Here is a 72,089-nt window from a genome sequence, read left to right as displayed (position 1 = left end):
TGGCAAGATTGAGCACAGCAACAAGACACAAGGTAGTTATACTGCATCAGCAAGGTCTCTCCCAGGCAGAAATGTCAAGGCAGACAGGGGTTTCCAGATGTGCTGTCCAAGCGCAAAGAAACGGGCAACGTTGAGGACCGTAGACGCAGTTATCGGCCAAGGAAACTTAGTGCAGCAGATGAAAGACACACCATGCTTACTGCCCTTCACAATTGGAAGATGTCCAGCCGTGCCATCAACTCAGAAATGGCAGAAACCAGCGGGACTCAGGTACACCCATCTACTGCGTGGAAAAGTCTGGTCAGAAGTGGTCTTCATGGAAGAATTGCGGCCAAAAAGCCATACCCCCAATGTGGAAACAAGGCCAAGCAACTCAACTATGCACGAAAACACAGGAACTGGGGTGCAGAGAAATGACAGCAGGTTCTCTGGACTGATGAGCCAAAACTTTAAATATTTAGCTGCAGCAGAAAGCAGTTTGTTTGCCGAAGGCAATACCATCACGGCAATACCATCAGCGAGGCATCTAATTGGTCCCAAATTTATTCTGCAGCAGGACAACGACCCCAAATTGTCAATTAAGAACTATCTTCAGCATGAAGACGAATAAGGAGTCCTGGAAGTGATGTATGGCCCCCACAGAGCCCTGATCTCAACATCATCGAGTCTGTCTGGGATTACATGAAGAGACAGAAGCATTTGAGGTTACCTAAATCCACAGAAGAACTGTGGCTAGTTTTCCAAGATTTTTGGAACAACCTAACTTGCTGATTTGATTTAGATTTTTCTTCTGTTCATTCACTTCTTCTGTTCATGCATTTCTAGTTTTGGAAGCATTATTATTTTACAGAATTTTTCACACCTGCCTAAAACCTTTGCACAGTACTGTATGTGTGACTATTAGACAGAAAAAAGGCTATAATGTATAAACTATTCAATTAAATAACTTGTGAAAGGCTAGTATTAGTTATTAGGCTGCATATTATTTTCTGATATGCAAAGGGTCCTGTCGGGAAATATGTTTGCTGTTTTCCGATGTGAACTGTCTTGATCATGTCTTGATAGCTAGCCTAATACCTTAAATATTGAGCGCCATTTAGCTGTCTCGTGTGAAAATGCCCTTGAAGGACAAAAATGGGTCACTAAACCTTGCAGGTAGGATAGCAAGGTAGATATAACTTTAGCCTAATGTACTTTTTCAGGAGCCATGCTATAATCAAGTAAACCCTAAGCTGTATTGGGGTTAACCTAGTCCATCTATGTAAAAATGTCTCTCAACCTATATTTCCACCCCCTAGATTCCAGTTTTGTTCAACACAGTAACGTTAATGTGAGACCAAATAGGTCTGTTTATTTAGGTCTGGATGAGGAGTTATGTCCATAATAAGAAGTACTTGCAATAAATAGAAATATACTGTTAATTTTTTTAATAATAATGAGTTGAAGGAAAGATAAAAAAAGAAAGTTGAAAGATAAAACAAAAGCTAAGAAATTAACTGATTTTCATACATTAATTAATATTTTATTATAAAAATGCATTCAGTGAATCAGGCAAAAGAACACAGTGAACAGTGAATGTATTGCATTGTGCTTTTCCTCTGATACTGACACATGAGTAGCCTATAGGCCTAAGCTTTAGTTATGTAATCATCCCAACTATCGTTAGTTGATATGTTGACTTGTTGATTTGATTCTATGACCATCCTCGTTGGTCTATTTATACAAATGTTCTAAAGTATCGCAAACAATGTAGCCTGTGTCCCAATAACCAAAGTTACTCATGAGCCAAATAAATGAGTATTGTCTGTAAAATATCAGTGTTTGTGTGTGTACGTGTGTACGTGTGTGCGTGCGTGTATAGGTTATATGCGTTTGTGTGCCTGCGTCTTAAAGGAATGGCCCATAAAAAAGCTAGCATCCTAACTAGCTACCACTACATTCCAGCATGATAATATACCATGTCACAAAGCAAAAGTCATCTGAAAGTGGTTTCATGAACATGACAATGAGTTCGTTGTTCTTCAAGGGCCTCCCCAGTCACCGGATCTGAATCCAACACCTTTGGGATGTGGTAGAACAGGAGATTCACAGCTTGAATGTGCGTATGAATCTGTCGTTTGGCAGTACCTGTTGACAACACCACGGTGTGCTTGGTGGCTTTTTGAGAAGAAAGGTGCCAAATTAGTCTGTGAGAGGATTTACCATCATCAAATGTGCGTTTGCTGAGTACATTGATTTTCCCATTAGCTCTGTGTGCACTGTCATTAGTCATTAGTGTTTGGACAGGAGGGAAGATAGACCACAGGCAGATACTGGTATTAAAAGTTAACTGCATGATTAACCAATCAGGGCATGAGATACTGGAGTGAACGGCGCATGCAAAGCACAGAAAAATAACACAAAATGTAGAAGACGGTGTCAAACTCTCCAACTACTTACTTATGATTTTCCAAAGCCCTCTCCAAAACTTTACAGCTTCACTTTTTTGTAGGAATGGGCATTCGGGAAACACAGTATACAGTATATTTGGGAACTGGATGCTTATAACTGAAATCTGAAACTGATTACTGAGTTATAAAGGCATGCACAATTGATGTAGTGATACTGGGCATTTCCTCAAATAAAGCATATAAACTACTACTGTGAATCAGCTTTAAGCATAACCCTATTTTGCCCTTTTATGATTGTTATTTGGGGTGTTACAGGTATGTAAAGATGTATGTTAGGATAGTTGGAAGTGTTGTATAAATAAAACCCACTCATTACCAAAGCTAATTCTTTCTAGAAAAGTTGATAAAGGATGTAACTTCAACATTTTCAAAGTAGAGGGTCAGGTGAATTCTGTGATATTGGTTTTCAGGTCAAAATGTGCCAAAAATGGCGAAATTGAATATTGAATATTATCTCAGCTAATGCTATCAGTAATGTGTATCTTTACAGTATGGGGATGTGTTCTCAGATGACTCTCATTTACAAATAAGATGACACTAAAAGTATGTTTATGTAATGAGTCGGAGGTGGGCACCAATGTAGCGAGAGAGAGACTGAGGTGGGATTCAAACCCTAGCCTCTCACTTATCCAAAGATTTGGTATACGAACGTGTTACCTCTAGCCCAGGACAACAACGTTCTTTTGAATTTGAGGGTTACGTCATCAGGGAGTATTGTCACGGTAACCAGCTACAAGCCTTCACTTTCCTGGCGATAACCTTCGCTTTTTGAGCGAACTAGCCGAGCTAACCCTGCTACACTCACCCCCCTTTGATTGCCTGAGTCCGATGTGGGATTTGAACTCAAGCCTCTCACTTGTCTAAAGATTTAGTATGTAGCAGGGTTAGCTTGGCTAGTTCATTCGGAAAGTGAAGGTTATCACAGATTTTTTTAATGGGCCCCTCCTCTGACAAAAAATGCCAACCAAGATGCAGGCACACGCACACAAAAGCATATAACCTATGCATGCACACACACACATACACAGCACCATTAGGCAGATATTTTATTTGGCTCATGAGTAACTTCGGTTATTGGAACACAGGCTACATTGTTTGCGATACTTTAGAAAATTTGTATGAATCAAGTCAGAACAATGGACCAATGAGGATGTTCATAGAATCAAATCAATAAGTCAACAAATCAACTAATGATAGTTGGGATGTTTACACAACTAAAGCTCAGGCTGATGCTACTCATGTGTCAGTATCAGAGGAAAAGCACAACACAATAAATTCACTGAATGTATTGTTCACTTTGTTCTTATGCCTAATTCACTGAATTAATTTTTATTATTTTGCTAGGCTGGGGATGGGCGGAGAGCCAGATGCGACCGAGGATAAAACCCTCTAAAATGAACACGCGAACGTGTTCGTCACTAGATCCCAGGGAACAACGGGAATGGGATATTCACAACAGTAACTGAACAATAGAAGGAAAGAGAAAAGCCAAAAAAAACGGCTATAAGAAAACAAATCAACCCTTTTAAAACAGGGCGAACCGCACCACTGACTTAGGTGCCCCAAACGACTGTGGACCAAAAATAAAATACAACCTAGCCGGGTAAAAAGGCTAGGCACGAAAATAAAACCTCGAGATGCAGCTTGGGACCAAAACGCAAACCAAAATACATACCAGGGGACAACGTCCCCCAACCACTGACTCACAACCACTGAGTCCAAAGAAAGAAAAAAGAAAACCTTTGAGGAAGGCGCCAGCGAACACAACACCAGCTGAACACCTTCCTCACCTTTTTAAATCTTTTTTGTTTCTTGACTGCGAAACACACACCAGCACAGTACCGGACTCTTAACTCTCACCGAGTCTACCATGTACATTACCGGCTTTGTGTCAGAGCGCACAGTTAACACAAAAGCATTGGTAGACTGCCAGCACTGGCCTTAAATACTCTTTAGGAGGGGGAAAACTCCTCTGCCAATAATGACAACCAGGTGACGCCAATGAGCACCAGCCCTCTGGTGGATACCATAGGTATTACGTTACCATGACATATTTAAAACAATAACAGTATATTTCTATTTATTGCAGGTACTTATTCTTATTATGGACGTAACTTCCTATTTGTTAAGCGATACAATGTATACTTTCTATATCATAAGGTTTTTAAAAACAGCCCCCTGACTGGTTTTTAACGAGTTTACAGCAGAAAACCAGTCCAGCAATTGAACAAGCAAATCTAATTCACGGTAATTAGCAGTTTCCTTGGCTAATTTGAATGCAATGCGAGTGAAGTACATTGACTAATGTTAATTAATGATTATAAGATTGAGCAATGTAAGAATGAAGTTAGCTCACATTAACGTTACTGCATTGAGCAAAACATGAATCTAGGGGGTGGAAATATAGGTTGAGAGACGTTTTGACACATAGACGGACTAGTTTAACCCTAATACAGCTCAGGGTTTACCTGGATATAGCATGGCTATGTCTTAGTTGCTCGAAAACTTTCACTTTTCAGCCAAATGTAGCCGGATTTTCTCCTGAAAAAGTACAGTAGGCTAACGTTATATCTAGCTTGCTATCCTTGCCCTTGGTAGAAACTGAGTGATTACTTTTTCAAAAAGCTGTCCAGTTTAGGTAGTTTTGCTACCTTTTCCTCCTGGTCCTTTTTTATCCTTTCTTTTCTGCGACCCACTTTTGTGGTTCAAGGGCATTTTTACACTAGGCTGCTAAATGGTACTCAATATTTTAAGCATTAGACTAGCTAATATCAACACATGATCAAGGCAGTTCACATTGGAAAACAGCAAACATATTTCCCAGCAGCACTTTTGGCATATCAGAAAATAACACCAACACCAAATGAATTAGCGTGGCACAAGTTATTTAATTGAATAGTTTACACATTATAGCCTTTTTTCTGTAAAATAGACACATGGTATACATTTATCATGATCACATATTGTACAAAGTTTGCATATTTAAGGATATATAAACACACACCACTGTTGGAGCATATGTAGTCGTGTTATTTTCCGGAGAGTGGTTAAAATATAAAGTAAAAAAAGCAAAAAAAACGACATGCTGATATAAAACACGGAGAGACATGGGCCCTCCTAGCCCAGGGGCCCCGGTACCCATGGGCCCTCCTAGCCCAGGGGCCCCGGTACCCATGGGACCTCCCAAACCAGGGGCCACGGTGCCGCAGCACCTGCTGCACCGCCTATATGACCGCCACTGCTCCCTGATGACATAACCCTCAAATTAAAAAGAATGTCCTTGGTCTACCAAATCTTTGGAAGAGTGAGAGGCCGGGGTTCAAATCCCACCTTGGATTCAGGCAATCTCTCTCGTTACTGTTGCATGAACACATTACCAGTCAGCTAAAGACAAAATTGCAGAGTAGAACTTAAACATATATAACCATCACAACATGCTGGAACAGTAGCTACCTTAATGGCTTGAAGTAGTTAGCCAGCAAAACTTTTTTATTTTGAGGGTGAATTGGCCAAAATATTAACGACCCCTTCTTATATTTTCATCTTTGGTAAAAAGACCATGGTATATGTGGGCTAATCATGGTAATTACAGGGTTTTAACACACTGTGGAGGCAACCACCTGACGCTCTTCGCCCCCACATCATGCATTAAAATGGTTTAATGACCACCTCGTCATGGATTATTCCTTACTGAACAGAGAGTGGATATTACATATTCTCAAATGTATAACAGCCAGCAATATAAATCATTTTTTGCTTGTGCATTACCATGCTGGAAGTAGCCAATAGAAGATCGGTACATTGTGGCCATGAAGGGATGCACATGCTCAGCAACAATACTCAAGTAGGCTATGGCATTCAAGCGATGATTGATTGGTAGTGACAGGCTCAAAATGTGCCAAGAAAACATACCCCACACCATTACACCACCACCACCAGCCTAGACTGTTGACACAAGGCAGGTTGGGTCGATGGATTCATGCTGTTGGCGCCAAATTCTGACCCTACCATCTGTATGCCTCAGCAGAAATTGAGATTCATCAGACCAGACAACGATTTTCCAGTCTTCAATTGTCCAGTTTTGGTGAGCCTGTGCCCACTGCAGCCTCAGCTTTCTGTTTTTGGCTGACAGAAGTGGAACCTGACCTGCCATGGTCAAAATCACTAAGATCACAATTTTCCCCCCATTCTGATGGTTGATATGAACATTAACTGAAGCTTCTGACTCCTAATTATATGCATTACACTGCTGCCCGACGATTGGCTGATATGTTCGGGAAACCATTGTTATTTTATGAGGGACTGTAAGAGGTTCTTAGCATTAAGAGGCTTTCAGGAAACCCACCGGAGACTGGCCATTGAGTAAGAGGTATTCCTACATTTGTTGCAGAAACTATTGTCAAAGCAGGAGACATAACAGGAGCTGTTGTGAATGCTTTAAACATTTAAACTGTTTAATGACAAACTACATATTTCAAATAATTGACATCTTTTCTGTCTTTTGTCTTTGCCTTACTCAGAGAAACTGTCACTTGCACAAATGGAGCCAATTATAATGACCTCAATGTCTGTTAAGACTTCATTGGAGATCATGCAGTGGTGATGCGCAGCTAAAGCAAAGGACCTTGATGCAGGAATCAGTTTGTTGCAGTTGCACACCGATGACCAGAGTTCAATCCTCAGTTCTGCCAAAGCTGAGGTTGGCTGGCACACATGTAGTGGCATAGTTGGCGTATCGTTCTCTAATATCCTGATCCTGCCGAGTGACAGGGCCATTGCGGTGTATCCACAGCAACATGGGTGATTGCAATAGATACAATTGTCTACCAAATTGGGGGAAAATCTGAAATAAAAATGAAATGCTAAAAACATGTTCCTTGGAGGTATATATAGTATTGATGTATGTATATACACTCAGTGAGCACTTCATTAGATATTTATTGGACTTTTTATCAGACTTTTTTTAGACTTCTACTGCTGTAGCCTATCCACTTAGAGTTATGATGCGTTGTGTGTTCAGAGATGCTCTTCTGCTTACCACTGTTGTAATGTGTGGTTATTTGCGTTACCGTCACCTTGATAAATTTGATAAATGAGGCCCAATGTCTGAGTACCATGTATTGCCATGTCAAGCCTCTCCAACCTTGAATTTGCTGTTTCTAGAAGGTGGGGTGAGAGGAGAACAGTTGCAAAAGTCTTCTGTTGTTGTCCTCATCTTGGTGCAATTTCCTGTTTGGTGGTCCCAGTCCATGCATGCTTTGCAATCAACAGCAGTGGCTTGTGTATTGTGTGGGATGGGAGCAGGAGGTAAGAGGAGTTTTCCAAGTACCTGGTACTATACTTCTCATAGACAAAAAAACAGCACCAAAAGTGACTTTGCATCCCACTTTGATGTTTTAAGCTCGAAGTAGTGCGCTTTAATAATGATTCAATGGAATTAACCAACATCTTACATTTTTCAAATAATATATTAATAAAAATATTTCCCCAAAAAACAGGTTCCACAATTATTGGCACCCCTGGTTAGATACTTTGTTCAAACATCCCTGGCAAAGATGGCAGCCACAAGTGTTTTCCTTTCTGATAATTTCTGATACGGTTAGAGAACACACTTGGAGGTATTTTCTGACCACTCCTCCATGCAGAACTTTTCAGAACCATTGATATCATGGGATTTAAGTCTGGAGACTGAGATGGCCATTGCAGAACACGATTATTGTTTGCTTGTAGTCATTGTCCTGCTGGACAATCTACCTATGACCAAGACTCAGCAGAGGCAACCAGATTTCCTGGTACTTTGTTGAATTCATTGTACCATTGATCTTAGATGGTGCCCCTGGACCACTGGCAGCAAAACATCAATGACCCACTGCCATATTTGAGAGTAGGTATGAGGTGCTTCTCCTTGTATACATTCAATTTTGCTGCCAAACATGTTGATGGTGTGTATTCCCAATACGTTCAATTTTGGTCTCATCTGTATAATAATGCTTGGTTTTATTTATTGTGCTCAGTAAGGGCTGTCTTCGTGCCACCCATCCAAAGAAGTTTGCTGGTATGGAGGTGCCATTGTTGTTTATTGTTGCCCCTTGTGATTGAGTCATCGACGTCCCAAATTATTGTTGCGTTCATATTTCCAAGATAATTAAAACATAATATAACCGCAAGATGGCAATGCTGAGTCTTTGTAAAAAACAGATCGGAATCATGTGGAATTTTAATTCCCGTAAATATCTTTACCAAATCTTGTACACACAATGGGCCTCATTTATCAAACGTGAGCTGAACGCAATTCACCGTAAATCCTTCGGAAATGCATTTCCACAAATAATGTGGAAGTTTTCAAAGGTTTTTGTAGGAGCCGAACAAATTTCACGAGTGGTCTCAGCTGTTCGTATTGTGCGCGGAAATGAAAGAGCACGTTTTGTTATTTTATTATTCAATTAATGAATATTTTATATATATGTATATATAATATTTCTTTTATTTTGAGTGGCTGAATTATTTTAATATGCTGATTGGATATTACAGGGTGGCACGGATGGTGCAGTGGGTAGCACTGCTGCCTCACAGCAAGGAGGTCCTGGGTTTGAATCCCCGTCGGCCGGGGCCTCTCTGTGTGGAGTTTGCATGTTCTCCCCGTGCTTGCGTGGGTTTCCTCCGGGTATTCCGGTTTCCTCCCACAGTCCAAAGACGTGCAGGTTAGGCTGATTGGAGAGTCTAAATTGCCCGTATGTATGAGTGTGTGAGTGAATGGTGTGCGTGCCCTGTGATGGACTGACAACCTGTCCAGGGTGTATTCCTGCCTTTCGCCCAATGTATGCTGGGATAGGCTCCAGCCCCCCTGCGACCCTGTTCTGGATAAGCGGATGGATGGATGGAGTTTCATTCCTGTAATTCCTGTAATCATGGGGGTGGTGGGGGGATTAATAAACAAAAAACAAAAAAAAAAGAATGTATACTCCCTCAGTGAAGCCTGGAAGGCAGCAGCTTGTCGAAATAGTAAACTAATTGTGACGGATTTAGCAAACTAGCTAGCTCAGTAACATAAATAGAGATACAGTTCATAAAAATACATCAAAGAAAAGTAATAATATGTACACATAATCTATGGTTGGCGGAGCTGAAATGGCTGCGTTGCAGACATCAATGTGGGAAGGAAAGTGTCAAATGTGAAACCATTTTCTTTTTTCCTGTTGCATAGTGCGTTTCACTAGAGAAAGAGTTTACAACAGATAGGCTATATTGCCAGACTTTAGTCTTCCTCAGCTCTGACAATTCACGGCTTACACTACGAAAATAAAATGCACTGATCATCCGACCACCTGCTTAAATCAGTTTTTCATGATTAAAAATGCTTTAAACTGAATACACTTGTCGTGTACAGTTTAAACTCTCGTGAAAATATGAAGAACATTTTGATGCCTTTATTTGAGCTTGCAGCTGAGGTGCAAATTCCATTGACATTTAGTGAAAATTCCCCATCTCCTCAGGTTGTTGAAAACAACAGTATGTCAGTTATTTTGTCATTTAAGAATAAAAAGTCAATGGTTTACACAGACTACACAGATAAAAACCACTACTCGAAAAGCAATTAGCAAGAATTATGTCACTGTTTTACATTAAACGGATTTGTATTTAAGCCAAGCAGGTTGCTTGTCTCACCTGGTGATATATGGCCTATCATGATAAGGAATGGCTAACCACAGCTGCAATTGCAATCCCCACACACTCATTAAAACTATTGAGTTTTGTGATTCAGTGGGATAGTCTGTTTGGGAGTACTGTGTAATACATAGATATAAATTACACATGTCAAGGTTAACACAAGAAGGGCTGTTTTACTATAAGAGAAACCCAAAGGACATCAGTGATTCTCTTGAAAATGTACAGTAGGCTCCATAATAATTGGCACCCCTGACTGGCAATGCATAAAAATACTTTAAAGAAACAAATAATATACACTTAGTGATCACTTTATTAGGTATATATGTACACCAGCTTGTTAATGCACATTTAATCAGCCAATCATGTGGCAGCAACTAAATGCATAAAAGCATGCAGACGTGGTCAAGAGGCTCAGACCAAATGTCTGAATGGGGGAGAAATGTGATCTAAGTGACTTTGAGTGTGGAATGATTGTTGATGCCAGACAGGGTGGAGTGAGTTTTTCAGAAACTGCTCTCTGGCAAGGATAGCAGCATGGAGTCTTCTCTTGTAATGCTTGACAAGGTTAAAGAACATTAAGACATTTTGAGTGATTTTGGACCATTTCTCTATGCAGATTCTTGCAAGATCCTTGAGATTCCTGGGTTTGTGCTTATCAACTGCCCTCTTAAGTTCAGCCCACAGGTTCTGTTGTCATGGAACCATTTCTGTGTGGATTTTGAGGTATTTTGGGTCATAGTCTTCACGAATAGTCCACCTACAGCCAAGTCTCAGCCTTGCGGCCGAGGCAACCGGATTGTCAGACAAAATACCCTGATACTTGGAGTTAATTACTTTATTTCTGCTGCTGTAACCTATCCACTTAGAGGTTTGACTCATTGTGTGTTCAGAGATACTCTTCTACATACCACTGTTGTAATGTGTGGTTATTTATGTTACTGTCACCTTCCTGTCGGTCTGGCCCTTCTCCTCTTATTAACAAGGCGTTTTGGCCTGCAGAACTGCTGCTCACTGGATGTTTTTTGTTTTTTCTCACCATTCTCTGCAAACTCTAGAGACTGTTTTGCATGAAAATACCAGGAGATCAGCGGTTTCTGACATACTCAAACCAATCTGTCTGGCATCAAGAATCATTCCACGGTCAAAGTCACTTAGATCAAATTTCTTCCCCATTCTGACATTTGGTGTGAACAACAGCTGCATGTTTAAATGCATTTAGTTGCTTCCACATGATTGGCTGATTAAATATTTGCATTAACAAGCTGGTGTACAAGTCTACCTAATACATTTCTCACTAAGTGTATACTGTACCATTGATCTTAACCAGTACCCCGGACCTCTGAAACAGCCCAAAAACATAACTGACCCACAACCATATTCACCACAGCTATCAGTTATTTCTCCTTTTATGCATCTTTGTTTTGATGTCTCACATGCCAATATATCTGTTCCAAGCATTCAATTTTGGTCTCATTTACTAATTTCAATTATGATTGATGCTGTGGTCAGATGAGACCCAATCAAATATTTTGGTTAGATACAGCATTGGCATTACATTACTGTGGCAAGGGCACGGTTTTCAAAAGCTATCATTTGCAATTCACCACCTAGCTATTTGGATTTGTTCTCTGTACCTATGGGTGCTGATAACTTTTTTTACTTTGCACTTTTACCCGTATTTTCACCAATTCTCATTTAGCCCTTCTGGTTTATTTGCTGATTGGATTTTGTGTTTGACCATTATATTGAACTCTGATTCTTGCCTTAGCACTTCTTGTTTGTTGGCCCATATTTGACTTTGACTATCATTTGCCCCTCTGCTTGCTGTATAGTGATTCCAGTTAGTTAGAGTGACAGTTTTTGAAGGTGACCCTAGGAATTGTAAATCCTTGGGGTTGCATGAATCAGACTCTTGGTCTCAGCCTGCAGATAAGTGTCCCGAAACACGGAATGGAAGTAAGAGGGTGGCTGCCAATTACAGGCACAGAAAACCTAAAATCAATTCATCTAACATGCTGCACAGACTGCATCCTGAGACAGTTTTTCTTTCTTATTCTTATTGGTTTGTCAGATGTGGATTGGAGCTGTGCAAAATTATAGAACATGACTGTGAGTGACAACTGCTGAGGGTGTCCATGCTCTTTTTGAGGTGGTACATGTTGTCCTCTGGAACAAGTGATGACACCATCACAGAAATGTGGCAGGTTATTCCTGGAGAGTCTGAATATCTGGCAATATCTGTGATATAACTTGACGTAACTCTTGGAAGTTTTAGAAATTTCTTGTGGGGGCACTTGGGGTAAATTCCGGTGGTTTGTCTCTCGCGTTTTCCTTTTGTTTCGAAGATACCAGTACATGTTCTCCCTCACCAAGTACGTTTTTACTTACCAGTGTCTCTCCGTTTTCTCCCGTGCACAGTTAGCCCGTGTGCCTCGCCTCCTGTTTGAACCCTCTGGACTCTGACGCTGGTTCCCTCGTTGTGGCTATCCCGGCTCGTGGTGCCAACAGTCCGGTCCGCCTGCTGCCTCCCCTACACGCCAGTTATTGTTATTGTTTTCTTCTTGAATACATTTTAGTTTGTATCCTCTCGTTCATTGTCACTGTCTCTGCTTTGGGGTCCAAAAACATTTCACAAAACCCAAACGTAACAATGGAGGGAGATTTGAAACTAGCTGGAGCTAGTGAGGAAACTATGGTGCATATAGTGCCAAACAGATCAAGGATAACCTTACGGTTATCGGTGTGTGCTGTTAATGCCGTGTTATGACCGGTTAGTAATTAAAATAGAGCACATACAAGATGCTGTCTATGCGTGATGTATTCAACAGTGATTCCAAAGTGTTTCATATCTTGGTTTTCAGCACAAACTCAGCTACAATAATATCGCAACAGTAAGTAGGTCAGAAAGAAGGTTTGTTGGTTGTTAATTGCTTTAGAATCACACTAATTGTAAACAATAGTTTTGAACACATCATTACATTATTACATTAATGGCATTTGGCAGACGCTCTTATCCAGAGCAACGTACAGTTGATAAGACTAAGCAGGGCCTTGCTCAAGGGCCCACAATTGTGCAGATCTTTTCGTGGCTACACCAGGAATTGAACCACCGACCTTGCGGGCCCCAGTCATGTACCTTAGCCACTACACTACAGGCCTCCCTGGACACATACAGGAATGCTATAAAAACATGCACAAACCAGTTGTAACAAATTTTGGATCACTGAAATCTAGGTCTTGGGTATCAAAAGATGACAACATATTGTAGCAAATCCAATTAGAAATATAAAATAAATTGCAAAAACGTTGTGTTGTCACTACTATTTTTTAACACCAGTTAACAACGGGAGGGCTAATGGCCTTTCTTCAATCAATATTTATGTGATGTGGTATGCGGTCCTGCCAGGTAAGTAAACTTTTCACTCCTGGCCTGACCCCTCCCTACTTCTGAGACAAAGGCTTTCCACAAAGCAATACTCAGTGAACCATTTAGAAGGCAGAAACACTTTTTTTTTTTGATTCAGGAATTTATTGAAATCACCAGACAAACTACTTACAATGAAGATGCCAGAGGTGTTATTTTGAGATGTAATGGTTAGAATCGTTCATAAATTCAGAACAGAGTTCTGAATATTCAGACAAACATAGAAAGAAGTTGCAATACAGCACACGTATTTACCAATATGATCATAAGAAATACACTTGCGCTTGCTCACTGTACAATGGACCTCATCTATCAAACATGAGACGAACGAAACTGACCGAATGCATTTACACAAATAATGTGGGATTTATCAAACTTTTCCAATGTCAGTTTTTAGCAGGATCCAAACGGACTTCACGAGTGCTCTCGGCTGTTTGTAATGTGTGTGGAAATTAAAGCACACAATTGTTTTGTGCTTTTGTTAGACCTGTTCCATTCATTCATCTTTTATTTTGATTTAGAGTGGCAAAATTATTTTAGCAAGCCAAATGAATATTATAATTATTCACATCATATAAAAACGCACTACTGGATTCAACATTGAAATGGGTGATTTTTCCATTCGGGTAATCCTGATGAATTAAATGCCATAAAGCATGTAAACAAAGTTTCCTATAGATAGGGTGAACCTTCATTGCTATGGCTGACCACTCTTTACATTACATTTACATTTATTGATTGCTTTGTGAAAAGATTTGATGCATGGTGTAGCTACTTCGGAGAGATCAAATCTTCTGAGTCAGTGGCTTTGGTGAAGCTCACAAGTCAGTTCCGATCATAGACTGTATAAAAATGGTTCTGACTGCCCAGACAACTCCTGAGTTTATGCAACACATTGGAGCCAGAACTCAGAAGATCCACACACAGTTCCTGTCCAATTCCAGAACAAGTTTATGTGCTTTCCATCCTCAGCTTCTTGGGGACTGGGACAGTCCTGAAACTGAAAACATATCGCTGTTATCCTCCTGGATAATTCCAGACAGCAACGTTCTGTAATTGTATAACTTTACCTCCAGTTTAACCATTTTTGTTTTACTAGACAGTTCCGGTGCCACAGGTGCGTGGGGGGTTTGGACCCAAAATGCATGACTCAGAAGCTTTATTTGGGGAATATCCAGAGAGCGTAGTCAAAAACAAGCAATGTTCGTACACGTAAAATCCAGCCAGAAAACCAAAGCACAGTACCGAGGGAGAAGGCAGTCTCGTAATCGGTACACCATGCAAGAAGTCCGGTAGCCAGGAAAGCTGTCAGCGGGGCAGAAGTACAGGCGGGCGGTAGGCAGGCTCAGGGTCGATGACGGTGCAAGAGTCAAGACTGAAGTCTGGCAAAATCATGGTACAGGCAGGCAATGGTCAACAAAACAGAAGTCAATAATCTTTGGTCAATAAACAGGCTTGGATCGGGTAGACAATGGCTTGACAAAACCACTCAAAAGCTGCACTGACGAACAGGAGGCAAACAATTTCACAAAGACAAGACATGAAACTGAGCTTTATATGCAGGTGAAGACAGGTGTAGACAATTAGCTTGAGAGCAGGAAGAGAATGGAAATCAGGTGTGGAGGATTGACAAGTTAACGAGGTAATTATCGTTAGTAATGAACCTATCCTGCCCTAGCATTAGTAAATTAGTAAATGACATGCGCAAGAAACATGAACACATGATTAGAATGTTAATATGACCCAATCCTGATCTAGCATTAGTAGATTAGTAAGTAGACAAGGGAAATTGAAACAATTAGGGTGTGAGTGACAGAAAAGGAGAGAGAGAAAGCAGGAATGCAAGATTTGCAGAAAGACATGAAAATGTGTATGCTAATCAATGACCAGTACAACGTAACATGAAACATAAATTGTGACATAACAATTTTGCGAAATATGACAATAAACTAAATAACATGACATGGCAAGACTAACAATTAAATCGTAACAACAACTAAACATGAAACATAAAAACGTGGTGATACTAGACTAACATAATACATGACATGACAATTACATAACCAAGACAATAACTAAACATAAGACATGACATGACAAACATGAAACGTGACATCCGGCTCCGCACTTTAAAAAATGACACCCCTATTTACTCAATAATATGAAATTATAGGCTATTTATTCAATAATAATACTTGTAATATGTTCCATGAATTTTGTGCTGCATACATAGTTTATGTAGCCTATATGAACAAAATAATATTTTTCAATGTTGCCTTTTTACAGCCAGTTCTGTGGGTCATAGCTAACGCTCATTGTTTCTCCACCAGGACAAACATCCTCATGCATTTTTTTACAGAATAAACAACGAACAATTACAGCAAACAACTCTTAACTCCTAAATATGGTTTAATATACATTTAATATACACAGATGTTACAACATAGCTGTAGCGCAGTCATATAATGATTCAAAAATCAGATCATGTCAAGGCTACACAGCATTTTAAAGCAAAGTTATTTTATCTTTTCTCAGCCATCTCGTTAGCCCCTTAAGTATAGGCCCTTTTCTTTACACAAGCTTGGGAATGACATACCCAAAGTGTCTTCTGAAAGGTAACCCTTTGGGGTTTGTTTTCCAAGATTCAGATCCAATTTGTTTTCCCACTGAAAATATTTTAAATTTTTGAGTGGATTATTGTAGAAAAAAAACACAATGGAGCCACTGCCAAAACACTGGACAAATGCCCTTTCATTTTGATGACAATATCACCAAAAATGAACATTCTACATCGTTTTTTATAAGCTTTGCCTATGCAGTTTTCCAAAAATGACATTTAGAGACTCCAAAAGGACATTTGGAAACAAACTTATATTATGGGTCTTATGACATGTAAAATACTTTGCTTACTAGAATATACAACTATTTTTATCCTGAAAAAAAAGTGTTTGTACTGCCCCTGCCTGTCACCCTCACCTTACCTCTCCCTCTCCTTGTGCTCTCCTCAGATAGCGACAGGTCGAGAAGATTGTAAAAATAAGTACAATCATCTCAATAACAATAGTACGGTATACTAATACATTAACCAAGCACTTTATTAGGTATTTATTAAGCTTATTTTTTAGACTTCTACTACTGTAGCCTATCCACTGAGAGTGATGATGCCTTGTGTGTTCAGAGATGCTTTTCTGCACACCACTGTTGTATTGTGTGGTTATTTGCGTCACTGTCACCTTCCTGTCAGCTTTGACCAGTCTGACCATTCTCCTCTAACGTCTCTCATTAACAGGGCAGTTTCTGTGCAGGACTGCTGCTCACTGGATTTCTTTTTGTTTTTTCACCATTCTTTGCAAACTGTAGAGACTAGTCTGAAATACTCAAACCACCCTGTCAATGTCACTTAGATGAAATGTGAACATTACATTACATTACGCTACATTACAGGCATTTGGCAGACGCTCTTATCCAGAGCGACAGACAGTTGATTAGACTAAGCAGGAGACAATCCTCCCCTGGAGCAATACAGGGTTAAGGGCCTTGCTCAAGGGCCCAACGGCTGTGCGGATCTTATTGTGGCTACACCGGGATTAGAAGCACCGACCTTGCGGGTCTCAGTCATTACGCTTAACCACTACGCTACAGGCCGCCACATGAATGTATGCATTGCACTGCTGCCACACAATTGGCTGATTAGATAAACACATGAATAAGTAGGGGTAGTAAAGTAAAACATGTTCCTAATAAAGTGCTTGGTGAGTGTATATTAATTGAGGTCCATTGATTGAGGTTTTTGTCAAATACCCAACCCCCATCAACAAGACATTCCACATTCCACTATTCCACATGCTATTTATTATTCAAAAGCAGGCTGACTCCGTATCTATAAGCATAGTGAATAATAATACAATATTTTGAGAATGTATTTAGTCGATCACTAATATAAAATGGGGTCACATCGTTCTCTATTGTGGAGCAAAAGGTGTTTTCACTGTCTTGCTCCAAAATATTCACTCACTTATAAGGTATTTTAGGTGCATCAATTTATGTTAATCATAAATAATTTTTTCAATCGATTGGTATTTATGAACATGGATACAAAAAAAGATGTTTGTATCCATATTTGATAAATCTGGCGGAATTTGTTAGTTAGGTTCCGATCAAATTTAGACATGGATTTACAATTTTTAAAATAAATGATGCCCAATGTCTGTACAGACACCCACACGAGCCGACCAGGCAGTCCATGACTGCAGCAAGATGCTTGCTTTAGAGAAAGGCTTGCGAGGTGAAGCTAGGCAGAGCCTCCCTCTCAAAGGAAGTGCGGTATCAGAGTTGGAAACAACAGGTGAGTCTGAAGCGCTGTAATGCCATAATTGGACAGATAGAAGCAGAGAAGGGGCATTTAAATACCATGTAAATGCTGGTGATTGGCTGACAGTGCAATTGCGTAGCCGTTGGAAGTCTCTGAGATTTAACTTTCGTTAAACTCCCATTATATTTTTCCACTTTGCATATTTTTGCTTAAGCCATTAATAAAAATGGAGAACAAAACATGGCTCAAGCTGGAGACTTGGGGAACACTGTTGGCTCAATTTGTGAATAAATCTTGATTTGTGTGATACACTGGGATCTATCTGTGAGGTAGTTCCTGAATCATTCAACAGCCCTAAATTCAGCCAATATTTCTGAGTCTTGTCAACAACAATTTGTGGTCAAATTAGTCAAATGTCTTTGATAAATCAATCCGAAAATCTTCTAAAATTTTTTGGTCATTCATGGTAATTAATGTTGTTTGTCACAGCCATTTCTACTGATATAATACTGTCGCCAGCTGTAAACCAGACTAAGCTTAATTTTCAAGCAGACATTGCTTCAGTTGCGCGTTCACTTTGGATTTTAGAACCTTGGCAAGCATCAGAAGTTCAGGAATATAGCAGTAATTGTTCAAATCTTAAGGCTCCCCTCCTTGGAGAACATAAATTGCCTTCCAGATTTGGTGTTGGACATAAGGCTTAAATTAAAAATTTGAGCAGGCTCTGCAATGAGATTACCAGGGCTTGCAGAACTTCTTGGGTCACTGTCTTTCAAAGTCTTACAGACCTCAATACTATAAATATGCTTTAAATAAATATGTATGCTTCATTATAATGAAAATCATATTTTTGATTTACTTCATTATAATGAAACAAACTGGACTCAAGGACACCTGAGGAAATATTTGAATTTCATAATGACTTGAACATTTGAGGGGTCTCTCAACTTTTATGTAACTGCTTTCAGAAAAACCAAAGAAAATCCAATTGGCAGAAATATGTTAACACAGCATTGTCATAATGACAGAGACACTCCTTGATCTTGACTTCTATGTCCACAACAGTCTGCAATTCCAGATAAGCAGTACATCCTCTGGGTGAACATACAGGAGGGTGTGTGGATGGCTATAGTCTAATCACCCATTCAAGTCTGAGCTGCTTGTTGACTGAGGGTCCCCCATGTCACTGAAAGAGAGCTTTAATCAAGCCATCAAGCCCCATCAAGCCCCTCCAGCTGGTCCAGAATGCTGCAGCCCGCCTGATCACCAGTCAGCCCAGGTCGGCTCATGTCACCCCGCTTCTCATTGGCCTCCACTGACTTCCTATTGCCGCACGCATCCGTTTCAAGGCCCTAGTGTTGGCATTTCAGGCTGCTAAGGGGACTGCCCCACCTTACATACAATCCCTGATCACTCCCTACTCCCCAGCTAGACCACTCCGGTCTGCCAGCTCTGGTCGCCTTACGGTTCCCTCTCTACGTGCACCTGGCGGTCGAGCTGCACGTTCACGCCTGTTTTCCGTTCTGGTTCCTCAGTGGTGGAATGACTTGCCTACCACTGTCAGAACAGCAGAATCCCTCCCCCTATTTCGATGCAGACTCAAAACCCACCTTTTCAAACTCTACCTTAGTCCTCCCTCCTGATTTCCCCTGCCCCTCCTTTCTGATATCCCTATCCTTGTCTAACCCCCCCCCAAAAAAAAACTCTTCAAGTTTTGTGCCCATACTGCTTTGTCATACCACTCACTTTGCTTCAGTAACTTTTCATAGCAATAACAAAAAAGAAATGCAATACGCTATGGTAAAATAAAGGGTATCGAAGGAGACATGCTGCTGGTTGCCAGTTAGGGGAATTTCCAGCAGGTGGCAGTACACAGTAATATCACTGAGGCAGAGAACATGGCTGGAACTGAGCCGACCTCTTCTAAATCTTCTAAAACTCCAGTTAGCACAAATTCCAGTCTCCTGTAATTCCCTCCTCTGTCAGTGCATCTTTGGAATGTCAAGGTAAGGATATAGCTTCCCTGAAATGTTAGAGAGAAAGAGAGAGAGAGAAAAGAGTGTGAGTGAATGCAAACTTGCAGGTGTTCCCAGTTATATAAAAGCTGGCAAAACCATTGCCTGAAATCTAAGCTGTGTGAGAGCTTTGTGAGCGAGGGTGTGAATCAGTCACACGCATGACATCAGCACCAAAGTAGGAAATGAGGAACTAACAAGGATAATGAAATACAACTCATCCTAGGATTTAACCCTTACTTAATTTACAAGTGTGAGGCAATGCTGTTACCACAGCTGTCGGGTAGGTGGTATATGTTTTGTTGAAACTTCACTTGTACTTGAAAACCACTTCCTCCATCAGGGTGTTTAACTTTACCCTCTCACATAAGGACCACACATGCATTTAAAATATGGAGGTATTTTGTCCCACCTTAAGTAAGTCTTATTTTCGCTTTGCACAACAACTTTAACCGTGACTCCAGTTCAGAGCAGACTGCAAAGAGCACTGAGACTTCGCAGGGGGACCAGACAGGTCAGATTTTCTGTGTTACAAATAGCTCCAGGAGTTGTCCAGAGGGAGGTTTCAGGGGTTGAGCTGTTGATAACATATCAGTCACTTCCTCTCTTTGTGTGTGATCAGCTTGATATACGTATATCTAAAGGTGTGTGTGTGTGTGTGTGTGTGTGTGTGTGTACATGTGCATGTGCTCCTGTGCTATAACATCACATTCAATAACTGCCAGCAGTACTTCATGTACAAATGTCCTCCCACTTATTCTTTGTTGACAAGCTTGGCAGTCCCTACTGAAGGGCATCCCCATAACATGATCCAGCCACCATTGCCATTCTTGAGAACTGGCAGTGTTCACAGTGTATGCTGTGCTGTGATGGGATTGTGCCAGAGGACCCCATTAGCATTTATACCAGAAAGTTCCAATTCAGTCTAGTACAAAAAAACTCACTCCACAAGGGATAATATGGATTTATTAAATGGCTCATTTCTTATCAATTCCATACAGATTAGTTTCATGTTGTGTATTACCATTGCACACAGGAAGAGGCCATTTTAAGAATACCTTTCCAACTAAATTAGTGTAGAATAGCCATAGCAAAGCAATCTTCCTTTTTCATTTAAAATTAGTTATTGGAAAACATAAGGAACACAACGACAGTGACAAACGTTGTTGTTGGGATCACTTTCAGAATGTTTTTTTTCAGTTGCATGAATGTTGAAACACTGACAGCCAATCAAAATCCATCCTAATTAACAGGCCTTCACATTGAAAAATTATATAAGGAAAAGGGCCCCATCCATTAATATTTACGGAACATTGTTGTTTAGCAGTGTGGATGCTCACATCATTATTGTTATAGTTATATGTAGTTGTAGTTATTGGTGTGGATGGGCCTTAATGAGGGCATTTTGCACAAATGATTGTTCTGAGGGTCTGATGGAGCTCACTGGGGCTGAGGATGGCCATCAGCGGAACTGCCCAGTTCCAAATTCATGCTTCACCTTCCTGGGAAACAAGAGAGAATTCAAATTTGGCCACTGGTTTGATCGGACCTCATTTGGAACACTATGCAGTGAGAGAAGAACAGCAGGCACCCAGCAGACATTCTTTGGCTCACAGCGCATTCCTGGAAAGTTATGGCAAATGATCACACCATGTAAACGTGTTTGGATTCTGCAATGTCATTTCAATGCTATTTTTAACAAGGAATACTGATAGAAGAGTCACTGAATGGTATTCAGTTTTGCTATACCAGTTAAAATTGTTTTTTCATGCCTTGTTTGGTTTGTATTTGACATACCTGGAATATTTTTGGGGGACTTACTTTTCAAACACATTTCTTTTACATGACACTATTACATGTTATTTAGCTGATGATTTTCTCCAAAGCAACTTCCATTTCATTAGACTAAACAGGAGACAATCCTACCTGGTGCAATATGGGGAAAAGGTCCTTGCTCAAAGGCCCAACAGCTGCACGGATCTTATCATGGCTACACTGGGGATTGAACCACCAACCATGCGGGTCCCAGAAAAAATGCTAAATAAAAGAAAGCAAAAATAAATAAATCATTGTTTACAATTACTGTATATTGAAATATAGTAATTGTTCACATTTGCCACAAATGCTATAACATTTTTTAGAGATGATTATTGAAATTGAGAATTAAACTTCTCATCAAGTTAATTGTTTTAGGGCAGCAGAGGGCAGCTGTGCAATAGGTGTTGCATGTCTTCCACAAGTGGTTACAGTGGTTACAATATTTATTATTAACTGTACCTTCTGGAAAATAAAATATATTTAACATTAATATGAAGTGAAGTGAGGAGTATGGAGGTGAGGCCAGCATATTGAGTTGGAACACATCATTAACCCTTGTGTGGTCTGTCATTCGTCATTAAATTAGGTAAATTCAATACATTAGGTACATAAAGGTACCTCTCATCTCCACTGAGGATAAAGAGCAGTTCCACACTGATTTTGTGGAAAATTTCAGAAGATGCAGAAGACGCAATGCAGTGCATCACATAAACGAATCAATGATAATATATTTGGCTAATAGTATAACTCACATATCAAGGGTTGGTTTCCTGATAACATAGGATCTTAAGATAAAGGAGTATGTTTACGACGATTAAGCAACGATCATTCTCCTGTTATGTGGGTTTCCCAACAAAAACTGTTATGCGGAACCTTAAGTGCTAAAGCATGAGTAAATTAGTGTCCAGTTTGAAAATTAACACAACAAATCAAGTGCTCAAAGAGAATTGTGTTATCATTAAACTATAAACATAAAAAATTAGAGACCATTATAAAAACCATTAGCACAAAAACAAAAGCTCCAGAGATGGCTTAAAAGAGTCAATGATTTCTGAAATGTTCAAAGTATGATGCAAAGTCATTGGCTGTGAGAGCTGAAGGAGGTGAGGTTAGGGGTGGGTTTATAACTTTATGTGGATTATTGGACAAAAAAGGGATGATGCAGCACCATAACCCAATAACAAAAGATAGTCTCTCCCATCTGTGGCAAACTATCCAATCCAAACACATTCAAGAGACAGTTGAATAGACAGTAGAACAACAAAGGGAGGACTAAAAATAGCAGCATACTTTTCCTGTTCAGACTAATTTTCGGTTGCTCCTCCAAAGACGGAATAGCTTCTGTTCTGCGATTTTATTCTGTTTGGTCTGCGGAAATGGAAATAGGGCAAAACCAAGCCATTGTTTAACACATTTCTGGTGGGTACACTCCAAATGCTACCATTTATCTGAAACAATGGTCATAGGAAACCTTTAACATAGGAAAGTCCTCTTAATGCAGGGGTGTCAAAATCCATTCCTGGAGGGCTGCTACAGGTATTTGTGGTTTACTTTTCATCAGCAGCCAATTAATGCCTTGAGAACAATGTTTTGTGGGCTCTTTAGCCAATCAGTTATCACTTATGCCGAAACACACCAAAACGCAGCAGATCCCGCAACCCTCCATGACTGGAGTTGGACATCCAAGTCCTAACATACATTAGTTAAGTTCTAACATGCTGTATTTAAGTCATTAATGGCATTATCATTACCCGTGAAATACATTGCACTCATTCTGATGGAGGTGGTATGCTAACATCTGAAAAAGGACATTTTATAGTTTACTTTGTATAGTTTACTTTATTTGTACTACTAATGTGTTTATTAACTGCTTATTGGATGTTTATAATCTCTCAGTTAATGAGAAGTCATGCATTTTTTAAAGAAAAGCAAAATGCCACTACCACATCTCCTGCAACTGTGACATATGAATTCATTGTGAATATGTACCATGTAACTTCTATGGACACCATTGATCATAATCTAAAATATACAAATGTTTAACTTAATTGGTAATATTAAAATGAATCAGTGCCTGTTGTGCAGACTATTCAAGGGCCACATATGTAATTGGCAAGTGGTAGGAAACAATTAATAAGATATAATTGCAGGTTATAACAGTTGAATAATAAGTGTAGTATTTGATAGTACAACACTTTCAGTGCAGACTAGTATTTATTACTACTGACATGTTCCTAAGTAAAGTAGATTTTCTTTTTCTTTTTGAGAAATACAACAGTTTACAGGAACCAAAATATGTTAAGCATTACAACTTGACATCTTTCTCAGCGTGAAACAAGCATGAATGTGGCAGGCTGCAATTGTGGCCCTACAGGACCCATGTGAAAACCATTGCCCAAAACAAAGACATTTTCTTTGCAGGCATTATTCCTGATTGTGACTTGAAAGGTACAGCTCAGGCTTTTAATGTTCCACGACGGCTTTACACATTGCTGGAAGTCAGAGAAAACACGGCCGTATTTGTATTACTTATGATTACAGCTGATAAGGTGACAATAATAGACCCCATGGGGACTCCATGACCCCAACCAGTCTGGCTTCAAGAGTGGCCACTCCACTGAAACCGCCCTGCTCGCGGTCACTGAGGCACTCCACTCTGCTAAAGCAAAATCCCTCTCCTCTGTCCTCATCTTCCTCGACCTGTCGGCCGCCTTCGATACAGTCAACCATGAGATTCTGCTCTCATCGCTGTCTGGGATGGGTGTCACAGGTTCTGCACTCGCTTGGTTTTCCTCCTACCTCTCTGGTCGCTCCTACCAGGTGACTTGGAGGGGCGCACTCTCCGACCCTCAACCCCTACGAACTGGAGTCCCGCAGGGCTCGGTTCTTGGGCCTCTCCTCTTCTCGCTATACACCATGTCTCTTGGTTCTGTTATCTCTTCCCACGGCTTCTCTTATCACTCCTACGCTGATGACACCCAACTCTTCATTTCCTTCCCCCCTGACACCCAAATCACCACACAGATCTCTGCCTGCTTGGCTGATATCTCTGCATGGATGACTTCCCATCACCTGAAGCTCAACCTTGCCAAAACTGAGCTTCTCTACATCCCTGCTAAGTCCTCTCCGTCAATCGACCTCTCACTGACTGTGGAGGACTTTGTAGTTTCCTCCTCCCGTACGGCAAAGAATCTTGGGGTGACTCTTGATAACTGCCTCTCCCTGGCTCCACAAGTATCCTCCACTGCCAGAACCTGCAGGTTCTTTCTGTTTAATATACGCCGCATCCGTCATCTCCTGACGGAGAAAGCCACCCAGCTCCTAGTCCAGGCGCTCGTCATTTCCCGCCTGGATTACTGCAACTCCCTCCTAGCCGGTCTCCCAGCGTGCGCCATCAAGCCCCTCCAGCTGGTCCAGAATGCTGCAGCCCGCTTGATCACCAGTCAGCCCAGGTCGGCTCATGTCACCCCGCTTCTCATTGGCCTCCACTGGCTTCCTATTGCCGCACGCATCCGATTCAAGGCCCTAGTGTTGGCATTTCAGGCTGCTAAGGGGACTGCCCCACATTACATACAATCCCTGATCACTCCCTACTCCCCAGCTAGACCACTCCGGTCTGCCAGCTCTGGTCGCCTTACGATTCCCTCTCTACGGGCACCTGGCGGTCGAGCTGCACGTTCACGCCTGTTTTCCGTTCTGGTTCCTCAGTGGTGGAATGACTTGCCTACCACTGTCAGGACAGCAGAATCCCTCCCCCTATTTCGACGCAGACTCAAAACACACCTCTTCAAACTCTACCTTAGTCCCCCCTCCTGATTTACCCCGCCCCCCCCTTCTGATACCCCTATCCCTGTCTAACCCCCCCCCCCCAAAAAAAAAAAAAAAAAAAAAAGAAATTGCACTTATGATGACGACTATATGTTTAGAACAGCAGTCCAGGTGTATTTTTCTAGTTCTGGATGTGATGCTTTGACTTGTGGTAGAACCTATGCACTTGTAAGTCGCTTTGGATTAAAAGCGTCTGCCAAATGACTAAAATGTAAAATGTAGAGCTCACAGCATGAGTAATATCCATAATTTAGCACAGCCTTTAGTACATCAGTTTCAATTATAGTCACTGGCGTGGAGTTGATTTAGCATTTTCCGGATGATCTAGATGCCTCTGGTAATTTTGGGACTTGCAGCATACTGAAGTGGTCAGGAGGGTCTGTAGTCAGAGTAACAAGCTCATTGGTAATTTGGTGTAGTTTATTGCAATTTTCCAGTCAGCCAGGTCCATATTTCACCATTTTACCACCCCCCTGCTTATTTCACCATTTTACCACGCCCCTGCTCAAACCCAAGTTTCAGGAATTAACAGTTTTCGTGGTAGATTGATCAAGCAGTGGGGCTCTGTGGCACACTTGTCAGTCCTCTAACCACATTTGTTTGCATATTTCTGTATTATTACCACAATTGCAAGCCAAGAATTCTAACAAGCTGTTCATTTTCCTAAATAGGAGCTTTTCATGTTTAGAGGGATTGCTTACCCTCTTAAACCATATTTTGACAGCTATGCATACCATATTATGCTATATTGCAAACAATGCATACATTTAGCAGAAATATTGCAACAAAAAAAAAGTGGTACATTATTTTTAACCGATCAAATTAAACACTGAAGTGAATCATGTGAGCTGAGAACTAGAAGGTTCTATCTGCATAGTTTTGGGATATTGAGCTTCAAAGATTCCAAAGTGAATGGGCTGCAAGATAGAACATTTAGCATTTTTTCATACTTTTAAACATACTTTATGTATTTTTGTATTTAGTGGCCTATAAGCAACATATTTATGATACTAACTCAGTTAGAACCTTGTAATTCTTTATTCTTTTTCCAATGTGGTTGGATTAAAATATATTTTTTAATCATATTACGTTTTTAAATATACTGCTATGCTAAGTCCTGTACCAACTTTGCATACAAATGTGTGACCTTCTGTATCAGTATAAAATGTAAGAAAATATACAACCATTTTTATTTTTATCTCATAATTCTGGTGGCACTTTCCCATACAAGTGCCAAACATGCACTTGTTTCTCTCAGATTTTCCATATTTATGGATATAAGCCTCGTAATTTTGGAAACAATGAGAAAGCGACAGCCAAAATGTCAAAATATTTCTATTACAATAATTGTGTGTTTATTTAAACTGTAGATCCCAACCATAAATGCATAAAAATCTTAACATAATAAGATTGTTAAGATCAATAATCAATTTTAAGAACAAAAGCACCAAATTAAGAAATATTAACAGCATGTTGTAATTATTTGATGCAAATTGTGGTTGAAACAAAACCAGCATACAATTTTAACACCTTCCACCTTCTCTAAGCACCATCCATCCAGCATATCTCAGAGTATGAAATGAAATGTTGAGCAGATTTAAACCACACTTATGTGGACCTCTTTGCACAATGATGTCTTGATGGATCTGACCATCAACTAAAACACAGAGCTTGAGTTTTGGGCCATATTCATAAAATGTTTTCCTTAACCATTTCCACTTTGGCCCCCTAAAAGACAATTTCTTCCTCTTTTGTACTAGTCCTATAAAAGTGTCAATATCTCAAAAACTATTTACTATACACACATGATTGTGTGTACACACACAAGGCTTGTACCATTCAGAATTTTGAAACAGAGCAAATTTATGTCAAAGCATGTACATACAGTACAGTATTCACAACAGATACATTAACAAAATGTTTTTATAATTTGGCACTGAATATCTCAATTCAAGTCAAGGACCGAACCATAACTACTTTATATTTCTGGACAAGATTTGGTAAAGATATCTACAGGTATTCAAATTCCATATGCATTTTTCCAAAACTGCACCCAAATAAGTGTCCTCACATCTCTCCAAATACAAAACATCTGCATATTCTTTTGTCCGGACACATGAATGATCAGAAAATGTTATATTAAAACTGATTCTGTGATACAAAATGTAAAGAAAATTAACCTTCACGTGTGTTTTTTTCACATATATGAGAGTATGTTTTTATATAGCATGCCCAGTGTCTAAAAAGCTCTCTAAAAACAATGACTCACCATAATGCTTTCTAATGAACCGATTTAAAATGGAATTAATTATTTCAAAATTACTCACCAGATGTTTTACGCACGTCTGAATATTAATTCTGCTATATGAACATAGCTATATTCCTAAACTGTCCGTCACCTGAATATGACACATTATACACTGTTGGAAAGGGTAGTAAACCCCATACAAGAAGATCATTACTAAAATGACCTAGCAATGCATTTATGCAACAAAAACAAGTAGTTGGAGACAACATTTGCTTAGGTATAGTCCCAGGAAAAATAGATTTTTCTCGAAAATAGCTCAACGGATTACGAAATAAACTTAAACATTTGTCAGAAAACAGTCATTGTTTCAAAACCAGGTGGGATATTTGGTTCCAGAAATATGTCTGCAAAGCAAATATATTATATTTATACCAAACCTTAAATATGTTGGCCGGATATGCAATAAAAGTGAGCTAAGAAAAAAAAACTGATCCATGCAACTGGATTATATTTTAATTTTTATATTGGAACATGTAGAGAAATTGTCAGGTTCCAGAACAATAGACCCAGTAGCTAAGGACTCTTAGAATATGCCTTTTATTGTCAGAGTCTGTGACTAGGTCAGGTTTGTAAACTGTGAGAATGGGGAGCCTGCTTTTTATTGCCCTGCTTTGTAAATAAGATAAGCATCTAAAGTGCTGTTATCACTAGCGGAGAGTCTTATTAACAATCGGACATGCAATCTTGAGGTTTTATTACGTGACAGTTTTTATTATCTTAGAAATATGAATGCAACAATAATTTGGGAAACAAGGGAGCAGCGTAGATGGGGTTTAAGTAATATATTTTCGATTTTTCATATCACTGAGATGCAACAATCCATATCAGTATTGCCAACTCATGTTGTTTTGCCTGCAATTGTAGCATAATGTAAAATGTGAATATCCAGCAGGCTCTTATTTACCCCCTGGAGTCCAATAGTACTCATGCTTCCAGCTGGTTTACAGAGGTTACACTTCTGTAGTCATCTAACCACTGTCTGTGCAGTCTCCTGCTCCTATTTGTCTATTAACATGACTCTACTATACACACTTTTAATGTTTGTTGAGTTTGATTGTAAGTAAACCCACAATGTGGAAGTGCAACTTTAGTTTTAGCTTACGAGCACAGTTTCATAATCTATGCCCAGAATAATTACTTACTACTTAATTTAATACACATACAGTAAGTGCCCCTTAAGTCAAGGCAGCTGCACTGCAAGGTAAATGGGTTTCACTGCACTTGAGTTGAAATTAGACTCTACATTGTTTGAAACCTGTTTTTCAGGGTCACAGCTAAATCCCAAAACTCCATTTAAAAAGGCTTTCCTAACACATCTGGATTATCTTAGATCTCCCCTTTGTTACCTGAATTTGCTATCATATAAAAAATGTGGCTGGAATTATTTAATAGAATTAAACAAATACTTTAACCTTTTCAAAATATATGAATAACACATTTGTCATTATTAATAACACATTTATTTTGGCAGTGATTCCTTCAAGTTGTTTAGAAAGTGATGTCTAGCCCTTCATTTTTAATACCTTACTTTCACTCTTTTTATTATGTCCCCATTGTATTGAACTGTCTGTCGACATGATCTATGTCATATTGAACACTCACTTCTTTAATGTTCAGTATTGTGCTTGACTTGTTGTGGACCTGAATACATAGCTTACCCCAACATTCCTGACCTCTGAACTTTCCAGGAATTATTTGTGGATTTACCACTATGAACCTTCTGTACAGATAAAAACATTGACAGCTATGATTATGGGTGTAAATGGAAACAGGTGGAAATGGAAACAGGTGGGATCTGCGATTCCAGGGATCGCCATTCCATTGAATGTTCAATTTCATTTTATTTTTCTCATAATGTGCATAATTCTCATAATTTTTGCAGTTTCTGTTTCCATGATAAATGTATGCTTTGGAGTTACATGAAGTGTATTTTCTCGCTCCTAACTACAAACCTGTAATGCTCCTGTACCAGCCATCATTGAGTTGACAGGTTATGACAAAGTTCTGTAAGCATCTGAAATATCCTTCATTGCACACAGAAACTAGATAAACTTTTTTTTTAAGTGAACTATATTTTGAAATCCTTTGAAATCCATTGACAAAGGGAACAGGGGACAAGAGGGCCACTGACCCCTCCACTTTCATCCCCCACACTTTTCCTTTTTATACAAGAGCTCTAGTGCTTATTCTTACCCTAAATTAGAACCATGGTGAAAAGTGCCTCATTACTTCCCATCTATGAGATTAAAATATTTGACAAGAATCGAAGAGCCTTCTGGCAGCCAGACATTTATTTTAAAAAGCATTGTTCCAACATTTGCCAGAATGACAACTGGGATAAGAGACACTCACATTCACATTAAATTTGTTAAGTTCACCATCTGACAAAAGGGGCTATGGTAATTTGGTTTACTAGCTGTCTTGTTGAACAACTATAAAACATTTTCTTGCATGCTAATATTAGCTAGCTAACATTACCTTTGATCTATCTAGCTAGCTACTGCTAGTTGGCTGCCAGTAACGAACACACACTTCTAACTATGAGGGATTGTTATCCCTCATAGTTTTATGGCCCATCTACTTCCTTCACATTTCACTCACAATTATCAGTCTTGTATCTTTTTATGCTACATCTTTCAGGAAGCACACAAGAAAAAATGCTTTCTTGATTTTGCTTTCAAAAACATGAACATTTCATAGTTCTGAACAACTTGAATTCTTGAAGGGTTCATATCTACTGCAGAATAATATGCTCTGCATGCTCCCACAAAGTGTTTTATTGAAATAAAGAGGGTTTGAATTACACTGATGCCTGGGAATGCCAAACATTATTAGGGGCAAGGGCTTCCATTCTTAACAAGAGGGAGTTACAGTACGTCCTCTTCAAGATCATCCCACTACATCCCTTTCTTAATTGTCATCAAACAAACTGGTTGTGCTGGTCATGTTTCTAGCACTGATAGGACTAACACAAGGACTAACCTATAAAGTAAGGAAAATGATTTGTTTCCCCCTGGCAAGGGGAAGAGGACTATGTGTGAAGATACAAATTTGAAATGCCCGCTCGTTCTCTGCTCTGAGGGAATCCTTTTTGGAATTATTGGTTCTTGAGAGTGGTTGTGGTGCTGCAGTGGTGTGAAACGTGCCACTCAAACTGATTTTTCCAGATTTGTATGTGTGCACATTTTAATTGACCATATCATCAGCCGATTGACAATAAATCATTTTTAGGTGAAGCTCCCCTTTAAGCCATCCCCATTACTCTTACAAACTCTAATAAATGATGAGAATCCCCAGTTTTCCTATGAGGGCACATTAAGTCTGAAAATAGCCTGCAGTTGTTAAGGGAACCACCATAATACAAATGCCACAGTAATTACCTGTTGTCACCAGGTGGCCGCATCCATGGTAACCTCCAACTTCACTCTTTCCCAGAAGACTAAATGATCTGCACCAGGGACAAACCCACCCGCTGTTTCCATGACCACTGTGTGATGTCACAATCACAGTGTGTAGAAGGACTAATGGACATACTCAGGACAGAACGTTTACCTGCAATAAAACCAAGCATGCACAAAGTCCTATTTATATGACACAAACATATTGTATCAGACAAAAATTATGTCTGATATAATCTGTTATTACCACAGACCATTAGTGATTAGGGAATGTTGGAAAGCAGAACTGGAATTTCATGTTACCAAAAGCATGTTTTTGTGCTAAATGTTTATGTTATACATATTTTATGGAGTCTTCATTATAATGAGCAATTATACTTTCCAAAACATCAAGAGAAAACTAGTTATTGAACCATACTGTACCTACTCTACAAGCACTCAAGTAATATATTTATTCTCTTTTTTCCTTAAAGACTACACTTTAAAACGTTTAAATTTGCTGCTAGCTTACATTTACAGGGTCCAAAAGTTTTCAGATACCCACAGGTGACCTAAAATTCTCTCATTCTTGATATCTAAATAATCTGTTTCCTTGTCTATGGAAAACATTCATCCATCTACAAAAAACATCTGTAGGTATACGTGGAAAAATGGAAAGTAGCCTTCAGTTGAAGGAAAACATGCAATGGAAAAAGTCCCTTGGTCTCAGATATACTTTGTTAGTAGTAGCACGTTGTTGAAGCCGGAGATGACAACAGTAGCCGTGTTGGCAAGCTAGCTAGCTAATGTTATCCATGTTAAAATTATTGTTATTGTGTGCACGCTCAACAGTATAGGGGTTCCTAGTAATTGTTGCCTTTGTGGGCACCAACATGTTTGTTTACAATTCAGAGACATTCCCTTCGGTGTAACCCGGAACCGGAAGATGCGAGACATACTTTTTAATATAACATGGCTGCCCTTGCTCTAGGAATGAGCACTTTGTTGTCTGACAAATCTCACTTATGTCCACTGATTTGTATTCAGGACAGCGCATTACCTAGCTTGTGTTATTTGTCAGGTTAGGGAGATCTTAAATGAAAACTCTTATGTAGGGCCAAGTTTCTAACTTGTAGTTCTGTCCTCAAACACCAAGCTGAAGCCACTCTGAAGCCACCTTCATTGCAAATCATCTCATTAATCAGACAGTTACAGAGCTTGTATATGAGCTTAAAAAAATTGGAAAAGCTACAGGGGTAGTAGTCAGTAAGGTTTTTTCAAAAAGGACTAATTTAACCCTCAGGACAGTGTACCGTGTACAGGCCCCCACCCCACTGCTGGGTACAGTATTATTAACTCATGTTATGGTATGTCGGGTAAACATTCTAGCAGCCCTGTAATACATAATGTAATGCAACGAAACAGCTGGTGCTCCTCTTTCCATACAGGAACACACATACACACACTGACAGTACACAGATGCATTGAAAGACAGAGCAACATACATTCACCAGTCTGATAAAATGCAGCAAGAAACTTTCATTTTATTTGGACCCAATCCAGATATTCTGGCACTCGATATTACAGCAGCATAAGTGCAGTAGGAGGACCCTTTACACACGTGGTATCTCTCATTATTCTGATCATTTTTACCCCTATTGGTTATGATGCTAGCAGATGTTCCCGGGAGAAGGAGAACACAGGTGCTTCCCCATTGTTACGCTGTAGACCTGTATTGCCTTGGGGACAGGTGGAAAAACTACACCCATCTCCCCTTGAAAAATCCCATCCACCACCACAGGTGCCTCTTACATATGCATCTTGCAATGCTAAAATTTAGCAGAGAAATGTTTTTTCAATGTCATACTGTATCTTCTAATCCATCTTATACATAATTATGAACAATGCCTGTAGTGAAGGGCTTCTGGATATAGCATGACTTATGCCTTCCTTAACCTTTAGTCTGCACCCAACCTTCAACCTCACACGTATCGATGTATTATGAGACAGTTCACAACATCCTGGAGGAGATGCTTTTAATAGTCAGATCAAGTATGCCTGGAGTGAATGGATGTAGGCCAAAAGAACCTAATGTTCTAGAACTAATTAAATCAAACCAAAGCTGGTTGCTGTCCAACATTCCTGCCCGGGGCTACAGATGCTTTTAATTATTCACCTTTAAATAGCCAGGTAGGTCCACAGAGAATGTGTCTCATTTGCAGTTATGATCAGGGGAATCAAACAGGGTTGGGAATGTAAGCATTTAGAAGGGTGGTAAAAACAAGATTCATAGAGCAGGTTTTTGGGGTTCAATTTGACAAAGGCACCAATTACAGCTTAACTTCTGAACACTTGACAGAAAGGAGCTGTCTCTATCTTTCTCCCTCCCTCTCGCTCTGCCATTTCAGAGAGGATTAATATAACATGTTGTACACATTTTGTAAACACAGAGGAAAGCAGGTTTTTCTTCATTCCAGTTCCAGTTTATAGAGGGCTTTAAAGCCCTCTCTGGAAATAAATACCACTTAAAGTGAATGAATGAAACAAGTAATGCCACTCTTAAGGGAGTTATTTTATGTTTTGTGGATAGGACATGGAGAGTTTAAAATTTCTGTGGAATATAATAAGTGTACATATAACTAATTCATACTCTGTATTTATTTTCATATGCAACATTTTCCTTGACTTGAGCGAGCAATATATAGTTTAAATGTATGTTACAATGAATATGATTGAAAGCAATATGATTCTGAACTCTAAATGGTTGCCATTTACAGACATCCCAAGTTGACAAAACTGATTTCAGGGAGATTCAGAGGGTGTTTCAGGGAGAGACGTGTCATGGACTCAACAAACCAACTGGGGACTGCTGCTGCCATCATCTCAATTATACAAAAGCTGCTCCAATATGTTTATTATCTCTTATTATTACTAGTATAACCCTGTTTACCACAAAATACAAATTCTTTCATGTGGCAGCTGAATTCTGCATACCACTACTGACCCTTACAATGAGACTGGAAATTATGAGTGATCAGCCTACATCCTACCTATGCCCCGCATCCATGTTACTAAATGTCAGCCATATTTTGTTTGTGCACTTTGAGTATTGTTTCCCCTGTATGCTAATGCTAAGATCATTTACTTGCTTTCTAATGATGTCAGCACAATAAAACATTCAATTATATAATTTATCATGCCTTCCCATGTGCTGGGAACATGTTTCAGAGTGGTGGTATTATCAAAAACGCAAAGTATTCATTACATTACATTAATGGTATTTGGCAGATGCTCTTATCCAGAGCTACGTACAACAAAGTGCATACCCATAACCAAGGACCAAGAACTAATACAGCCAAGTAGTTAACCTCCAGGACATTTGGGAAAACTATGGAAAAATGTATTTCTTAATGATTATGTACTGAACGCTACATGTATGTATGTATGAAGCAAGTGGACATATGTTGGAGCTTATTATATTTTCAGCGTCACCAAGAGCATTTAAAAACGTGCCTGTTTGAGAGCAAAATATATAATTGGCAGGGTTTGCTTCATTTTGCGATGTGCAGTTTTCATTACTGGAGGCAAATGATTCCCTCCATATGGGTCTGTCTTTTCAGGTCACCAGTCCATTGTAAAATGAATCAATACACAAAAAAAACATAGTGGTACATTCTTTAGCACTGCAGTGGTAACTTTGAAGAATAGTATTTTTAGCGGCCGTTACAGATAGCAGTGGTGTGACGCTTACCTCGATATCTTTTGCAGTCGTTCATCCTTCCCAGCCGAGCGACTGAAACGTTTGTGTTGTTGAACACAGTGTAGTGTGCTACGGTCGGCTTGGCTTCAACTGGTTTCAAACACGGAGTATATTTTGGAGTAGCCTATATTTTCCACTTACACTAGCGGTGGATTTACCTGTGGGTTTTTCCATTGCCATGAACGAACTGTGTGCGGGCGCGTATTTCGAATCCTACCCTTAACATGATCCGATTGGTCTTTGATGATTATTGGTCTTAGGATTGATGAATGGGGAGCCATCAAAAAACGGACTGAAAAGCCTACTGCAGCCTGCACAAACTGACGGAGTACAAGTAGAATTTGAATCCTACAGTAAGCAACTTGTATTTCAATTAGTGGGCGGCCTGTAGCATAGTGGGCAGCCTATAGCGTAGTGGTTAAGGTAAAAGACTGGGACAGGCAAGGTCGGTGGTTTGAATCCCGGTATAGCCACAATAAGATCTGCACAGCTGTCGCGCCCTTGAGCAAGGCCCTTAACCCTGCATTGCAGGATTGTCTCCTGCAATGCAGGAGACGGGTCCGGGAGAGAATACTTATTTCCGGGAGACTCCTGGAAGTTCTGGGAGAATTGGGATGTCTGCATTCATATGGTTAAACATTAGACCTTTCAACAAATGTGAAAGATTGCTTTTTATTTAAAAAAAATTCTGTTTATAAATGATATAAAAAGGAAAAGGGCCCTGTGTAAAAGTTTGGGAACCCTTTTGGATTATTCTTTGTTACCATGGCCCAGACCCTAGGGATTCAATGAGTGAGGTGAGTATAATTCCAGGGCTGAACTTTTAATTCTGAAGTAACTCCATGCCTTCTAAAGTATCCAAATGCAGTGGCTGTTCTGTCTGGTGTTAACAGCCATGGGTTCCTCTAAACAGTTGTCCAAGGATGTCAGAATGAAAATGGTTCATTTCCACCAGACGGCTACAGAGTTTTCTCAATGTTTCAAACTACCTATTTCCATTGTCAGAAACATTATTATAAAATGGAAGATAAATGGAACGGTTGAAGTCAAGGCAAGGACTGGAAGACCAAGAAAGATTCCAGAATGGCCCGAGACCTGGTGAGCAATGCTCAGACAAACCCACACATCACTGAAAAAGAGCTGCAAAAGAGTAGCAAACACAGGCCTAGTTGTTCACAGAACAACAATACAATGTACTTTAAACAACAAAGACCTACATGGCAGAGTTGCCAGAAAGAATGACCTGCACACAAAATTAAGCATCTGAAGTATGCAAAAGAAAACATTGAGAAGCCTGAAGCTTTTTGGAACAGTTCAGACATTGAACTTGAAGAGGCTGGGTATTTTTTCAAGACAATGATTCAAAGCATACCTCAAAATCAACCATGAAGTACCTCCAGAAAAGACAAATGAAGGTTTTTGAAGGTTTCACCACAGTGCCCAGACGTGAATATTATTGATCTGTACATGCAATGAGGCCGAAGAATATTTTTGAGCTTGTGGTGTTTTGCCAGGAAATTTGTGCACACCACTGTATGAACCTTACCTGAAGCACTGGTTTGTTCATGTCAGATTAATTTATTCAAGTTTTCCATACAAAATTACAAATATAATATGCAGGCACTCAAGTCATAATTGTTGTTTTCCTCTGGCTTTTGGAAGATTTAACTAATTTTTCTGACTCATCCACATGGCAAAAACAAATTGTAACAGTGCTGACATGGCAGAGGAAGAGTCTAGGATACATATGAGCATGTACATATTTCTGCTTGTACGTAGACAACTGAGACTCTTTGCTAATATTAGGGCGGCCAGTAGCGTAGTGGTTAAGGTACATGACTGGGACACACGAGGTTGGTGTTTCAATCCCCGGGGTAGCCACAATAAGATTGTAGCCGTTGGGCCCTTGAGCAAGGCCCTTAACCCTGCATTGCCCCAGAGGAGGACTGTCTCCAGCCAAATGCCATTAATATAATGTATTGGCAACTAGGTAGGGAGCTGTTAGCAGACCGATATTTATGTAATGTTGTATTTAAAGGCATACTATGCAGGATTTTCACCTTTAAAATATTATAAAACAAACATGCTCATGTTGTACCCCTGAATAGGGGAACAAAATTATAATTGTGACTCAACACAGTGTTTCTCCACTGATGGCTTTATCACAAATCAATAAGCAATACATTTTTCCAGTGTTCAATCGCTTAGGAACAAACATAGGAACACAATATTATTCAATACAGTATTAGGACAAATTCCATATCTAATTCAAATAACATTTGTTTACATTTTGCTCCAGTATAAAATAAAATAATTGTCTACTTATTATACTAATTTTACTCTTATTTTACAGATTATTCTTTTACACTAGCAAAATACATTATTTTATAAATGCCAGTCAAAATTCAACATTAGCTTATAAACTGAAAAGGTTACTGTGTGTGCTATTGCTATTCACAATGACTATTATACACTGCAGTTTTCATAACCAATGTTTTCAAAGTCTCTTACAATCTAATTTTCCAAGTTTTGTGGATCTAACATGGTAGGCTATAGCCTGGTCATGAAAATACACAAACCTTACAACATATTTATAAATGACAATTTAGAGTAAAGCAGATATAAATGCTAGAAACAATACCAATACAAACATAGTTAACTCGCAACATACGCAGAAAAACCGTGAACTAATATCCATCATTATCTTACATAAAATGGTATGCTTGGGCAAAACTAGCCATCGATATAGCACACTGGTGGCTTTAGCTATCCTAGCTAAGTATACCTACTTTATATGAGACCCGTTTCTCTGAAATAACCTAGATAAAGATCTTACTTCATATTCTCCAACACACAATTAAATACAAGGGACCGATTCATCGGCGTGATATATCCAGCATTGTGCAAGCTAGCGCGTGGCTCACGTGTGCTTAACTTCACTATTAGCAAGACGCTAACAGAAACCACATGCTTTTCTCCCTCCAATTACAGGATAAAACTCGACGGAAATGCCATAAACATTCAACAGTTACATTCCTGAGATGACAACATATACACAAAGAGCTTGCAACAGTTTTATAACCATATTAAAGGCAACTATTACCTGAACTTGGGGACAAAATAATAATTGCAACTCAACAGAGGTCCTCTTCTGATGGCTTCATCCAATGGAGAAAATTGCGCAAGTTCTCCCCCTACTGCTCAAAGGCAGGCATGAGTAATCAATATCAGGTTAGCAGAATAAGATCGTTTTGCAGATCATTGATAATACGATTATATCTTAACTTTTAACACTACGGTATGAAATAAACAATGGATGAATGAAGACTATTAAGCATTTTACTATTTTTAAACCATCTGTAAGCATGTCTTATAAAAATGTTTCTTATGACTGTATGATCATTTAACTTTATCACATTACCCTGCTTGCCGCTGCAAGCAAGTGCAAAAATGTTTCCAATTTCTCATCAATAATCTGGATGTCATCATTACTGTGTGCAGCTGTGCTCTGAAAAGCAAGCGTGCAGTAGCACACTCCCTGTCAAAGACACACCCCATCCTGCTCACAACTTCATGAAACTAGCGCAAACTTATCGTCAGACAGAGAACGAGAGAAAGGCTCATTGAGCAGGGCTTACTAATTTATCATTATATGAACCTCAAAATTAAGTTGTTTTATTAGCTTGTTAAACATTTATTTTTGCTTCATGGCTAGTTAAAGATTGCTTAAGTAGCCTACCTCTACTCAAGGCAACATATGTGACTGGTGTTGTGTAACAGTCAAATTCACATGTAGCAGTGTATGTAGTGTTGGCTACAAACTCATTGTGGCACCATCATTTTAAGATTCTAAATAGGTCATATTGCAATTATTGCTTTGCAAGTACTAGAGACAACTATGTCCATATGTTAAAGCTAGGCTATCTGTATTGTTCTTTTGTCCTAGCTAGCTTGAGGCATGAAAAAATGTGTATCATTAGAACATCACCAGTATGCTTGTTGCATTTAGTCTGAACTAGCCTTTACATGTGAAAGCAGGGGAAAAGACCACTGAAATTAAAACATAACGTGTCCACCTATCCGCTGTGGTCTTGTAAGGAGACATAACATAGCAAGCCATCAAAAGCAACAGCAATATCCTGGATGACTGTATCAACATAATTTGCTTGTCGGACAACCTGAAAATAAGATATCCAGACTGATGATGTTGATTGGTCACAGACATCAGCAAGTCATGGCATGCAAAGGATATGCAACCAAATACAAAACATGACTCTTTTATTTGACATTATGTTAATTTGTCTCAAACATCGAACCTTAAGCACTAGGCTGCCCCTCCATTTCTTATTGAGAGGAATGCAAATGGAACAGGCCAATTAAAAAAGGTATGGGTTAATATTCTGAGTTAATGTTGAGACTATCATATTTTTTTAGAAAAGAGCAGGCAAGTGGACCTGCAGCATCATTGTTAAAAAGACCTGTCCTGATCATTTAAATAACAGAAGGATTTGTTTTAAGACGACTGTTAAAAAGAACAGGATAAACCCCTTTGACCCTCACCCTCCCACACACACACACAAGAAAAAACGTATTTTTAAAGTAGGATTGTAAATGGTTTGCGAGGGGCTGTGGTGGGGAAATGCCAGAGCCTGTGGCATATTCTGTTACAACGAAACCCTGGTGGTGCTGTCCCGCAAGATTCTTTGGTGGGCTTTCACAACCACTTCTTTTTGACAAAATATGTCTGCCTCCCTTTTGCCTGTTCGGTTTGCAAAGCGTTGGCTTGAATTCAAAATTCCTTACAATGGACAAGGGTACATCCACATGACAGATAAGAATGGCCTGCTACATATACAATGGGGAAAGCTGCTGATGTCCTACATGCTCAGACCTCCCTGTTCGCTCCCAGCTCTTGATTGTCTGGACCTGTGGTTTCGCTCTGGTGCTAGGACTCAATTAGCCTTTTTGGAGTTTGTTTTTCCAAACCATTTGTCGTCTTTTTTTTTCTTTTTTTTAAACTGGCAGCTCAGTTAATTGGAATCTTGATCAATAGCTTCCTGCATGATAGCACTTGTAGATGACATGTACACGTGGGACACATCCAACACTATTACCCCAGTAACTTGAATAAATAATGGCTATACTACTACTACTACTACTAATAATAATAATAATAATAATAATAATAATAGTAATAATATTTTATTTTGAAGGAAAGTGCTTCACAGAACATGGGAGTCAAATAAATGAAGCTAATTGACAGTCTAATAAAAGTAAAATAATGATAAAACTCAGTCACTCACAGTCACTCGCAGAGTGAAAACTCACACAGCCAACAGGTGAGAGAAGAAAAGGGAATGTGGAAGTCATGTTTGGTTTACTATTATACATATACTTTTGGTTGACAAGAAAAGGAATTGTTCATATTTCCTATGCTAACGGGGGGGGGGGTAAAAAGCCTGTAAAAAGAGCATTCACTGTTCTTCCTGAACGGCTGACCCTCAGGCAACCGCTATAGCAGGAGTAACCCTTTCTGCACTCTTACCGACAGGCTTCAGTCACAGGGCCTTGGCAGGCCTTTTAAAAGGCTCCTTGGTCACATCTCCATGGCAACCTCATCTTGTTTGAAGGCGAGATCACCTTTGGCAGACAAAGCCATCTCTCTCCTCGACACGGTGGGTTTGCGGCGGCCGGTAATCGAATATGTCTGGTTACGCATATTGCACCAAAGGCAAAAATCCCTTTCGCTAATGATGCGGCAGCCCGGGGCGGGAACCGTGCCCTTTTTCGGCCATTGGGGGCCCGTGGGCAAATGATGCCAATGCTATCGTCACATCATGTGAGCTAATCCCCATCAGCATATCAAGGAAGACTACGTAATGACAGCCCTTGCATGATCCTCCTCACTGTTCTCCCTCTGTTGGCTCAATAACTGGATCTGGAACTACAATTTTGGCAATAAGGGGAATTAATAGTAACAGTTACTTGTGTAATTATTATGTAACTACTTTGTTTCATAGTACTTACCACTGAAATCAAAATAGTTACTGAATAAGTACCTGGTATTTAACCAGTAAATACTAGACAATTAGCGGGCTGTAAAATAAAGCCTAACTGAATTCATTCTTAATGCATTACCAGTTCCACTCACTGGGAGGGGGGAGTTGCAACCAGCTGGCTGTCTGACAGTACTGCATTAAAATAACATGCTGAAAAACTCTAACCAGGCTTTCAATTGCGTTCTGCAGACGGTAGCAGATTAGGTTACAGACGGATACGTTTCTGTAAAGGTTTGCTTTCGTGGTGCCCTTCTCTGTAGCACTACACTATTTCTGAAACATCTGGCCTCTCACACACCGCCATCACTGAAGCCCTGGAACAAGGATAAGGTCAGGCAAATGCTGGAGGAAGGCTTGGGTGTACCTCGAGGGCCTTCAAAAGGTAGAAAAGAGAAAAAAGAGAGGACTGAGTCCAGAGAAAAGGTACTCCCTTATCACGGCAAATTCCATGCCCATTAAAGCACGGCGGTGATGTAACTTTTCGGTTTAAGGTGGAGGGGCGGACAGCTAGGGAGTCCAAGGGAAAGAGCTGAAGCACTGTTATTAAAAGTTCCCACAATAAACTGAGAGGGACAATGCATCAGTTTATCTGATCCACATTCATAAAGAGCAGGAGTACTGGTCTCGGATCAGGATCCTGCTGTCCGTATCCTAACGATATCCATTGTGAGCTAAAAATGTAAATTTGACTGTAGATCAGCCGTGTTACACTCAGGCTTTTTATGGGCCCCAGTTTGGACTTGGGTAAAGGATAGGTCATGGGGAAATGGGGTCTTCAGAGGTGAAGCAGCACAAATCTAAAAGTGTGCCACTGAAAGTGCACCAATCTATGACATGCACGTATGCAGAGTTTCATTAGCCTGAGGGGAGTTCCAGATGTTGTTTCCATATGGTATATAGGTTGCCCTGCATGTGTTGGCACCACAAGGTAACCATTGACTTGCCATTCATGGAAGAAAATTATGTTGACATTATGAGAGGCAGTGGAACAAAGACAGATCCTAAAGCTTGTTTCCAAAAAGATAGTTTGGACTTCTAAATGGACTTTGGTGGGGGGGAGCGGTATTCAAACCTGGGCACGCTTTCTTTAAACAGTGAGCAATAATTCCTCCTTGAGCTTTTAACGTGAATTAATACAGATTCCAGACATTCTTTCTTTCCCTGTTTTCTCTTTTTAAGCCTGGCTCTGATGTTCCCAATGCACCAACATTGTGGAATTTTGTAGGGGTGTGCGAATCTTGCAGTAATAGCATTCCTGCCTGGCTACATTACCGCTATTTCTCAACAATCAATCAATGTCCGCAACAGCATATTACATGAGAAAATAGGAAGAGGACTTCGTGCATGGAACCTAGCCTTGACTCTGAGTCCCCAGCCATAAGTTCATCAGTTTGATCCACAATCCAGAATCAATCAGTTAAGACCCAAAATTACACTTGGTCATAAGGCACCGTGTGGACCATCTGTGTGTCTGGTACTCATAGCAGTAAAGAGTAAGGCTGTGGCCAGAGGCAGTGCTTTCCCTGGTGAGCTCATCTCATAACAGAAATGTTGCAAGGGTCCCAGTACATACAGTCCCCTCCAACATTATACACACCCCTGATAAAACTGAGGAATGAAGGCAGGACAAAAGAAACGGCAGCTATATACAAAATAAACACCAGCTTCCTTAAACAGATTCATCAGAGAAGAATATTTTTGTTAACCATGGAGTGCCATTATTCAATAAATTCCATGATTGAAGCACACTGTCTGTGCAGCCTGTTTATTCATTCTGGTTTAAAAATCGTTTAAAAATGTACATGCATTCCAGAGTCCATTGTTGATAGAAAATACATTTTAAAATGAAAGGTGGAACATGGAACATGGCAATTAAGACCATATAATTATAAGGCTGACAGATGAGTTAGTGTCATAAATATGTTATAGGACAATTTGATAGGATTTTGATATTGTACATTCAGAGTACTTTTAGGGTCTGTTATTTTGATCGATGATGAATTTCAGTACGTCGTATGAGGATGTGAAAGCTTTGAAGCTCAATATCTCAACACTACAACACTACATAGTAGTAGAACCTTATAATTCCAAGGTTACACAATATTTTTTGTCTGTCCCAAAATTCTCATTAGTACTGCTTAGGGCTGGGCGATATAGCCATCGTGTTATAAAACAGTTTTTTTGTTAGTGGCATGCAGTGTTAGATTACTTAATCATACCTGATGTGACATGCTGTTTCCATGAGGTAGATAAAAACATGACTACAAGGATAAAGAGCAAAAACGTAAGCGATGTGTTTTTCAAAACAAATAGGTAAGTTAACCAACATTGAATAGACACAAGTGATGTTTTTTCGGCCCTGGAAGCATTTCACTGAAGGTTGGAGATGCGTTACCGTATCAAGTATCAAGAAGGAACAAAACCTCTTACCACCTGCCAGAGATGGTTCTTATCGTGCTAAAAAAAAACAATTTGATGTACCATGATAGCTATATCACGCAGCCCTAGTTCTGATGCTTCTTTTCACTCCACTGTCTATCTGCTGAGTCATTGCAATACAGCACATATGTAGCCATTGTACTGAGATCTGCAATACTTGTGGAGCTAGCCAGGTAGCCTGCATGTGCCAACAGCTCTTACACGACGAGGCAAGTAACCTCAAGGGCAAGGGCTGACTGTTTCTTTGATGCTGTTGTACTACTGTCCACGAACCTAACTTCTTTCTTCTCCTCAGTCTCAGTGAGGCTCAGAGTTCACAGGAATTGCATTTGAATCACACCCTCTGATGTGATATCACACATCGATAGCGTGAGAGTCCTGGATTGGGCGTTGGCCAAATGCTCTCGTTCTGACAGTGACACTGTGCACACTCTGCATGCAGCTGCTTCATGAGGGTTTTCAGCAAAGGCTACACGGTGCCCTCACTGTCTGTGCAGCCTGTTTATTCATTCTAAAGGGAGGTACGGGCTGATGCTAATCAAAACAAATGGGCGTTCACATTAAGTAACTGATTTGAACATTCATTTCTGATAGTATAATGGCGTATGGCAGGAGGATGCAGGACAGGAAATCAGTTATAAAACAATTATGGTGAACAAATGGTGGAATTCAGACTTGGCGCAGGCTGGAAATAAAACTGTTTCGCATGTCCCACCCTTGAACTTGGTGCAAGTTGACATACCGTAAATCCTCAAATTGTGTTTGGGGTCTTTTATTTACTAAGGCTCCACAAAGCACAGGCCTTTATTTGGGGCAGGCTTGTATTTGAGGCAGGCCTTTATTTCTTATTAGGCTTCTGTTGTAGAATTTTATTCTTAGAAATAAAGTAAAAGGCTACACTTCAAGTGGGCCAACACTGTTCAACACTTCCTGTAACCGTTCAGAAATCAATTAGTGTAGGCTAATCAGGAAACACTGTTGGGTAAGTCATAGTGTCAGTTTAACAGACTTTTAAACAGTCAGTTTAACAGTTTATTGCAAATATTCTCAAACACAATAAATCGCAGGTAAGTCCAGAATCCATAAAATAACAACTTGCCAGACACGCCTTCATGAACAATAACAAATTAGCATAGATAACAGCAAGTTAAGGATCTTTTTTTCCTAAAGTGCGTTTTATTGTGAGACATGCGTTTCGTTTGGAGCAGCATACCGGTAGGCTATCAAAAGATTTTCACTTTGGTTTGGGATTTAATTTACTTTTGGACTGTTTGATTCTATTGCTAAATGTTGGGACTGATGGGCACTGAAATCTGGGGGGTATTTGATGGTTCACTGTTAAGTTTTATGTAGTTGAAAGAGTGTCGGGATTTCCACCCGTCTGTTTATTGCGAGCCAAGGCAGCCGCTTTCATTAATTCATGGAACGTGCGCTGTGCTGTAAATACATGGAAACATTATTGCGTAGCCAAGTAGCCTAAATTGAGTTAATTTTTAATTTTGCCTGATTTACTTTTTATTAAATTCGTAGGCTGGAATGCCTCGCGGCAACAATTGTGTTTAAATGTATACTGCTTCAGCCTTTGGCAAGCTACTTAGAAGGGGGCGGCAAGCGACTGGTAGCTTGAGAGCAACGTGTTGGAGACCCATGGTGTAGGACAACGACTTTTCATTGGCAACAGTATTAAACCAACCAACAATATAAAGTTAAATCGAAACAATGTCTTCTAGTGCTCATGGACTGATAGCCCTACTGGTAGGCAATATTACCCCGGCTCGTTTTTGAGGGCCGGCCTTTATTTGTCCGAATCGGCCACGCCCCCGGCTATTATCCGAGGCCCGGCTTCAAATAGAATCCCGGACACAATTTGAGGATTTACTGTATGACAACTTTGCCCCACTATATATTGACAAATAGTAGCCTACTTGTGCAAAGACCATTGTGATATTATGTATTCAGCGACAATATTTCTTGTAATAGTACTAATGTTATTGTAAATGAATGATTATATATGCTACAAATACTGTAGTTTAGAGCAGCATATATATCCCTGGACTACACAAGATAGGATCAAATTGATTCTTGTACCTAAAACCAGGCACTTTATGGGTGGCAGTTGTTGATGCTAAGGTAGTGTTCTTGTTCAATTCCTTTATTTGTGGTTATTTAAAGGCAATATAGTCTGTATTTCTATTTGATATTTTACATTAAATCTAAAAATCTCACTCACTACATGCAGTGGTGGTTGGAGGAAGGGGCTAGCAGGTTCTTAAGCTCCCCCTGAAAAAGGCTGAGCCCGTCCTAAGCCCCCCTCCCCCAAACCCTGAGTAATTTTTTCTCCTCACAGATGCTGATGTGTGTCAAATCCTGCTCTCCCACCACCCTACTGGTTGTACCCTCAACCCTATCCCCTCAACCCTCCTTCAGGCAATCACACCTGACATCCTCCCATTTGTCACCTCCCTTTACAATACATTATTACATTATTGGCATTTGGCAGATGCTCTTATCCAGAGCAACATACAGTTGATTAGACTAAGCAGGAGAAAACCCTGCCCTGGAGCAATGCAGGGTTAAGGGCCTTGCTCAAGGGCCCAACGGCCGTGCAGATTTTATTGTGGCTACACCGGGGATCGAACCACCGACCTTGCGTGTCCCAGTCATGTAACTTAGCCACTACACTACAGGCCACAATCACATCCTCCCATTTGTCACCTCCCATGTGAACTCCTCCCTGTCTTCTAGATGCTTCAAGATGGCCTACATCACTCCACTCCTGAAGAAGCCCACTCTGGACCCCTCCTGCATACAGAACTACTGTCCAGTATCCTTCCTTCCTTTTCTATCCGAATCAATTGAACAAGCTGCATCTAACCAACTCTCTTCCTACAGAATCACCTGCTGGACCCCCACCAGTCCGGATTCAGACCTGGCCACTCGTAAATGAATCCCATCAGACTGCATAAGCAGCCTCCCTCTTCTCTGTCCTGATCCTTCTTGATCTCTCTGCAGCCTTTGACATGGTCTACCACTCCATCCTCCTATCCTCCCTGGCATCTGCATGGACCTGCATGGATCTGCAGCACAGCCCTAGTCAGGGTTAAATCCCATCTCTCTGACCGGTCCTCCCAGGTGACCAGGGCTGGTAAAGAATCAACCCCTCGTCCCCTTCTTACAGGAGTTCCCAGGGCTCAGTCCTCGGTCCCCTCCTCTACTCCATCTACACCAGATCCCTTGGCCCAGTTATCTCTGCTGGCATGTTATATCATTGTTATGCCGATGACATCCAACTCTTTCTCTCCTTCCCCCATCTGACACACAGGTCTCTACCTATATCTCCGCCTGCCTGAGAGACATCCAGATCTGGATGGACAACCACCATCTAAATCTCAACCCAGGTAAGACGGAGCTCATCTTCATCCGTGCTCTAAACTCTCCCTTCTCTGATTTTTCCATTTGACTAGGGGATACCACAGTGACCGCATCCCCCAGTGCAAGAAACCTCAGAGTGGTGATGGACAACAGGCTATCCTTCTCTGAGAACATTGCAGTGGTGACCCGGGTGTGCAGGTTCTTCAACCAGAGAATCCATCCCTTCATCACCACCTACTCCACTCAGTTCAAGCAATGGTCCTGTCCTGCCTAGACAATTGCCATTCTCTGCTGGCTGGCCTTCCAGCATCCCCCGTCCAATCCCTACAATTGATCCAGAACGCCACAGCTCGTCTGGTGTTCAATGTCCCCAGACATTCTCACATCAGCGACCTCCACTTATGTTATGTTATGTTATGTTATGTCTTGCCTCAAATTTAAAACTTTGGTGCTTGCATACCAGGCAGTTAAGGGATCAGCCCCTCCATACATTCAATCACTAATCAGAACCTATACACCAGTTCCGCTACTTTGGGAGGCCTGGTACCTCCCCATCATTGCACCTGCACTTCTTGGTCATGACGGCTGTCTGTTCTGGCTCCACAGTGGTGGAATGACCTTCCTGTGGATGTCAGAATGGCAGAGTCTTTGAATATTTTCAAGTGCTGACTGAAGACTCATCTCTTCAGGCTGTACCTTTCCCTCCCTACCTCACAACCATTAACCTTGTGTGTGTCATAGATTATAACAGCACTTATGTATAGTTATTGTGGTACTCGGGGTAGTCATTACATTACATTAATGGCATTTGGCAGACGCTCTTATCCAGAGCGACGTACAACAAAGTGCATACCCATAACCAGGGATAAGTGCGCTGACAGACCCTAGAGGGAAGTACAATTTCAACTGCTACCTGTACAACAGTCTAGCTGCCAACCATGGTACGCTAGTTGGTAAGTTGATGTACTTTTCAAGGGTTCAATTTGTATCTATGTGATCATGCTAGGACTCTCAAACTGTACTTTCCTCCAGGGTCCTGAACGTAGTTGTTTAGATTTTAGATTTGCACTTCATTGTAAGTCGCTCTGGGTAAGAGTGTCTGCTAAATGCCTTTAGTGTAATGTAATTTAATTTCATAACATTAGTCTCGCAGTTTCTAGTCTACCATTTCCTACAAGTGTCAAATTAATTTGGTGAAATACAATAAGTTTGTGCTTTCTAGTGTTAAATCAAATGAGCTGATTATGGACCTCTTTACTTTTGTTATCGCAAAACACAGGAGAGTGGATGATCCATCGGTGATATTGGTGGCAATCCTAATTCCAGCAATGAGAATGCTAATGGGGGAAGGACATTGTGATGTGCAAATCATAACAACAGGCAGATCGTTCTCCTGTGACTGGTGAGTACATGGTGAGCAGGTTGAAATGACTTATTAACGTTTGCGTAGGTCGATCATACCATCAGCATTTAGCCTATGTGCATGTGAGTTCAGTGTTTTTGGAGGAGGGGGATAGATGTTCTGTAAGAGTACAGAAAGAAAACGAATAGGCCAGCTATCCCAATGCGTTAGACGATTGTTATGTCCAGTGACTCCACAATGCAGCCTGTAGCTAATTGTTAGTTAAGCAGGAAATGTCTTCAGTAACATTAGCTATGATTTTTTTTGTGAGTGAATGTTTTCTTCCTGAAGCTTGTCACTGTCTGAACGAGCTGCATTAATATTGTAAGTTAGTGTCACAAGCTGAAAGTAGGCTACTTCTGTCATGTGCTGTGTGCCCCGGGCTACTGTGTGCCATGTGCTACTGCTGGCAGGTGTTGTGTATTCCAGGAGTTGTGAGGATCCCCAGCGGCCTGCCCCAGCGTGCCCTCCTAGCGAGGCGGCCCCTGTCGTCCCTAAGCCCAGGGGAGCTGCCAGAGCCTGCTGCCCTGCCTCCCGGCCCAGGGGAGCTGCCAGCGGGCCCTCTGGACAGACTGACAGGTATGGCCACAGCTGTGATTGATTGTAATCACTGTTGTTGTGGTCAATTACCTCATTATTGGGCTATAAAAGAAGCCTGGTGTGTGTTTCCTGAAGCCTTCTTAAGCTCTACCTTAACGCTTTAGTGTGTTTTCCGAAACGTTCTTAGCTAAGTATACCTTCTGTAAGTGGTACTTCCGTAAGGTTGGTTTGGACCACTCTTAGCTATACCTTAGCGATGTTGTCAGCTCACACCACGAGTGGCCACCACTGTTATGACCGCAAGCCTGTGAAATCAACTGTTGCTCTTAGTTACATCTCAATCTATTAAGCAATATGTATAGTAATAATTCTACAGTAGTAGTTGGCTAATAGTATTGCTAAAATACTACATTAATGGGACTGTTTTCGTGCAAAGAATAAAATTGTACATTACAAAGGATGCATGTTGCACTTCATTGAACATAATTGCATTTTTAATTATATTTATAAACTGACGATTTCCCACTCTCTCTGTGGGCTGGAGCGATGTTTAACCATAGTTCTTTCTTTGTATTGTTGGACACCATAGTCCTAAAACGGGAAAATAATGTTTTGTTATTCAGCACCACGTCCTTTAACACTATGTCCATTTTGTTTGTCGTGAAGCTGTGGGACTGCTTCTTTCTTTGTTTTTTTCCATCATAGCTTATGTTGTTTTCGTGTTGGTGCATTTTACTTGTTAATGCGCTTTTACTGAAAACATCAGCTCATTTTGAATTACACCAGTGATGTGATGGTGCTTCTGACAAATCAACCCTGATTGCAAAGCCATTTAAGGCACCATGATTTTAAAATAATGTAAATAAAACATGACATTCCAAAGAAGGCGTATTCCTAGGTGGCGTAACGTAGCACAATCTGATATCACAAACCGTATAGCCTGTATAATTTTAATTAATTAATTAATTAATTTTATTTTCTTAATTCTTTTTTTTATTTGTTTTATTATATATACGGTTGGATAATTTAGTTTATAAGTTTTTATTTCCATCAATAAGTTCCCACTAGTCATGATAAATGCAATATTTCTAAGTATTCTTATATTATATATATTGGCAGATGCTCTTATCCAGAGCAATGTACAGTTGATTAGACTTAGCAGGAGACAATCCTCCCCTGGAGCAATGCAGGGTAAAGGGCCCAATGGCTGTGCGGATCTTATTGTGGCTACACCGGGATTAGAACCACCGACCTTGTGTGTCCCAGTCAGGGAGTGAATAATCAGGGGCGTCGATGGGCCTAGTAAAATCGCACAAAGAAGCTATCCCTTAAGCAGCCGCCTAAGTGAAAGTTCAAGAAACACGACTAGAAAAGTAAACAACTTTAGTAAGGTATACCTTTTGAGTCTTTGTAAAGCACGGCCCTGGGTTTTTCAGTTCGGGTTCGGGTTTAAGGGTTCAAGTTCGGGTTTAAGAATTGGGGTTGTATAGACTGCTGCATGAGCTGACGTTTGGGGGAGTAGTTTTGTGATTTCTTCTGCCTTGTTTTGTGTTATTAATGTTCTATTCTGGACAAATAAAAGTGTTATGCTCCTGAGTTTGTCTGTATCATTGTTTATTATTGTTATGCTTGTAGTTTATTATTTTTCATATCTCGTCTGGTTTTCAGTTTATTTCATACAGTACTATTCATTGCATTCATCATTTCCTGTCATGTCTGTGTCGGTATGTTTTCGAGCCCGAGTCACTCCCCTGTCTGCATGCTTCACTATTCGGGTGGTTTACGGGCTTCAACCTTTCTTCCATTCTTGCATTCCTTACTTCCGGCTTCTTTCATTTTGTATAGCACTATTCTTACTAATAGAATGATTGTACAGTGCTATATTAATATGAATACACTTACTGTCTAACTAATAAACTAACAGTCACTTATTTTAGGTAGTTTAGATTTAATCACGTAACTAACTTATTAACGATATCTCCCATTCCTCCCGCTTGGCTTATCCCTCTTACCTCTGCATATCCTTGCCTTGACATACAGCTGGTTGTCCAGGAGATGTCCGAGGACTGTTTGGATGTGTTCGATGTGCTCCTCCAATGTGGCAGAGTGGATCAGGAGGTCATCTACATACAGAATGACAGGTGACCAAGCATATCACTGAAGACCTCATTAAAGAATGCTTGGAACACAGAGGGTGCATTTGCTAACCCATATAGGATCACCAGGTATTCATAATGGCCAGAAGTAGTGCTGAAGGCCATCTTCCACTCCAGGATACGGACCAGATTGTTGCCTCCTGGATGTATTCATCCATGGCCTGGGTCTCTGCCACGGACAAGGATAGATGTGATTCCCTGAATCAACTATTAAATGGTAAATGGTTGGCATTTATATAGCGCCTTTATCCAAAGCACTGTACAATTGATGCTTCTAACTCACCCATTCATACACACACTCACACACTGACGTGATTGGCTGCCATGCAAGGTGTCGACCAGCTCGGGCGGGGGATCGAACCAGCAACCCTCCAACTGCCAGACGACTGCTCTTACTGCCTGAGCCATGTGCACAGCTCCAACAGTGATGATGAGCGGTCTGTGAGGTATGTGACTGTCCTGATTCCCACGGGTCTGCCATCTAGGGCATGGATGGAGATTGGAGAGAAAGGTGAAGGAAAGTGGCAGAGTCCACTAGAGCTGAGAAGACAGTACGGTGAGCAGCCTTTGATTGAAATTGGGAGAAGGAAAGGTTTAGTGGACAGGGCTGAAGGTGAGATACTCACCCTGGAAGAGGGAGCTGGAAGCTGCGAGGACGAATCTCCCGTATTGGGGGTGGACAGAGGCAGTTGCACAAGACAGTCCTATAGCTGATGGTCCCCAGAACCACAGTACATGCAGATCCCCAGCTCAATCCTGCAATACTGCTCAGCTGTGGAGATACATGTGAGAAGCCCACCTCCATGGGTCCGGATTCACACTCTGACTGGGATGCGGCTGTTGGAAGGTGCCCTGGACGACGACGCTCTCATAGAATGTTCCACACCATGCTAATGAGTGCATCCAGGGAGAGGTTGGCATGCCGGCAATATGTAATGTCGTCTTTGAGGCCAGAAACAGGTGCCGGTGAAATGGGTTTTAATAAGGCTTAGGTACAATAGAGATGAGGTCAGGACAGAACTAGGATCCTTATACTGGTTATCAAAAAGGGTAACCAAGGCTAAGTTAAGGCAAGGCAAGGGTAATGGGTGATGTGCTAAACACACAGGGTAGAACCAATAGTGGCTACAGAAAACTAACGAACATAAATAATGAGCGGTGATTTGGAGCAGGTGGTTGTGATCATGAGGGGCAGGTGCCAGTGATTAGTACCCTGGAGAGGTGGATGGTTGAAACGAGGTCATGAACATGACAATGATTTACAAAGACCTTTAGCACATGCTAAATTATTTATCACACGCAAAGCCATAAATTACACTTTTGTTTGACTAATTGGTCTTCTGCTGCTGTAGGCTATGCACTTAGAGTTATGATGCATTGTGTGTTCAGAGATGCTCATCTGCATATCACTGTAATGTATGGTTATTTCTGTCACTGTCACCTTCCTGTCAGCTTTGACCAGTCTGGCCCTTCTCCGACCTCTCTCATTACCAACACGCTTTTGTCCACAGAACTGCTGCTCACTAGATGTTTATTTTTCTTTTTTCATACCATTCTCTGCAAACTCTAGAGACTGTTGTGTGTGAAAATCTCAGGAGACACTCAATCCACCCTGTCTGGCACCAACAATCATTCTACGGTCAAAGTTACTTAGATCACATTTCTTCCTGATTCTGACATTTGGTCAGAATCACAATGGAATGGACATTTGGCTGCTGAACCTCTTGACCATGCCTGCATGCTTTTATGCATTTAGGTGCTGCCACATGATTGGCTGATTAAATATTGGTGTACAGTTCTACTTAATAAAGTGATTGTATGTACATAAACATAATTCTGTTACTATTATGTTGGCTTTTTGGAAGCACATAAAAAATTAATACAAATGTATTATGTGTACAGTATTTGTATGTCTGTGAATTTCAGATTAAGTCTGTCCCAGGTTGTGACATACCGAGGTACAATTTCATCCTTATTGGGTGATCTGTGCAGGAATTGCATCCCTTTTTATACATTTTACATACAACTAAAAGCGATTGGACAGTTGGCTTCTCAGCTACTTCTGATTAGTTTGGTGTATTCAATCTTTAGTCTTGATTCTAGGCTTTTGATTTCCTTTGGAGTCTGTTATTGGCATTTGTCAACATGAGGGCCAGTGTTCTGCCAATGAAAGTCAAGGAAGGCATTAGGTTGAAAAATAAGAAAAAAAGTAGTCAGTTATATACTAGGCCAAACAATAGACTTACCAAAAGAAACTGTTCAGAACATCATTAAGATGAAAGACAGCACTGATGAGCTCAGTAATTTCAAAGGGGCTGGTAAGCTAAAGAATAATTAAAGAAAAAAAGAATACCTTGCTCAAGGGCCCAACGGCTGTGTGGATTGTGGCTACACCGGGGATTGAACCACCGACCTTGCGGGTCCCAGTCATGTACCTTAACCACTATGCAACAGGCCGCTGAATGTGCTTCGCAAACCAGACAAACTGATAAAAATATGCAAGCGCATATTGAAATCGTAACATTCTGAGGAAAGTGTCAGCAAAAGCAACTTCTTTGGAAAGACATGCCTAGATATATATATTTTTAAAAGCATTAGATTCAGTAAATTACCAAGATGTTGTTCTACTACTGTGAATTTCCACCAGTGTAATGTAGTGTATTGCAAGCTCAGGGAAAAATAGCAATGAAAGTGCTGCCACAAGCGGTATTTTTCCACAGAGGAAAGCTCCCCGATTCCTGAAAAGGTTCCATACATGAGGTAGCGATGAGAATGCTACACAGGGATAAAGAAACTGGAAAGGAGAATACAGAATCTCTCTCTCTCTCTCTCTCTCTCTCTCTCTCTCTCTCTCTCTCTCTCTCTCTCTCTCTCTCTCTCTCTCTCTCTCTCTCTCTCTCTCTCTCTCTCTCTCTCTCTCTCTCTCTCTCTCTCTCTCTCTCTCTCTCTCTCTCTCTCTCTCTCTCTCCAACCAGCTGGTCTGAATGTAGACAATCTTAAAATACAGGCCTTTAAAATAAAACCACAATGTCTACAAGCACTTTAAAAAAAAGAAACACTCAAGAATGATTTGAAAGAATGAGTTGGTTGCCATTGTCACCCATTGTCTTCTTCTTTTTTTCTTTTTTTTTATGGAAACATAATTTCCCCCACACCAGGGGCACTTACAGCTATTAATATCTCAATGTACTGTTACTGTACTTCACAACACCATTTCACAATTTTTAAATGCAAGTCGCTTTCTTGGCATGACAAATTTGTGATCAAATTGCAGGCAGCGTATGAATTTAGAACGGTGATTAAGCCCCAGTCAATTCAAATGTCATTAAACATGTTAAATATACTTCATCTGGAGACTGAGATGGCCAATGCACAACATTAATGTTGTTTTCACTTAATCATTTGTGTCAAAAATGTTTATTTTTTGTCTGAGAACACATTTGAGATTTCCAAATTTTCATTTTCCTAAGTATTTAATTTTAAAAAATAACATATTACTGTGAGCAATTGACAACTTTTTACATACAAACTGTCTGAGGTCAGAAGAAAGGAGCCAACAAAGTCTGCAGAAGAACTGTGGCAAGTTCTCCGACATGCTTGGAACAACCTGCTGATTCTCTTACAGAACTGCAGGACAGCGTTGGCTCAGAGAAGTGATGCAGTTTTAATGCTGAAGGGTGGTCACAAAGAAATATTGATTTGATTCAGTTTTTAACTATTCTGCCAAATTACTAAAATGTAAATAAATAGTACATTTATTTAGGACCTTTCATTGTATTCTTTTTTAAAGAATCTTATCTGTACAGAATGTTATACAGGTGCCTAAGACTTTTGCACAGTACTGTATGTTTGGAATTATTGTCCTGCGTGACAAACTACCTATGACCAAGTCTCAGCTTCCTAGCAGAGATAGGAGCCAAGATTTCCTGGTAGTTTGCTGAATTCATTGTGCCATTGATCTTAAATAATGCTCCTGGACCACTGGCAGCAAAACATCTCCAAAATGTCAATATCAGTTGATGAGTCAATCACAGCCTCATGCTCGTTCATGCGCGGGTGTGCCCGTGAACAGGTGCATGCAGTGCGACGTAAAACCATGTGGACCAAATTGGAATAAAATAGATCCTATATGTATAGCTCAGAAAAATAAATAGATCACTGGAAGGTAATTAGTTCAGTCTGAAAAAAATAATATTGAGTTCAATAATATGGTCCAAAATATTACATTTTGGCCAGGGTGAATGTAGTTTTGACTTCAATGGGCTTTTTGGCACCAGAGGCTTACAAAACGGCAATACCTCGAGTAACCACTGGAGTTTGCGATCTTCTCAGAAAATGGCAAACCCTGGCCCCCTGATTAGTACGCGAACATATTCCACCTGGGGATGGTTGTGCGAACAACAAGTAATTACTGTGGAAAAAAACTAAAAATCTCCTCCTGCCCTGCAGATTTCCCGAGGCACAATGCCAAATTAAACACGAAACCATTGTACAAACTTGGTCAAAAATGTGTCATTCTCTGGATCAAGTGAGGCAAATGATTGACATAGCTCAATGAATTCAGTGAGCGTGAACGTTTGCCAATGTGCTATAACAGGCCAAACATCACATCAGTGGGTAGTTTAATACCACATTTATGCATTTAAGTCCAATTGAATGTGTATCTGATGCTGAAAAGGTGAAAAAGTGAACTGCTGTAAAAATAATTGTCTAGGACAGGAAGTACCTCTTCCGCCACAAAATAGAGCCTCCACATAGAGGCACGGCAAATTACATCACACACAGTCAGGCACACAATCACCGAGATTAAGTGAATGCGGGTACAGTAACGCAGAGAGGAAACGAAGCATCGTTTGGAGTTATTTCACTCTAATTCATAGTATTCCATGACGTCACTCAAAACGACATATTATATGGATGCAGAGTGCACCGGCGGTAAAATACTAACTGCTGTCAAGGCATGCAGACATATATCACGAAGGACAACCAGAACCAACCGATACCAACACAAAATATAAAGATACTTTACAAAGAAAACATTTTTTAGGGGGGGAAAACCAATTTCTGCTCCATCGATAGAATCACAGGTTAACTTCAAATGGCGCACTTCCGTTTATACGTATTAGCTAACTAACTCCACCGACCAACGTGCCTGCTTAGTTTTTTAGTAGGCGTAATGTATTGTTGATGTATTTTTAGAAATAAATTAGAATTAGCGAATTAAAAAAGCATAAAAAAACAGTCCTGCTTCAAAAATATTTCAGAACCGAGGAGGTCAGGAGGTCAATTGGAGCAGCCCAATCCACCGGGCCTGATTTCACACCCCAGTTGCCGTTTATATCATAATAAAACATTTTCAGTTCATTTTATCTTTTACTAACCGTGTAAGCTTTCTACCAGTGTATGCCATGTACAACTGTAAAATTAGAACTCCTTCTGGGGGGCTGGAGCGTAATTTTTGCCAAATCATTCTCGCCATGCTGACATGGATTTTGGGGAGTGAATCAGAAGCAGATGAGGAAATATGAACTCAAGGATAATGCGAACATGGTGAAAATGTAAGTACATATTACTGCTTGTAACATTTCAATTTCCTTGTCATATTTTGGGATCCTAGCATGAAGTGGACCCCATAGTGGAACCCCATATTCCCACTTCAGGTGCATTCAAGATAGCGAACATTCATGGCAAACTATGTTTGCAGCAAACAGTTACTGTTGAACTATTTTAAATTTACATTTTGAATTCAAATTGATGTGACTTCGATTTAGAGCTAGCCTTTAAAACTGTTAGCTAACATTTGTGGCAAACAGAAAAAAGTTTGAATATGTTCTCTAAAGTTTGCGATCTTAAACACACCTTTGATCACCCTATGACAAGATAATAGTTAAGTTGTTATATCCTTAATCTACGATCGGAACAAGTTCACACGACAGTCTCTTGACATGCACAAGAGAGAAGTGAGGAAAATAGCTGCAGACAATAATTTTTTACTAATCTAAGGGGGAGGAACTGGCCTATTACAAAACAGTGTTAACTTTATGTTAAGCATGATGTACAGCTACTGCAGCCAATATACAAAATAAATAAATAAAGCAGGCCAATTCTCTGATCACGGATAATGATCCAATTACTTGTATAACACTCGTGATCGGAAAAAGTAATCGTTACGGATCACCCTTACTTGGTCGATCAAGCATTCAACAAGACTCAACATGTCTGAGCCTTGTTATTTTTTACATTATTATTTCAGGCCAACACAAGGCAGTCTTTCTTTTCAAGATAGACCGAAATAGTGAACACAAAGTTCAGCTTCACACTGTGCAATTAATTATCATCTACCAGGCTAACTTATCAAAATATTTAGTTTTTACTTTCATCAAAATAATTCTGTAACCTTGGAATTCTGTCAAAACACTGGGTTTTGTTTTTTTTGCATTTACCTGATGGCGTCTTATTATTTCTAAATAGTTATTATAAATATTCTGACGTCACAGATTAGAGCAGTGGGTGTTTTGTTAAACAAAGACATTTTTGATTCAGAGCAGAGCCTTGTAGACTTTCGTTTGAGTGTTACGTGAAGCATGAGCTTGCTTTTGGCATCACTCCTCACTGAGCACTTGGTGGAATCATGACTGAGCAATGCAAAGCTTGTGACCTTGCAGGTCGCACAGTCATTCCAGAGGCAGTTGAGTTGAACCAAACTCCCAACAGGACAAGCAGCTCAGACTGTCATCGCTATCGCTATTAGCAGTCCTCTGAATATTGCTGTTGTGCTCTGTCTTTTGACTTGAGGAATCATGTGTTCAGCAAGACTTTGAGATAAAATACATTTATCAAATTTTGATAAATGTCTGAATGCAGACAAACAGATGCCAAACTAAGACTAATGCTCATAATAAAATGAGTTGGTATTTGCTGGGTCTACTAATTGTAATAAACCATACTGAATTGTTTTAATATTCACTTATTTAAGATTGTCTACACACTAGATTCTTGAAAGAAGAATGACTTCCTACATTCACAAACTGGATATTTAAATGAAGTGACCGTCTCGACAAATCTGTCTCAATCATCATCCATCAGCTGTTGAGAATGCTTATGATGTTTTTAATTCTCTTGAATGTTACATATATGTGTAATCACGTATGTAATCATGGTATGACATTTCATATGGGCTTACCTGGGAACACTGAAAGCCAAAGCACGAGGGGAAGGGTCTCGTGCACAGCTGTCCTCCCTCATGGGCTGAGAGGAAATTAAACTACAAGGCAATGCTCCGAAGACCATTCAGGAGCCAATCAAATATCCCCACGAGTCCAGGTAAGCTCCAGTAACCTTCTGAAGGGTTCAGCTGGATGGAGGAAGTAATGAGGTTTTTCCAATCGTTTAATTTGGTCCAGCCCACCCCTGTGGCCTGGCCTGCTCAGGACAAGGGAAATTTGGATAGGGGCCTCGACCGTCAATTTTAATCTTGTTCTCGACCAGGCTTATCAAACGTCTCTGTACTGCAGGGAATTTTTTTTTGGAGACTGAATAAACACAGGTGAGTTTGCGCTTTGACAGCAGCAAAATACTTCTAAATTGTATAAGCATTACATCACCCTTACTTGGCATTTGTCCATATGTGTTATTCGTTTTCCCTGGTGGAGAGGCCTTGTGTATCATACCCAGAGAATTGCTCTGCTGTTCTGTGCCGGGCCAATACCGTGCAAAGGAGGAAGGAAATCTTGCAGTCTGTGCAGTGTGATTCCCCTGGCTGCAGAGGCTGGTGGTCCTTCATACTGTAGCTCTTTAGATTCACAGATCTCACTCTGGAGAGTGCAATGGCCAGGGCTGACATGGCTACAGGATATATTCAGACCATTTCCACAGGCTGTGAGAAAACATTTTCTGTATGTAGTTTTGGAACATATTTTCATGATGACAATGAATGTTAAATGTGCTAGTTAGTTGCATCCTTTGTCAGTTTCCGGAAGAACATACATTGAGTGACCAGCATTGTATTTGTTACACTCGCAGCCAGAAACCCAAACACAGACCACAGTATTCCAGAAAAGTTGTTTTATTTTAGTCCAAGGGTCAAAGCCAGGTAATCCAGTAAGCACAGTGCCAAATCAAGAGGCAAAAGGGAAGTCACAAAAACAGTCCAAAGGTCAAAATCCTGGAGATCAGAAAGGCAGAATTACAGAGGAATAAGCACAGGGAGTCGTGAACGAAGCGAGGCTGAAAAAAACTAAAAGCACAGGCAACCAAAACAGAAGGGGATGGGCAAACTCGAAGTCCAGTAAAGGGTGTCTCAGGTTACAAATAATCGGCACTGAAATTATGATCAACGTTCTGACAAGGCTGAAGACTCAGACTGGGGTTTAAATGCACAGAGGAATGACACAAACTAGGTGGGGCATGGGAGTGATGGCGCTCTAACAAAGAGACATTAGGTGAGACACATGAAAGGGAAATAATTCAATAACAAGACGCGGGACTGGATTCACACACATAATACAAACGGCTCCAGATTAGGGAGTAGACAATTGCACAGATTTAAGGAGGTACCTAAGCAGTTTTGAAAGGCAAATTGTCACAACAAATATTGATTTAATTTACCTTTTACATGTCCACTGCTTTTTATAGTAATATTTTTTATATTTAAAACTGTTTATTTCCTTATTTCTTTACAGAAATGTTCGACGTGTGCCCAAGACTTTTGCACAGCACTGTCTATAAAGAAAGTCTTGAAAAAATCTCCCTGTTAATCATTAAAGGGAATGAACCATTAGAATATGACATAAGACAATAGTTTTTTTTTTCCATCTGATTAATGACTGGAGCTTCGGAAAGTCCCCACCAGCATTTAATGGAAATTAGCCTGGTTTGCTAGACATGAACCCCCACTGTGCCCCCCACATGTAGGCTTGTGTTACAGCTATCTGGGGAAAAACTACTGCCACAGGTACAAAACAGACTGAAAATAATGTGGCTAGATCCACTGAAATCTGCCTCTGGAACACTTTACACTGTATGTGGAACTACTGTTAAGAGTTAATGAATCAGTGTACTTGCACACTTACTGTAGGGCTATATTTTCACAGTCTTCGCACAATGTCTAAAGTGCAATGTGCAAGTGCATTTAGGCTATAGCCAGACCCACTTTTGGTAGTTTCAGAGCAGATCATTCAAGCGCAAAGCAAGGTTCAGAAGGACTGGATTTAGCAGCTTAATTAATTACTAAGTGTGTCTTGGATGTGACAATAGCCGCGTTTATTTCTTCCGAATATTTCTTCATTCCAAATCATTTGTTCCGATTGAAGATTCCAAATGAACCGTTTACATGTACGCTGAATAAATTTGATCCAAAATCAACATGCTTATCTATTTTTTATTTTCTTTCATTTCCTTGTCATTGTCATATTATTTCTTTCTGTCTTATCCTGTCTGCTGATTATAGGCTAATCACCTATATAGCCATCACATTTGATGACATTTCTTATCTTTCTATCCCTGTCTTCCTCTCCCCAAGCAGAAGGAGGTGCACCAAGTAGCTGCAACTTGTTTCACCTAGTTACATTACATTACATTACAGGCATTTAGCAGACGCTCTTATCCAGAGTGACATACAATGAAGTACAAATCAAACATTTAAAGTGCAATGAGGACCCTAGAAGAAAGTATAGTTCAGAGTCCTAGCATGATCACATAGCTACAACGTGAGCCCTTGAAGAATACATCAACTTACCAGCTAGCATACCGCGGTTGGCAGCAAAAATGCCCCGAGTACAACAATAACTATACATAAGTGTTATAATCTATGGCATTCGCAAGGCTAATCATGGTCGTGAGGTAGGGAGGGAAAGGTACAGCCTGAAGAGATGAGTCTAAGTCTGCGCTTGAAAATGGTTAAAGACTCTGGGCGACTGCATGGGCGTAAGGAACCATCCTTCTTGCCAACAAAGAAGAATCCTGCTCCAGCAGGAGATGATGAGGGGTGAATGATGCCTGCAGTCAGGCACTCATTGAGGTACGTCTCCATGGTCTCGGTCTCAGGACAGGATAGGGAGAACAGAAGCCCCCTGGACGGAGTGGTTCCTGGAAGGAGGTTGATGGCACAATCATAGGGCTGGTGGGGAGGCAGGGAGGTGGCTCGGGACTTGCAGAAGACCTTTTTAAGGTCCAGGTTCTCAGCAGAGAATTGCAGTAGTCTAGGCAGGACAGGACCATTGCTTGGATGAGGAGCTGAGTGGACTAGGTGATGAGGAAGGGTTGGATCCTCCAGATGTTGCGCAGGAAGAACAACAGGGTAGAGGCTTGTGTGTCGGATGGGGGGAAGAAGAGAAAGGGTTGGCTGTCATCGGCATAAGATGGTATGACATCTTATGCCCTCTTTAAGGGATTTCTCTCAGATCAGGAATACTTCTCAAAACAGGAATGTAGGCTTAGCGAAGGCAATGAGCTGAATAGAATGGGCTGCAACCCAAAATCTCATGCCTTTCCCAGTCCATTTCAGGGTTGTGCATAACCAGCCATGGGTGGCCCAGGACGATGGGGGAACGTGGGGAGTCAATGATATGGAGCACCGGCTCCTCTTGATGGTTTCCAGAGATCAACAGTTTCAAGGGAACGCATGTGTGAGTGATTTCAGCACGCTTCTGTCTGATGAGTGAGTTGGCTACCCGGGGGCGTGGTATCCTGGTGAGCGGAATTCCCCATCTGGCAGCCACACCGACATCCAGAAAGCTTGCCTGAGCTCCGGAGTCAACCAGGGCAGAGACTTTCCTCGTCTGTCCCTCCCGGTGATGGTAGCGGGAAGACAGGTTCGGTGTCTGGAGGAGACTTCAACTGGAATCATGCCCACTAGTGGTCCCCTGCTCTTCATCCTCCGATCCCTCTCCTCTCTGGGTAGTCGGGCATGGTCCACCCTCATAGGCTCCGCCTCTGCTGTCTGGACAGGGGGATCTACCCGGGAGAAAGGAACAGACCAGGCTCTCACCTCGGAATTGTTTGGTGTGTTCGGTGTGTTCGGTGTGTTCGGCTCCGGAAAGTCTGGGAGTCCACCTGGATGGCCAAGGCGATGAGCCCCTCCAAATCTTCGGGTAGCTCCCGGGACAGCTGCTCGTCCTTGATGCGTTCAGCCAAGCCATTGAGGAAGGTGCCGTTTAGGGCCTAGCTCGCCCAGCCGCAGGATGTCGCCAGAGTCTGGAAGTCGATGGCAAAGTCTGAAACACTGTGTCCCTCCTGATGCTTGCGCAGGATCTCACGCGTCGCTTCATGACCATGCCTTGGCCGGTCGAACATCCTCTTCATCTCCTCAGTGAACAGCCCTGAAGTCTGGACACAGGGTAGTCCGGCCTCCCAAGCAGCCGTTCCTTACTTCTCAACACGTCTCGTGAGTTGCGTGATGATATATGCAACTCGGGAGCACTCGGTAGGGAAGGTAGTGGGCTGCAGCTGGAAGATAAGCGGACACTGGGTGATGAAGGACTGGCACTCTCCAGGTTCTCCAGTGTATTTCTCAGGAGGCAGGAGTCAAGGTTCACACACCGGGGTGGGAGGTATCGTGGGAATAGCCGGAGCAGTGGGTGGTGGGGCCCCAGGTTTGGGGTTCGTGGATTGGAGGGTCATGGCCAGGTTAGCCAGACAACTGGTGATGGATTTCAGCTGTTGGAAGAAGGTGTCCAACTGCTGCTGCTGCTGGTGTCCCAATGCAGGGCCGTGGTTCCCCAGCTGGGACTGGTTTGCTGGGTCCATGGTGGAAAGAACGTACTGTTATGTACGGCACTGAGGACCCAAAAGCAGACCAAGGGATAATCCTTGAGCAAGGCCCTTAACCCTGCATTGCACCAGGGGAGGATTGTCTCCTGCATAGTCTAATCATAGTCTAAATGCCATTAATGTAATGTAATGTAACAGGGGAGTGACTAGGGCTCAGAAACATTCAGACATAACGGGGATCACAAATGCAGAACTGTAATGGGAAACAATAGCTAGATATGACTGAATGTGAATAAATAACAAGAATAAACAATAATAACACTAAAACAGACAGAACAAACTCAGAAACATTACACCAGGATTACCCCTAGTAAAAAGGGTTCAAGACTTGGAACCATTTTATTTTGGGTATGTCATTTTCAAGCTTGTGTTAAGAAAAGGGGGCAATACTTAAGGGGATAAGGAGTTTTTTTTATATAGATTTTGGTTTCCCCATCTAGAAATTACATTTCACAGCACTATTACATTTGGGAAAAATGGTTTCACAGGTGTTTTTGATGTGTCATGTCACCTTGTGTATGTATAAGAGAACTTTCAGTAGCTAGTCTTGATTCTAGCCTTTTCATTGCCTTTGGACTCTGTTATTGGTGTTTGTTAATATGATGACCAGAGTTGTGCCAAAGAAAGTCAAAGAAGCCATTATGGGTTTGAGAAAAAAAAAACCTCAGAGATATACAGTAGGTTTACAAACAATAGGCTTACCTACATAAACTGTCTGGAACATCATTAAGAAGAAAGAGAAAAAAATGTGTATTTGTCCCAAAACTTTAGAGCTCACTCTACATCTAACCCATGAAACCAAAAGAAGTACAATTGTAAAAGAAAGAAAGTTAATTTAGGGGAGCAGTGGTAGGTTTTACGGAAAAAGCTGATGCTTTAATCTAGTGCCGTATTCTGAGGCATGTCATTTTACAAGATATGCTCAAATTGTAATGCAGTAACGTAATGCTGAATGAAACCAGTATGCCTCACTGCTGTAGAGGAACTATCATGTTTTCCCCCTGTTTCTTTTTCCAAAGCATTTCAGATAAAAACTGATTTCATTCACAACCATCCCTCCATAAATTATGTCTGAGATTTGCATGGTGAAGAGGAAAGAGGGGGGTTTACACTTCAAGGCATCTCTGCCTGCCGTCTTGCTAATGGATACACAAAAAGACAAGCTTCTAATACAATAACAGTCTCTGGCAATGTTCAATGTACGATGTTTAATTTCAGTGTTAAATGGTAGAATATAGTAATGAGTTAATTACAGTATAATTGTAATTTTCTGTGCTTTTCTAATCTTGTGTTTTGGCAATGATGCATAAGTATGACATTTACTGATGTAAAATCACTAAATAACAAGCACATTATGTTAACAGGGCATTCCACATACAGTAAGAAGGCACTTTTTGCTGTTTTGTAGTCTTAGACTACAATCCCAGATCAAGGAAAATCATGTCCCCAGCTTGGGGCCCTTTCTGTTTTGTCTGTCAGGCATTCATCAATAATCTCTTGAACAACTCATTGACCATGTCAAAATCCCATGCGCTCTGTGAAATTTAACAGCAGCAAAATTAAATAATCACACATCAATAATCATACATCAATACTCTGTATTATTTTCATGGGAGAACTTGGTCATTTGGAAGACCAGTAAGAGAAAGCCTTTCATTCAGGGTGGGGAGTGCATGCTTTGGCTGCACACTGTAAAACCTCCAAATCAAAGAAGATGACCATGTCTAATGGTATCTCTAAAATCACATTCCAAAGCTTCCATGTCATTAATAACATTGCAGTTCTACAATTGACTTCACTTCTCCTTCTTATCTAATCTTTTCTTTCAGCCACCTGTTGTGGATGCAAAGTGCGTCAACTTTCTCTTTCCTGTGTCAAAATATGTTTCATACAAAATCACCATGGTGAGGAAGCAGACCACACATGTACCAAATTATCCTTTAAAAATTCCTTTCATGTTTCCCCATCACATTTCATGCAATGCGCCCTGTGTAACCCTGTGCTTTTTCACAGTTTGATGTTTTCAATTTGGTAAGTCTACTTATAAGAATGAGTCCGTTAAACAGTCGCCTCAAAAATGCAGGGCACTTTTGATAAAACTTGGCAAATAAGGCTGGATATATACAAAATAAATATAATCTTCAAATGTAATGTTTTTAATAAATGTTTGTAATAATTTTATTTTAATTACACCAAATAGATAGACTACTGAGTTATCGTCTGCAGTTGTTTCCTCTTTTTAAATGAAATCAGTGAACTTATTTAAGATGATCTTTGACCAGAATCATCAAATCACCACTGTGAAAAAGCAGTTGCCCCCTTGAACTTATTAACACATTGCACCACCTTTAGCAGCAATAACTGCAACCAAACAGATCCTCTAATTTCATATCAGTCTTTCACATCGCCATGCATGACTTTAAGCCTCATTTTCTATTCAGAACTGCTTTAATTCTGAAACATCGGTAGGTTTCAAAGACTAACTGCTTGTTTCAGGTCCTGCCACAGCACCTCTATTGGGTTCAAGTCAGGACTTGGACTGGGCCACTTCAAAGCTTTCATTTTGCTTCTTTCAGCCATTCAGATGTGGACTTGCCTTTGTGTTTTAGTTCCCTCTCTTGCTGCATAACCTAATTACACTTCAGCTCCTGACATGAGTGGACTGTAAAGGCTTCAAACAACATTGAATGGTGTTACTAAGGTGTTACTAAGGTGAGTATTAAGCATCTCCAAAATTAGAGAAATCAAATGTATTGCAATATCAACTTATATCAGTCTATCGATTCCTATGTGGGGTCTGAATGGGTCAATTTATTACCAGACTGAGCTATAGGGAGGTAAAGTGGATGTATCGGGAACAATATCTTTGGTATGCTGCTCCCTATTAAAAAAGAGTGGCAAAAGCTAAATATAAGCAAACTACCAAGCGTTGAAGTCTGGATTCAAATACATAGCCTGGTGTAAATACATAGCTATATACTGAATAGAAAGGGATTTCAGTTCGTAAATCTTTTCAGGCTAAAACTCGGCCTCCCATAATGCTTTCCCTTTCATAGTGACAAAATTTCCACAATCGGACCGCACTAATGCCACCGACAGTGTGTCTGTATTCATTTATCGTCTCGTGATTTTAAAAATCTGAATTCACTGACATGGTTCTAACTTATAAACTTCAGAACAAATAGGATACATTTGTGAAATCAATGGTCTATCAATGTCTACCAATGTCAACCGCAATTGGGGAAAAAAACCCCATGGGTGTGAATGTGTTGGTAATGTCCTCTTTGTTGTTGCATTTGGTACTCAACTCTGACCGTACACTCTTAACTACGTAAAATGTGAAACAGCAATGAAAAGCTGCATAGTGACCATTTGCGGATCTGGAGCCTTGTCATTTTGTGTTTTTATAACAATTTAATGCTTAATTTGCTTATATGAAGTCATTGTTGTTGTTATTGTTGCCGTGAATGAAGAAATCCGCAAGCGTAGCACTTAGCAGTATACCGGAAATTCCATGTCACGGTCAGGGTCCTTGATGACCAAGAATCAAGAATTCCCTAATGGCAAAATATGTTTTAATCTCATTGCATATCTCCTCCCATACTTTCATGAGATTTGTGTATAGAGATTTTTTATAGAGAGGTTTGTAGCATGAGCAGTGTGCTGGCATGGAGATGCAGTGGATAAAGCCATTGCCTCACAACAATATTCACTGTTCAAATCCTGACCAAGGGGTGTTAATCCCACTACTGACGTGATCCTGCTACCAGTGTCCAATACAATTGACTTGCGTGTGTTTTTTTGGGAGGAGTTGAGGAGGGAAGTGGTGTGGTGAGACAGTCCAGACCTTGCCCACACAATCCAGACATTTTCTTAAATACATAATTTATGTCTGACTTGAAATGTGGGTTTTTATAGTTATTTACATCAATTTGAATATATATTTGGTGGATGTGTAGTGGATACATCCCCCAGTGGTAATTTATGGCTGTTTCATTTCCAGCTGTTTTACAGTCACTTTCGGATTTTCGGATACAGAGCAGAATTCATGGTTCCTTCAATAATGGCAAGTCATCCAGGTCCTAAGGCAGCAAAGCATGTTGTTATGATCTTACTGTAAAGTGCTGTATTTGCTTTACACCAGAAATCATGGGACATTGAACATTATTCCAGTGATGTGAAAGACTGATAAAGCAAATTATACATCAAATTATAGTAAGTTTGCAATTATGCCTGCTAAAGGTGGAGCAACAAATTATTAAGTTTAAGGGGGCAATGGCTTTTTCACAGGTGTGTTTTTTCATTTCATAAATGAAATATTAATTTTAAAAAATCTGTAATAATAGTAATAGTAGTAATTAGAATATTATAACTTTTTTCTGAAACCAGGAAGAGGGCAAATATATCTTTACAGCACTCTAGATAGACATTAAGAAGCTTTATCTCTTTAAATTTGAGATTCAGAGAGTGGTCACTGTGTGGAATATCTTGCTAGGTAGTACAAAAAACGACAGCATTTCTAGTGTTGAAATAACCAACCACTACATGTTTGTGTTTCTCTGTTAACAGAAATATCATTGTGAATAAAAAATATGAGTGCAAATAGTCTAAAGGAAAAGGTCATTCCAATTAGATTTTGGTGCAAGATATTTAACAGATATTTGAAATTAGTTTATTGCACAATATGGGTGTGAAGCATAGGGTTCACGCAGTAAATGTGAACGGGGCGGCCTGTAGCGTAGTGGTTAAGGTAACGGACTGGGACAGGCAAGGTTGGTGGTTCTAATCCCGGTGTAGCCATAATAAGATCTGCACAGCCGTTGGGCCCTTGAGCAAGGCCCTTAACCCTGCATTGCTCCAGGGGAGGATTGTCTCCTGCTTAGTCTAATCAATTGTACGTCGCTCTGGATAAGAGCGTCTGCCAAGTGCCAATAATGTAATGTAATGTAAAATGTGAGTACACTAAAAGGGATAAACAACCAATACATTTACATTTTAGTCATTTAGCAGATGCTTTTAATCCAAAGCGATTTACAAGTGCATAGGTTCTTCAACAAGTTAAAAACAACCAATAGAAGCCCTGTATGCTTCATTCAATAGAAATTGCCTATATTGAAAATTCAAAGAAAAACCCCAACAAATACAAGCAGGCTGATTCCACTATTTGTAACAGTTCAAACGTGCTATATAAAACTGTGGCTTCATCTCCATTCAAGTCCACATAATTCCCTCCAATTTGAGGCAGCCAAAGCCCAAGAGCTCCCCTCTGTCTGTTGGTCCAGAAATTATCTAACCCAAGTTCAATCAACAAATCAATTTCATACCAGCACTGCTGACCAAACTGAAATAAGATAAAATTATTTAAAAAATTGAGGATAAAATGTAAATCAAATCATGAAACCGATCAAACACTCCTATTTGGAAGGCTAGGATACTGAAACCCCTTCACCTTCAGATACAAAGAGAGACAGATCCTGACCAAATACAGGCTCAGTAACCACAGTCTAGCCATAGAAATATGCTGACATAAAAACAATTATGGAAACCCATAGAGGATAGGACATATGGTAACTGTATGACAGGTGGGGTTGAGACAGAGATGCACACAGACATAAAAGCATACAGACATGGTCAAGAGATTCAGCTGTTTTTCAGACCAAATTCCAGAATGGGCAAGAAATGTGATCTTTGACCATGGAATGATTGTTGGTGCCAGACAGGGTGGTTTCAGTATCTCAGGAACTGTGGATCTCCTGGGATTTTTACACACAAAGAATGGTGCGAAAAACAAAATACATCCAGTGAGCAATAGTTCTGCGGGCAAATAAGAGGGTTAATAAGAGAGGTCAGATGATAAGGGCCAGACTGGTCAAAGCTGACAGGAAGGTGACAGTAATGCAAATAACCTCACATTACAACAGTGGTATGCAGAAGAGCATCTCTGAACACACAACGCTTTGACCTCTAAGTGGATAGCCTACAGCAGCAGAAGACCAATAAGATTAAAAAATAGGTCTGATAAATACCTAATAAAGTGCTCACTGAGTGTATATATACAGGTGCATCTAAAAAAAAGTTTTTTTCTGTAACTTCATTCAAAAAGTAAAACTTCTAGTTCTAGATTGTTCTAGATTCATTACACATAAAGTGAAATATTTCAAGCCTTTTTTTGTTTTAATCTTGATGAAGACCGCTGACTTGACAGTTGTCCAGAAGACACTCATTGACACCCTCATTGACACAGGAGGGTAAGCCACAGAAGGTAATTGCTGAAAGGGCTGGCTGTTTACAGAGTGCTGTATCAAGGCATATTTATGGAAAGTTGACTGGAAGGGAAAAGTGTGGTAGGAAATGGTGCACAAGAAACAGGGATTGTCAAGCAAAGCCAATTCAAGAACTTGGGGGAGCTTCACAAGGAGTGGACTGAGGCTGGAGTTTATCAAGAGCCACCACGCACAGACGTGTCCAGGAAATGGGCTACAAGTGTTGCATTCCTAGTGTCAAGCCACTCCTGAACCAGAGACAACATCAGAAGCATCTTACCTGGGCTAAGGAGAAAAAAAACTGGACCGTTCCTCACTGGTCCTCTTTTCAGATGAAAGTTAATTTTGCATTTCATTTGGAAATCAAGGTCCCACAGTTTGTAGGAAGAGTGGAGAGGTACAGAATCCAAGTTGCTTGAAGTCCAGTGTGAAGTTTCCACAGTCAGTGATGATTTGGGGTGCCATGTCATCTGCTGGTGTTGGTCCACTGTGTTTTATCAAGTCTTACTGTGCTTGATTGGCCAGCCAACTCGCCTGATCTATTGTCAAGAGGAAGATGAGAGACACCAGACAATCCAACAATCCAACAATACAGAGCTGAACGCCACTATCAAAGCAACCTGGGCTTCCATAACACCTCCTTCCTCCACCATCCTTTTTTTGATTGGTCCCATGTAATATTCTAAGACTGGATTTGTATGCGCTGTAAGCCGTAATCATCAAGATTAAAACAAAAAAAGTTTCACTTTTTTAATTAAATTACAGAAAAAAGGTTTTCCAAGATATTCAAAATTTTCATATATTGATTCATTTTTTTTACTGTGAATGTTATTTTGTTCCAGTTCATTATTGCGTAAAATCTCATCACTTTGGATGAATAGTTGCAAAAACTACAGAAGGTGAGTGATCCTGGGCATGCTGATTGTAATATATTTTTTTGCACAGAAATGCATTTGCATTCAAATATTTTTTTTCCTGGTTTTTGCCCCTAAGATGTTGGTGGTCCATTGAGCTCCTTTTGACCAGCCAACTGTTCTCAGGGCAAGGGGGCTGGGCTCAGGGGAACAAAGACTAGGTGCCGTCAGGGGTGGGTGGTTGGCCTTGGTGTGGGAGGGGGGTTGGAGCAACAGGGGAGTCCTGACTCAGGTCTCCAGTGGGGAGCCTTTCAGCCTTTGCCGTTGCCAGTCATGGTTGAGTAAGGTAACTCTCCAGAAGTATGCCAGGGCTTCTAATGTCTGGTACATTGCATCAGTCAAGTGGAACCTCTAATATTAACCGTATGCAAGTGGGGGGGTGTATGGGGGGGATAAAGGACAAAGCCCCTTGAGCTTTTCAGTAACCCCTCTTTTTGCTTTTTGGTAACAGCTTTTATCAGGAAAAATGGTTTCACTGGGGAGAATAGTATAGTACCACAGTGCTATTTTTGGTTTTGAAGAATGTACAAATATAAGTCACGTAAAGGGCTTAGGTATATACAGTCCCCTCTAAAAGTATTGGAACAGTAAGGCCAATTCCTTTGTTTTTTTAATACAGGGAACACATTTAGGGTTGAGATTTAAAAAGAAGGACAAGAGACAAGAGTTCAGAATTTCAGCTTTTATTTCCTGGTATTTACACCTAGATAAGTGTTAAATTATTTAGAACATAACACTTTTGCTATCGGACCACCAAATTTTTAGGTGAGCAAAATTATTGGAATAGGCAGTATTTAAGTAAATGAAAGTAAATAACACTTCATATTTGGTACCATATCCCTTGCTTGTAATACCTGCATCAAGCCTGTGACCCATTGATATCAACTGTTGCATTCTTCTTTTGTGATGCTTTTCAAGCTTTTACTGCAGCTTATTTCAGTTGTTGTTTGTTTCAGGGGGTTTTCTCTTCAATCTCCTCTTCAGGAGGTGAAATGCATGCTCAATTGGGTTAAGGTCTGGTGATTGACATGGCCATTCTGAAACTTCCACTTTTTCTCCCGAATTAAGTCATTTGTTGTGTTGGATGTGTTGGGTCATTGTCTTGCTGCATGATGAAGTTCCTCCCAATTAGTTTGGATGCATTTCTCTGAAAGTTGGCAGACAGAATGTTTTTGTTGACTTATTAATTCATCCTGCTGCTACCATAATGAGTTACATCATCAATAAAGATTAGTGGGCCCACTCCAGAAGCAGCCATGCAAGCCCAAGCCATGACACTTGCTCAACCATGCTTCACAGATGAGCTTGTATGTTTTGGATCATGAGTAGATCCCTTCTTTCTCCACACTTTGGCCTTCCCATCACTTTATCATTTTGATAGAGGTTAATCCTGGTCTCATCAGTCCATAAAACGTTGTTCCAGAACTTTTGTGACTCATATTTGTACTTCTTTGTAAATTGTAATCTCGCCTTCCAATTCTTACTACTGATGAGTTGTTTGCATCTTGTGGTATAGTCTCTATGTTGCTGCTCTCTCAGTCTTTTTCAAACTGCCCTGTGGAGATTGTTTGGGATGTCACTGATTGATGTTTTGGGGTTTTTATCCACAGCTCTCACAATGTTTCTGTCATCAACTGCTGCTGTTTTCCTTGGTCAACCTGTTCAATGTCTGTGGTTCAGTATACCAGTGGTTTCTTTCTTTTTCAGGACATTCCATGTACAAGCTATCCCCACTGCACCCAACGACCACGAAACCTTGCAGGTAGGATAGCAAGCTAGATATAATGTTAGCCTATGTACTTTTTCAGGAGAAAGTTTTCGAGCAACTACGATGTAGCCATGCTATATCCAGGTAAACCTGAGCTGTATTGGACTTAACCTAGTCCATCTATATGTAAAAAAAAATGTCTCTCAACCTATATTCCCAATGTTAATGTGAGCTAACTTAATTCTTACATTGCTCAATTTTGCAATGACTAATGTTAAAGTCCGTAAATGTACTTCACTGGCATTGCATTCAAATCAGTTAAGGAAGTTGCTAATTCTTCCAGCAGTTTCCGTGAATTAGATTTGTTTGTTCGATTGCTGGACTAATTTTCTTTTGTAAACATAGTGTTCCACCAATGTTAAGTCAGGGGGCTGTTTTTAAAAACTTTATGATATAGAAAGTATAAATTGTATCACTGAACAAAGAGGAAGCGACCAAATGGGTGTG

The 72,089-nt window shown here is 40.4% G+C and overlaps 1 long non-coding RNA gene across 1 annotated transcript; it reads right to left on the bottom strand.

Moving 5' to 3' along the window:
* Window positions 1–20,887: 20,887 nt before the first annotated feature.
* LOC133134654 (uncharacterized) lies at window positions 20,888–38,153 on the bottom strand. Its single transcript, XR_009709323.1, has 4 exons — window positions 38,064–38,153; window positions 22,978–23,055; window positions 21,796–21,906; window positions 20,888–21,371 (listed from the first exon to the last, which is right to left on the bottom strand). It is a non-coding gene; the product is annotated as an uncharacterized LOC133134654 (long non-coding RNA).
* Between the last annotated feature and the right edge of the window lie 33,936 nt (window positions 38,154–72,089).

This window comes from Conger conger, chromosome 8, assembly GCF_963514075.1.
Source record: "Conger conger chromosome 8, fConCon1.1, whole genome shotgun sequence".
NCBI classification, from domain to species: domain Eukaryota; kingdom Metazoa; phylum Chordata; class Actinopteri; order Anguilliformes; family Congridae; genus Conger; species Conger conger.
Note: the sequence above shows the minus strand (reverse complement) of the source record. Positions and strands in the feature narration are given on the sequence as shown.